Raw genomic sequence first — 61,304 nt, 5'->3', positions numbered from 1 at the left:
TGGCACAGCTTTACATATGTCAGAATGGGCCCTACTTATATGAACGAGGTGTTTGAGCTCGCAGCAACGAATGCCATTCTTCTGAAACGGAAGATTTTAATGTCTGGGAGATCCTATGAGAGAGATGATGTTGCTCAATGGCTTTTCTTAGTCCGTCCAAACATGCTGTGTAAGATTTTAGTAGGGCGAACGACTCTGGCAACACCTTGTGGGAGTACCCTTTTCCGCCAAAATGTCGCCATTAGTTGAGCTCTGGGTAAACTTACGTTGTCGTCTATAAACTAACTTTGAATTATCTTTTATACTATTATGAATTTGAAGATTTTCTGAACTACTGAAATATGAGAAAAATTTATTTTTGAAAGTTATATGAAATCGCCATTCTCTGCTGATCCTTTCCGACAAATAATTTCGATTCCATATGATTCTTTTTTGTTCAAAACTTCTTGAAGAAAGAAGATTCTTGTATGTACAACGTACTGTATTGGAATACAAACTGAAATAGTATACTCAGTAGACCTCACGATGTTACATAATCTAAAACATCAGTTGAAGAATCACGAGAGGAAAACCCAGGAAGAGAAATCAAAGTTTTCTGAAGATTGCAGTATGATGTAAAAACACTGTGCAATTAAATGGCAATCTTGATCTAAAATAAAGGTGTTGAATATGTTTATAGAATTAATTGTTTCATAAATGTCAATTTCAGTTTCCGAGCTGTGACTCTGAGCGTGTTGGACGCACTTTAACTGCTCAATTTACCATGAACTGACCCAGTTCCGTAGGCGGTCAGTTAGCTTACTTTTAGTTTTTACTGAGTATTTTCTTTGACTTCTGCGAGTGACCCTTAGGGTTTCACGGCAAGTATGTCCTTTTTTAGGACAGTAATTACGGATGATGAGGCTAGCGACTGTACGGATTCTGGGTTATCTACTATGTCCATGCCAACCACTTCAAGACGCGAAGAATTTCTGAAACACCTCAGACTAAGGAAAAAAGCGGAAACTAAAAAGGAAAATGCGAGTTCGGAGAAGGAAAGAATTAGATTCGAAAAACTGCAGAAACTTATCCAGGAAATTGGAGCTGACTATTTGACTCATCACTTGGAATTTGAAAAACGATTAAAGGAAGTCAAATCCCCTGAACATCAGAATAGACTTACGATGTAACACGCAACGAACGGAGCAAGTACCTACCATTCCTAATAATGAAAATGATTGGACTACGCCAAAAAAGACTGCTAAAATTTATGAGAAACCGATCCCGATGGAGATACCACAAAAAAAAAAAAAAAAAAAATGTTTTCAAGTACTTAGGAAAGTCGACGAGGAAAACCTCGAAGGAGGAGCCAACTCTGAAAACCCGCCCCCACACATTGTATTTTCACAAGACGATGTTGACTGGCTGACTCTGGACGAAATGTTCACACTAAATTGTACAGATCCCCATGAATCACAAATGAAAGGAAAATCCATCTTCTTGTATACGAAGAACCTGAAGCATTACAGTGCGATGAACGAACTCTTACTTGAAGAAAAGATCCCTTACCATTCATACCAGTTGGAATTCGACAAGTCGATTCGAGTCATGAAAAACCTCCCCGCTACTATCAAAGAAAATGTCAAATACTTCAAGACCTTAAATTCAGGAAATATCCTATAGAAAAAGTCAAGCAGTTCTCCAAAACCCATGAAGGACAGAAAATTAAACTCCCCATCTACCTACTGGAACAAAAAAGATCCCCTGAAGGCAATAAGATTCACCAGCTTAATAATATGTTCAGTTTTAACATCACCATAGAGAAATTCAATCCCAAAAAAAGATAATCCAATGCTGCTGCTGCCAGCAATTCGGTCATTCGCAATACTGTTGCAGTAATCCCGTCAGATGTGTAAAGTGCGGGCAACAACATCGAAGCAACCAATGCAACATAAAGCCAGAAGACAAGCCTAAATGTATTTTCTGCGAACTCAACCACATCAGCACTATAGTGGCTGCAGCGAATATAAGGAAAGATTCGAAAAGAAAAGCAGCTCTTCCCAGCCTAAAGCTCCTGAATTCTCCGAAGAAAACTTTCCTAGCTCCAAGACTGCCGAAATCCCAGCCAAGCTACCTACAGCGAGAAATTAAAAGGTAAAATTACTCCACTCCCTGAACAGACCTCAGCGACGCAATGAAATAGATTCAAGATGAAAAGATTAACTCGTTCCTAACTTCCATCATCTCCTCCCTGCTAAAAATGCCCCGTAGAAACCCATAAAATTTTTTTACGGGGAATTGGCCTACGGGTACCTGTACAGCTCTGTGGGTACCCATAGGCCAAATCCCCGTAAAAACCCACAGACAGAAACCCGTACAACTGTACGGGTACCCGTAGGCCAAATCCCCGTAAAAACCCATAGAAAGAAATCCGTACGGTTGTACGGGTACCCAAATACCCGTAAAAACCCATAAAAAGAAACCTGTACGGGTACCCATAGGCCAAATACCCGTAAAAACCCATAGAAAGAAACCTGCACGGCTGTATAGGTACCTGTAGGCGAAATACCCGTAAAAAACCTGTAAACAGAAACCCGTACGACTGTACGGTTACGAGTAGGCCAAATCTCTGTAGAACTGTAGGCACTATAAACAAAATCCCAGTAAAAACCCATAGCCAAAAATCAAAACTTTCTATGCATATCCATCCATTGCCCAAATTTCCATTAAAAAAATGGATATTCCGTAGGTCTATGCCTTGTAAAAACCAGTAAACAAAAGCATGTACACCTATACAGGCACCCATACGCCAAATCCTGTAAAAACCACTACACAAAAATCCACAGACCAATAAAGGTACCTCTTGGAAAAATCGCTACACAAAACCCATAAACAGAACCAATAGCATTATACCATAAGTGGAGTATCCATACATAGAATTGTACATAGAAGAGGGTATCCATATACAGAATCCCTATAAAAAACAATACACAAAAATAGAACTGTAAATCAAATTTCCATAAAAACATAAACCAGCAGAAGTACATAATTAGCACTGATGAAATGTACAGAACTAAATTGCGGAGAAAGCATGTAAAGTAATTTTAAATAAAACTCAATGCGAATAAATAAAAATTTAAAATATCTAGAAGCCTACGAGCCCGTCCTTCTTCATGCACGTCAATATCTATAAACATATTACAAAATATTTGTATAAATTCTCTTTACAAAATTTTAAACTACCTTTGTATAATTCTGAAAATAAAATGAATAGAAAGATAATAACCAAAGTCATGATTCACAACCATCGAATGATATATGTACATATATATATGTAAGAAAAATAAGGAATATGCAAAAGATTAAATTAGCAGCGTAAAATTAATTTTCCTTCTCTATTCTAAAAACAGTAATCTTTCTGCACTGCATCATTTGGAGATTAATTCATGTCATATGACTCTTACATAATTTGATGTTGTAAAAGAAACTAAAACTCAAACAGCCATTAGTAATTTTACAGCAGTATTAACTATCAAAGACGAGTAAAAATGCATCGAGAACAAAAATTAACTCGGTCTGAATTAAGATTTCATCCTTAATGTTACGCATTTGCTTTTTACGCTTTGTATTAGCTGGATTGCAGTCTGTCTGCTCCTTGTTTCTTACTACACATTTATCAAAAATGTTAATTTTTGGAATAGGCATAAATAATGTGCCAACTTGTTTGTGGCTGCAACATATTTGCTGAAAGAAAAGTTAAATTAATTCTACCTCAACTGCCAAATTTCTTATTCATTGTGGATTGGAGTTTCAACATCTCTAAGCCATCAAAATTCTTGCTGTTCATTACGGATTCAGCTGCTTGTATTCGACTACAGAATCTATTACATATATATATAATATCATTTCATTTGATGGTTGCGAATCATTACTTTGACTGTATATATATTATTGATTTCATTATAAATATATACATATAGTACTGTACCTCACTGCATATATTTGTATTTCAGTTCTTTAATTGGGAAATTAAACAATTGTATTTAATCACATCAGCTTGTTTAACAATTTGATACCTAATGAGAAATGTATTGCCAAAGGATGGTACTTTCTAGCATCTGCTTAAATTTTAAGTTACCTACAATGCACTAAACCAAATTAAAAAACAAAACTACAAGAAACCCAAATTTTCAGGAAGAGAAACATTATTAACAAGCAAGCAAAAAGAATACGGGTCTTGCAAATTAGAAACTTAACATAGAGTTCAAATTTAGCATACTTGCTATCCCCTTAAAGCTCACTTACCAATGATAGAAACACCCTGCAGCTTATTATGACATGCATACACATAGATGCTTTGCGTGGAAGAAAGGATGAACCCAAGAATATAATGTAGTGAAGAAATAATAATATACAAACACTGTGTCAACCCCTTATTACAATACTTTGAATGTTACCTGTATCTCTCAAAAGATAAATGAAACATGAAGATAACATATAATAAACTTAATAGTACCCAAAATACAATAAATTATATTGTAACAAAATGAATTTTAAAAAATTTACAAGTTTCAACAAATACCAATTCTCAACGCACAGTTCGGGAATTAAGAAAATATCTTATAGCGTATAATGTTTTATTCCATATCTCACTTTTAGTGCTATATAATCTTCCATAGATTTTATATAAATAAAATCTATAATATAATGGGTATTTATAGTATATGTAGTTCTTGATGTAAAAAAGGTAAACTTTCGTACTGTAAAAATTCCATCTATGTGAATAAGTATGAATATACTCATATACACATAATTATACTAAATAACTAATTTAATGAAACTAAATTCCTATAGAAAAATGGGGAAAGTGTAGAATCGCCCACTGCTTGGCGTGTTTTTAAGAATTGCACATACTCGGTATCCATGTACACATCGACCTATTTTCACTTAAAAAAACATCTCAGAATTGCACAAAAATGCCATTGTGCACTCCTTTGACTTTATTCATGTACACATCAACCTATTTTCACTTTAAAAGTCAAATGAAAATTGACAAAAATCCAATTCCTTTTACTTTTGTACAAAGTGCCAAATAAATAAGTGGGCGATTCTGCACTTTACCCGAAAAAATATATAAAAATACTATCTATATTAATAATTTATTATTACACAAGGTTTTTCATATATCATCTCAAGGGAACATAAATTTAATTAAAGTGATGCATTATTGGAATAAATTTGAGTTAGTGTTTTAGGTGCAAGTTATTTAGATTTCTATTGTAGAAAGAATACTTGAAATAATGTATAGAAATATTATTTTGAACCATAAAAATTCTCAATAGTAAAATTTAAAGTACTGAAAAGGTAGCTATTGTTTTTGACAGTAGATTATATAATATAAAAATACCTCATGCTGAGCATTTTCTGAAATTACAATGCTAAATGAAATTGATATGGTGCAGTATTTAGCAATAATAACTTTTCGTAAACAAATGTGGCTATACAGTCAAAAGTCGTTAATTCGGACACCCATAATCCGGAATGATCTATAATCCGGACATCAAAGCTACAATCTTTCTGCGCATGCGTCGCGTTGACGCATGCGCGTAAGACCTTTACCGCTGCGAATTTGCGTGTGCGCGTGCGCAAAATACGTTTACGAATGCGCGTTTAATGTGTAACGGACGGGATAAGCTAAGCTAAAATAATCTAATTATCTATTTCAGTTAATGTTGCAGATTGCGTTGTTCCTTAATCTTCGAATTGGATCCGGATTATTATTTTTTGCAGACTGTTAGAGCAATTTTATAAAAGTAAGCTTGAACTTTCGATTATGTCAAATAGAATTTCCGATATATATTTACTAATATGTAAAGGATATACAAAGCGAAAGTATCTTTCGGAATCCATTAAACAAAAAATGGAATTGCTGCAAAAAATGGATAAAGGCATATTCTTTGTTTATATAAACTTTAACGTTTGTTTATCTAAACTTTGTTTATCTTTAACGCCGCAGCCGCGTGCAATGAATTGGAAGTTGATTTGTCAGCACTATCCTTATCTTAAGGGCAGATGTTTTTATTTTATTTGGCTTATAATTGATTACTCAATGTAGTATTTCATCTCGATGTACTCCGTCTTTGATATGATTTAAATCAAATGCCTCGTCATTATAATTCGCTTCCGATAGCGAAGAAAGTGACATAGGTTATTGAAAACAAAAAAATTTCGATTGACAAATTGGTCGGTATTCTCGACACAGCAATTATAGGACTTGAACCAAAGAATCTCTAAGGAGAAGAAGTAAAGGTTCCCCGGGGCAAATGTGGCTCCGTCAGACCGAAGAGACACATTATGTATATCCCTGAAGCTTACTTTAAAGGGGCAAACCATTCCAAAGCCATCCACCCTCCGTACCTCACTGCGCATGTGCGAAATAACATCAGGAGGCAACAAAGCAACATCAAAGAATGCAGCATGCCGTCGGCCATGTTAGCAATCTTTTACCACGTTGTTCGAAAACGTTCTTTGTTGTTGTAGTCAGAGGTACTTGGTTTTAGCTATGTGAAATTCTTTTAAAGACTTTTTAAATGTAATGCTGTAAGTGAAATGGTTTTGGCTATTGGGTGAAAACTTTGCTCGTGGTTTTCACAATGGTCATTCCAAATAATTGTCTAAACGTTTTCATGGTAATTTGTTTTTAAAGTTGTTGTCGGATAATTATAATGTATTTCAGTGTTTTCATTTTATTTAAGGGTGCCTTTAATTGTCTTTAAATATTTTTTTCTGTTTCAGTTAGTTATTGCAAATTTTGCTTTTAAAACTTCACTGTAAAATTTTAACTATGGATCCATAAAAATTTATTACGTTTTGTATGGCATGTGTTTTCCCCCCTTTTTAAGTTTACAGAAGAAAAGAATTAAGAAATTTATTTCATTTAAATTTTGTCTTCGCACGGCTTGCTGTTTAAAATGAAAGTAAAAATTGCACAGGATTTCTATAATTCGCCCCAAAATTCCAACTAACATCCTTTTGCTCATAAAACTCCAAAAATGTATGAAAATAAAACATTTTGAGTTATTTCAAAGTAAAAAATTTACTATCTTCTCGAACTGCGCTGTTTAAATTTCACCCTGCGCTGGTGTTTCACTGCATAGCCGTGGCTCTTCGGTACAGCGGCGCAGAGGCGAAACAGGTTTACATTGCGTCTATGGAAGCTTTCATTCTTCTCCTTAGAGATTCTTTGCTTGAACAGCGGAACTTTGTAACTAAACAAGAAATTATGTCTGTTTAATAAAACTAAAGAGAAAGTATTATCGCATAAAAAACGAAGCAACTGAAACAACTTACATTGAAGGAAATGTTTAATAAAGTAAACAAATAAATATTAAGCTTTTTTTTTTTTTTTTTTTTTTTTTGTAAATTTTGATACCCTTTAGATCATAATTGTTCTTTATTTCGTAAATTACGGTTTCATATTTTTACTTTTATAATTTCTGCATGCCATTTTACCAGATTTAAACTGATGATCTATAATCCGGAAAAATCGATAATCCGGAATCGCCGAAGTCCCGACGAGTCCGGATTAACGACTTTTGACTGTATTCGCTTAATTGTAATAACAGTAATTTTAACTGCATTTGTATAAGGCTGTACAGAATATTTATTTATATGAGTTTTCATCCGCAGAGAACAACCGGATTCCCTGTGGAAATGATTCCGAAAATAATGTTTAAATATTACTCTAACTACATTTGAAAGCAATGCTATAACAGTGCCCTTATAAGACTCATGATCCGAAAAGCTTTGGTTTTAAATGTCTCGTAAAAACTTTCAATTACTTCTGCAAAATTCATACCCACGTAAAAATTACTACACCGAAGTCAATTGATTATACAGCAAAACGTTCCTAAAACAATCAACTCCACAATTCGAGATAATGCGAGTTTCCTGTAGCCTGACAAAACTATGAATGATTTTTAAGTTCTGTTATTTAATTATTGTCCTGACAAATGTGCCATTATCAGAGGTGGTCATTTAAAAAAATAACCACTATATGAGGTTTCAACTAAATGTAATTTTTTTCAAATAAATAATTCACTTTTTATACTCCCAAGACTAGTACATTTAATATTACATAAATCTTATTCACGAATCTATTTCTATTTCAAAAGCAATTTATGAAAAACACATTTGAAATTTTCTTCATCAAACTAATAATAATGAAAATTAAAGTATGCATAAAAATGATTATATGTGTTTTAACAAAATAGCACAAAATATTTAATGTAAAAATGTGGTTCTAGTCTCATACTTGTAAAGAAAAATAGACCAAAAAGAAAAAACCATGTAAGCTACTATGATCATCTAAATTTTCACATAATTTTAGTAGTGGAAAAAAGATTCCTTAAGCTTGTATGTCTTATCTACCCCATTCAATAAGTAATAAACACATTAAATACTTCAATGTTTATTTCATTAATAAAACTTACCTTTTTTGCTCGCGAAATATAATTAGTACATTTTTTAAAACATAAAAAAACATTCTTTTTGCTCGGCCACAACACATTAGTCGAAAAATTCAAAATTGAATCGTGCAAGATCATTTTCCAATATTAGCAAGTAAGGTATGCTCAAATTTATTAGTACATAATATTCAAATGATAAAGCATCTACATGAACAAGCTTTAAAAAAGTATTCTAAACTGTAATAAAAAAAAATAAATTTTCCAAAATACAGTTTCAGTAGAATGCAAAAACTACATTTCTGCATCTGCACACTGAAACAAATTATCAAGCCTGAAATTATCACTTTTCAGTCTTTAAGCACATTGTTTTTCAGGATAAAAGTAAAGATGGAAAATCAATTTCACGCTCAGAAACTCCATTTCACAACTAGTCAGTTATCAGCAACGTTCTCTCAAACATTAGACACGATTACACGTGCATGGCTTTAGTGGTATATTCATGTTCAGTGCTGGTATTTTATTATTTATTACTAATTTCTAAACAGTAAAACATAGTAAAATTTGTAATACAGTAAATCCTAGTAAATAATATATTGCATTACTACAACCACGAAGAAAATAACACCACCATCGCACAACAATAACTAGCGCGGCGCCATATTGCTTGTTTGGGAAACTTCTGATAGTGGAAGGAGGGGAATTTTTTTTCTCACGTCAGCATTAACAGGGAGAAAAGTTTTGCGATTGTGAATGAACTTGTTCGTGTTAAAGAGATGTTGGTTGATACCGGTGTTTATTTGTAATAGCAGAAATGTAAGTGCTTATGTGTGTGTATTCAGAGAACCAACTCGTAGAAAAAACCACCTCCCTAAGACGACCGCCTCTGAAAGAGACCAGTATTTCTGAAAACATAAGTATACTTTGGTACTGAATATTCCCTCTGTAAGGCGACCATTCACAAAGAAAATTCTGCAAGTGTGTCTAGTCGCCTTAGAGAGATTCATTCCGTAGATGCAATCTCCCTAAGACGACCACCTCTAAAAGATAAAGGTATCTCTGAGAACGTGAGTATCTATTGGTATTGAGCATCACCTCTCTAAGGCGACCACTTGCAAAGATGAATTTTTATTTGCGGCTGGTCGCCTTGGAGAGACCTCGTTGGTGTATATGATTACTGTTATTGTTTCCGAAAAAAATTTTAAATAAAAAAATAGCACATTTAGTAAAAACCCTCTCTAAAACGACCACCTACGTTTACAGGTTACTCTGGTGGTCTTAAAGAGATCATATTTTCATTCTGTTAATTTTATTGTTTACAAGAAGTAGATTAACGTCAGATAAAAAAAAAGCACAAACCCATATAAACCAACAGAAGATTTATTATTATATTGATACCAGTAAGAAAACCAGCAAAAGTCAATATAAACCTATACAAACCAGTACAAAGTTCTGCCATTGAATGTTTGTTGTATGGATGTCAATTGATACCAGTAAGAAAAACCCACAGAGATCAATAGAAACCAGTAAAAGTCAATAGAGACCATCAAAAATTCTATAGGTACCAGTAGAAAGTTTTACTGGTTTCTATGGGTCATTTTGAAACCAGTAAAAAAAACCCACAGAGACCAACAGAAACCAGTAAAAGTCAATAAAAACCCATAAAATCTTATGGGTACCCATAAAAAGTTTTACTGGTTTCTATGGGGCATTTTTAGTAGGGCTATATTGGCAAAATGAGATCAGCAAAGAATTCTGCAGAAAAATTACAAACAGGCTTTCAAGCAGCTATGCTACTCATTTCGCGGAATCCGAAGATTAGGAAAGATTTAGCACTCCCTCTATGACGGACCAATAGGAAAGCAGGAAATCCACACAACTATTTTCTGGACTTAATTTCTTCTACTTCTTATGCAGTCTGCCTTCTTCCCCGAAGGTGTTATACGCAAGGCTCTTATCATCGCAATATCTTTTGAGAATTCCTTTTTAGAATCCTCAGCCAACACTTACTAATGTTATGTAGGAAAGCGTAGGAAAGCTATGTCATTTCGCCATGCGTTACATACAGGATGAGGCTTTTAGCCTAGGCGCCTGTTCTCCATGTGCTCCATGTCACCTGAGCCTTCAATTAAAATTATACTTTGTGAACATGTTTATATACTAGTTACGTACTAGTTCTTTATGTTATTGCTTCATTTATTCTAGACATCCCCCCTCCCAAAATGGTAATGCAATTCTTCGAATCTTTCGTAAAAGTGTTAATGTACACTCTTTTGCAAAAGAATCGAAGCACCATGAAGGAAGTGGTTGTTTTTGATGAAACTGGAATATGTTTATAGCTCATACACAAGTAATAAAATGATTAAAAAATTAAGGCCTAATACCTGTTCATGGCTCACAATCACCCGCTGAGTGTTCAAATTAATCAAAATCACCCACTGAGGGTTCATGCATTGCCGCCAGGGTCGAACCACCCCTGGCGGCAATGCATGCTTGAATTCGTTGAGGCAAGGAGTGGTATAGGTTCCTAATATCATCCTGCGACGATATGGCTGCAGGATGGTATCAACATATCGTTGAGTTATTAAAGGTGTACGAAGGATGACTAAAGATGACCGGCTATCATAAGAAATAGCGCCCCACACCATCACGCCAGGCGTTATGGCTGTATGCCTTTGTAAAACAAAGGCTGATTGGGACCCCTGACCCCGTCCTCTCCAGACAAGAACACGGTGGTCATCTGCTTCAAGTATGAAGTAGGATTCGTCCCTGAACACTATACGATGCCAGTCTGATGGCAGCCATGATGATCGACTGCGACAACACTCCAGACGACTCAGCTGATGTAATGGGGTCAAATCAGACGTCTTAAAGTCCTCTGTGAGCGTAACCCCGCCTCAGACAAGCGCCGTGAGATGGTGGACAGTAACCAAGGCAAGTATAGACGTGGCTATAGTGCGTTGAATAGTCGACAACGATACCGTTGGGGCGGTTCGGGCCTGGCGAACAATCATCCTATCTTGCCTCGTATTTGTGCTCCTTGGCCTTCCAGAGCCTTCGTTTCGTCGGCAATTCCCTTTTAGCAACCATTGCTGCCAACATCTTTGCGTAGCAGTGTCTGTATGCTGCAGGTGGCGGCCTATTGCTCGGTATAACCACCTAACTTCACGCAACCCTACAATGCGACCACGTTCAAAGTCGTTTATTTGTCTGTAGTCTTCTATATCGTCGTAATGCATCTTTAATTGCTTCTTTATAGAATTACAATGGCCGCAACAAAAAAAGAAAAAAAAAAAAAATTCCGCCTCTGTTACTGGTTTTTACTTCCTTGTACGAAGTAAAAAGGAAGTATTGTAATCGCGAAAAGTTTCAGGCAGCATATTTCAACAAAAATATCCATTTTGACCGCTATCGAATGCAATTTAACGATGTTTTTGCGTGATATCTGTACGTAAGGACAGAATAAAATACTCTTTTCCTTCAAAAAAATTATAAAACTGCTTTAAAATTAATTCTGGAGAGAATTTTTCGTGGCGTCTGTACGAATGTATGTACGTACGTGGGTACGTACGTATCTCGCATAGCTCAAAAACGAGTAGCCTCAGAACGTTGAAATTTTGTATATAGGACTGCTATAACATGTTAGATGTGCACCTCGTATTTTGGTTGCAATCGGCTGCTCCAAACATATATAAATATATTTATATATATATCCACACTATTACCCGACTCAGTGATATCAGTTTCTTTACTCTTATATGTTTGTAAATTGTACATTTTTTGCTTTAAAAATGATTGAATTATGTTGTTTTTATCTTCCGGTTAAGGATTTTATGCCTTTACTAAATCTGTGTGCAGTATTTTTAGAATTATCAGCAATTTTAAAGTTATTTAATTGCCGCTAAGCCTAATTTGATGGCGGCCATTCATGTTTACATTTGAAACAGGAGACTGGTGGATTTGTTGCCAATCTAGAGAAACTTAGCTTCGCAACAACAAAGATAACGCATTCATTTGTTATTGCCAATTAAATCATTCTTAATTCTATCTGAAATTTTTTCGAGGAAATAAGCGTTTGAGATTTACTTCGTAATTTTTAATATAGATATTTTGAGTTTTATTTTTGCCTTCTCGCGAAGTGAGAACTGAATTAATTAAATGAGAAATACTCAATCGTCTGTGGAAAACTGTTTCTTTTTTGTTTTGCTTGCTTAATTTCTTTTATACATCGTTCTAGCTTTATTATAGTATTTGAATAGAACATGTGGCAACGATTAAATAATTCTTTAAATGATATAAATTTTGTGCATTCTGAGTTATAATATGAATGAAATATAATACTGTTAAGTAAACCTAGCGCCAGAGTGTCGCTGTCGCTATGGTAAACAAAGTGAATTTTAAAGAATTCATTTATTCTATTGTAGTTTATGCGCTGTCGGTGAAGTAGGTTGATTACAATCTAATAACATTAAATAAAATGCAAGAAAAAATGCGTATAATTTAATATTCCGTACAAGGAAGTCGTGGTGTACACATCAGATTTTTTACTTTGCGAATTGCGCACTAGAAATGCGCGCTATGATCGCAATTCCTGTTCATTTGTCTTGAAACTTTGATCATTTGCATGTTCGATCAAGATGTTCTTGCATACCGAATTTCGTCACGATCGCAAAAGACCTTGTTACTTCGATTTTTTTGCAAAAGAGTGCATTTATCATACCGCGAAAGTTTAGAAATTTTTTATCGGTACATTTACGAGTTTTGCATTTCTTTTACGGCGATAAAATTGCTTATCTAGGTATATATATGATTAAAGACTTTAGCGTGAGGGAATTAAAGCATCATCGAATATTTAAATATTACAGCTGAAGCAAATGTAAAGTTTTTGGTCCAAAAAGCTCATTAATGGGTGTCTATCAGTTCCAAATGCACTGATCTTTGCTGGAAACACAAACATGATAGCGTCGATTCTTGTTTAACGTACCGTCATCTTCGGAGGGGTTTGAGATTTCTCGGTATTCACGGAGTAGACATATTTTTAGCTTGTACAGGTTCTGAGGCGGGTCTTAGAGAGAAATTAAACTATTTTCAACTATGCCTGATACATGTTCAGAATAACGCCATCATAAATATTGTAAAATAAGTAGTTTGTTCTTAATCCTATTGCAATAGTAGGTATTTGGCACTCCTAGTCGTTTTGCACTGTTGGAGAAAACTGAGAACTAAAGAAATTTTAATGAAATAGGCAACGATTGCCTTATAAAAAATTTTAATCAAATCTCAACTTAGAGGAAACATCGGTACCGGCAAGATATCGTGTTATTATTATTTAAAATAACACAAAAGTATTACAATAAAATTTCAGTAATTTGACACCTTGATAAGTTGACATTTCAGGTAGTTCTCTACAAATATAAGTTCCCGAGTTTCCGAATTCCTGTACTATAGGAAAAAGTCCTGTTAACTCGAAAGCTTAACACGAAAAATTATTTAATATGTCGTATATCTAAAACCTTAAAAAAGGATTCTTACCTCTGTTTTTGCACTAGAGAAACAAAGAGTTTACCAGTGATATTCTAAGGGTCATTCGTAAAATTCCTCTATGAAATTTGTTTCCTGAAGAATAGGTTTAGAAAAAGTTTTCGTTGAATTGTCTGCATTTTACTTTATGCTTTCTTAGTGTGAGTACTGTTATAATAGCTTCCTGATCTAGATAATTAAAAATCCTCCAACTTAAATTTAAAATCGAAGTTCTTCGCAAAATTTGTTACCCATAAAGGCTTTGGAAAAAGGACGCTTTGAATTCTAAGAAAATAAAGGATAGTTTGCATGTTTGTAACAGCGAGAAATAGTTTTCCGATTTGTATGCGAGGAAAAGCGAAGCGCTTTTCTAAATGAAGCTATTGAAGACTGAAAGAAACGTGTTTTGAAAGATGTGAATGATGAGCCAAAGATTTTATGATAATTTTAACTGCGTTAAAACTAGATTATTTTATCATGTCCTTCTGGAGAACACCTTTCAAAGGTGAAGCACGTAGCAACGGAAAGCATAGTAAAGAAAGGCGCAATATTACGTTCTGTGCTAATATAGAGAGCTCAGGGGAAATAAATCTTACATCAATAGGCAAATGAAAAACCCGAGATGCTTTTGAGATTTCAATATTTTTTCTATCAGTTCAGGATTAAAGTATATTAGTTTTTTTTTTTTTTTTTTTTTCTTAAGATAGCTTACTTCATGTCCATGAATACATATGTTGCAGGTTTCCCTGCCTGTAAGCCGTATTGTCAGTGCCTTATTATCTTTGATATAATTATAAGTGGCCCTTTAAGCGGTTTATAGGTAATATTCGTGAATGTTGACTGTTTCTAAAACAGGTGGTAAGAAGATTAATTAGAAAAGCTCTGGGCTGGTTAGACCTCTATTTGGGTTTCAAAACTAACACTTCTTGTGAATTTTAGCCTTTAACAGTTAGTTAAAAAATATTAGAGAGAAGTATTGGTGAGACTGATAAAGTGCATTACGATTACATAATTTAAACCGTTCAGCCTGGGATCTTCGTTTTTAAAAAGATGAAAAAACGTATGCTGTATTTCCATACAAGTTAGTGGTGAAACTTCTTTAGTGCTGACGGGATAATGTCTGTTCTTATTATTTATTGCTTTCGTGTGAATTCATCTAGATTATTCTCTGGAAAATAATGCATAAGCTGAATAAATTTAAACAATTTATTCGTTGTTATTTTGTAAAGTTTTTTGTAGATCTCTATTTTGAGTGAAGTATTTTTTACACCTTATTTGCTTGCTTATTATTGTATATTGTTTGTGTAGAGCTCTTCTTCAGTGGAATCTTTGAAATAATATTTGGCTTGCATATCATTTCTTGTCGATTAAGTTTCTTGCGCAATGCATATCATTTGCGTAGCTTAGCACTAAATTCTTTATTCAACGAAATAACATTATTGTATTTCTTGGATCGTTTCAATGGCAGTCACAAGCATTTCGAATGTTCTGGAGAAGACGCATAGTATGTGTAATGTCTGTGTAATGTCTTTAGTGTTACAATGGATATTCTCTGGGAAGAGTGTTTGGGTTTTGAGAACTTCTGTTTTACTGCGAGAAAATTTGGATCGTTTCATTATTGTGATGGCAATGTTGCTAGGGTTATTGAAAGGTGATATATTTTTGGTTGATAAGCTTTCATCCTCTGATATTTCCTAACTATGTATGAGACTGTCTGCTTGTATTGATATTACTCTTAAATCTGGCTATCCGTGGCACCTTGTCCATTGATTGTCCATATTTGTGGTGTATTTTCGATATTGTGAACAATTAGATGGTGTGAAATCAAGTAGTTCCAACCCTTACCCTTTGAGATTCGAAGTGAATATCCCCCAACTAAAGCTGTGAGCATTAAACTATCTGCAATGACCGCTTTCGAATGCAATTTAACGATGTTTTTGCGTGATATCTGTACGTAAGGACAAAATAAAAGACTCTTTTCCTCCAAAAAACTGCTTTAAAATGAATTCTGAAGAGAATTTTTCGTGGCGTCTGTACGAACGTATGTACGTACGTGCGTACGTACGTATCTCGCATAACTCAAAAACGAGTAGCTTCAGAACGTTGAAATTTTGTATATAAGACTACTATAACATGTAGATGTGCACCTCGTATTTTGGTTTCAATCGGCCGCGCCAAACGTATATAAATATATTTATAAATATATCCACTCTGTTACCCGGCTCAGTGATCTCAGTTTCTTTACTCTTATATGTTTGTAAATTGTACATTTTTTGCTTTAAAAATGATTGAATTATGTTGTTTTTATCTTCCGGTTAAGGGTTTTATGCCTTTAGTAAATCTGTATGCAATATTTTTAGAATTATCAACAATTTTAAAATTGCTTAAGTGCCGCTAAGCCTAATTTGATGGCGGCCATTGCTCTTGTTTATATTTGAAAGAGCTGAGTAGCGGATTTGTTGCCAATCTAGAGAAACTTAGCTTCGCAACAACAAAGATAACGCCTTCATTTATTATATAAATCATGCTTAATCCTTTCTGGAATTTTTTCGAGGAAATAAGCGTTTAAGATTTACTTCGTAATTTTTAATACAGATATTTTGAGTTTTTATGTATTTTTGCCTTGTCGCGAAGTGAAAACTGAATTAATTATATGAGAAATACTCAATCGTCTGTGAAAAACTGTTTCTTTTTTGTTTTGTTTGCTTAATTTCTTTTATACATAGTTCTAGCTTTATTATAGTATTTGAATAGAACATGCGGCAACGATTAGATAATTCTTTAAATTATATAAATTTTGTGCATTCTGAGTTATAATATGATCGAAAATATCTGTAAAAAAGCCAACCAAGCAATAGGCTGTATCTATGCACTCATAGGGAGAAATTCTAAACTTAGTCTCGCTACAAAAAGAGTTAAGTTATCCGCCCGATTTTATTGTATGCTTCCCCAGCGTGGGCTGCAACTGCAAGAACTCATCGCGAAAAAATACAAAGAATTTAAAACAAGGTCATCCGAATAATTACAAATGCGCCTTGGTTCGTGCGAAACAGCACTCTTCACAATGATTTAAAAATTAAACCTACGGATTCTGAAATTCTAAAAGCTTCTCATAACTTTTTTATGAAATGTGACAGTCATCCTAAGAATATCATCAAAAAACTAGGAAATTATGATTTCACAATTGAACAACGCCACAAGAGGCCCCGCACTATTCACCATAATAGTCGGTAGTAATGTATATGTTTTCGTTTTCTTCTTAGTTAGCCAAGATTTTACTTCATTTTCTTTACTTATAGATTTACTTATAGATTACTCTTGTGAAACGTTTCAATGTATTGCAAATTGTGTTTTTCATCATTTTACTTACCAATTATTGCTTATCAAAAGAATATTTTTTATGAAATTTTAAAAATGCCTTACAATACATCCTGCAAGAGATGGCGCCACACGAGCACCTCATTTGTTCAAAATTTACTTATTTTTCGGACGGCGGCACAGGAGACTCTCGCTAGTAATCTCTGAGTTCTAGCACAGCATGTGTACAAGTACTTCCATAAAATTGGATTCCATATTATTGGATGCGCAGCGACATATTTAAAAAAGAAAGTTAGATAACTTCAAGCTTGGGCTTCTTCTGCTAAACGTGGTCACATGGTATTTAGACAGCTTACAACTATTTTCAAGGCCTTTGCCGAACCGAAGGAAATCATAAAGTTAAACATTATTAACAAGTTAAATTTCTAATCATCCCGCATAAGCTTGGAGGCAGGTTCTTCTTGCAATTACCTGGAAATTTTGTATTTCCTGTTGAAAACGCCAGCTGAAACAATAATTAGCTCTATATAAAAGACAAATTTCTCTCTGGGTTTTCCTATACTTAAATATTAACGTAACTACACTTTTCTTACTTTTAAAGCTGATGGAGAAAGGAAGAGCTTTATTTTTCTTTGCGAAGATTTTGCTTTTGGCTACACTATTACCGTACATCAAAGGTAAAAACTGTCAAAAGAAATTGGAGCAGCATAAAATAGTGCCAGACTTTGCACCACAGTCTCCACTGATCTAAAAGTAAGATATTAATTAAAATAGAAATTTCTTGTTCTTTCTTCGTAAATTATATAATGAAATCCAAAGTGTGTTGGCGGCGATAAACTTTTAAAAACTCGGCTATTTGCTAAGCCATTCAACTCGGCGTAAGTTGCTTAAGTTATCCTAAATATAAATGGCACAACCAAAACATTCTTTGAATAGTTTTATAAAACTGCGCGGAATTTGTTACCATACAGATTAAATGAACGAAATGGGAGCTATATTTTTTGTGTTATTTCTTAGATTTCTGTCATTGACCAAATTTCAAAATCCGACAGTATAATTTTATGTTGTTGACAATTCTTCTTTGGTACCTTTTTACTTCCTTGTACGAAGTAAGGGAAGTATTGTAATCGCGAAAACTTTCAGGTATCACATTTTAACGAAAGTATCCATTTTGGCCGCTCTCGAATCTATTTAACGATGTTTTTGTGTGGCATACGTACGGACAGAATAAAGGACTTTTTTTTTTCCAACCAGATTGTAAAATGGATTCAGAAATATTTTTCGTGACATCTGTACGTACGTATGTAAATATGTGTATATTTCGCATAACTCAAAAACCAAAAGCCTCAGAACGTTAACATTTTGTATATAGGACTCCTATAACATGTAGCTGTGTACCTCTCATTTTGGTTGCAATTGGCCGCACCAAAAAGTGCACATATACCCATTCTGTTATCCGGCTCAGTGAGCTTAGTTTTATTTTCTTATATGTTGGTAAATTGTGCATTTTTTGCTTTAAGAGTAATTTAATTGATTGAAAGTGATTGTTCTTATGTTTCGGTTAAGGTTTTTATGCCTTTAATTAATCTGTGTGCAATAGTTTAGAATTATGAACAATTTAAAAGTTGTTTAATTGCTTCTAAGTTAACGAAGCCGTCATTTGATTACTGAAACTCTTGGGGGAATAGTGAATTAAGTCAGTTTCTGCACCATCTTCTGTATCTTTTTGCCGAGTGAGTCCAAAAGTAACTTCAGTTTTGTGCACCGAAAAATATGTCTTCTTGCACGCCGGCCGAATTGCTTGTTTTGGGGTAGGAATTTTAATTTTTAATTGTAAAAATTGTTTTTTAACAGTTTTTAACTATTTCATATTTTTCTATATTTTACAATTTTTAATGAAGCTGTTTTGAGTTTTTATGTACTTTGTCTAGCCGCGAATTGAAAACTGAATTAATTGAATAAGAAATATAATATCTCGAATGAAATTCGAAGAAATAAGTTTAAATGAAATGCAGCAAAAAATGTGTATAATTTAATAGGCCGCAACAAGGAAGTCAATGGGTTGTCCACATCAGATTTTTTAGAAATTGAAATAATATTTATAAAGACGAAGTTAGTGGTTTCATAGTCAAATGTGCTAAAAACGTGCCAGGTTATTATCTAACACAGTGAAACCTTGGCACACAAACGCCTTGGATCATGAACAAACTTTCTAAATGAAAATTATCTTGAATGATGTCTCGAAACGAACAAGTAAGACAGCAACAAATGAAACTTCAAAACGCATTTAATGTAGTGAAGGAAATGTCTTCAGAAGAAGGAAACGGAATGAAAGATATTTACTTATTTTATCTGCGAAATTTCTGCAAAATGAGGTAAATTGCAAAGGCATTCAAAAAGCACCCTCAAAAAGCAGTAGCATAAATATTTGCTATCACAATACCATGTCTTGCTTTAGGAATATTTTAAAACACAGAAACAAATCACGGTAGACAAATTTTTAATGGGACAAAGCCCCAGCGATTCTCAAGCACAGGCGAACAGTGCTGACAGAAAGCAAGAGAGAAAAAAAGGACAGTAGCTACCTGACATTTTTACGGAATAAGATTTCCCTTTCAAACAGCAACATTTTGTATCTTCGGCTTCTTCACCATTTTCTATGTGCATCATCAGCTTTCCTTCGTAGAATATAGTAAAATTTAATTCAAGTTTTCCTACTTTTTATATGTTTAATCTGTGTTAAATATTGTGCATGTGTTAGATCGGCTCTAGTGTAGAATTGGGTGCCCCTTCGATTAGCGACAATTTTTTTTTTTTTTTTTTTTTTTTTTAAATTTTGGCGATGAAACCTCACTTATCGTTACCATGATAGTTTTAACTTTGTTTTAGCTTCCTGATTTTGTTTAAATGAAAATAGATTGATGTGTACATGGACAAATTTAAGGCAGTGCGCAATGCCTAGTTTGTGCAATTCTAGAATGTTTTTTTACGTGAAAACAGATCGATGTGTGCATGGACACAGAGTTTGTGCAATTCTTTGACTTCTTATTTTGGTTTTGTGTAGCGGCCATCTTGAAATTGTGCCTTCCTAGCACCGATCTCGGCGTCAAAAAAGAATCGCCAAAAAACTAGGGGCACCCAATTGTAAACTCGTTAGATTTAATGAATTGCATTGTTTTGCATTACGAAGTTATATACCAAATCCTCTTTTATAAGCAGTCATTTAAGATGCGAGAACGAATTAGTTCATCTTACTTTAATAACATCGGCTCTAACTTCGTCATATACATGGGTAATAATCACTAGCAGTTTTAAAATTCTTGTATGATGTTAAGAATGATAAAGTATGATGCAATGTGGCCTCGTTCAGCCCTTTATCTTGTCCTTTTTATTCTACAGCAATTTTTAAGCGGAAAATGGAAACATTAAAATCAATTGAAAATTCTAGGTTTAGCGTTAGTCTTCTTTCTCAAACATTTTTAGAAAACTGGATTTAAGTATCTTCAGATATTATGCAGTCTTTTAAAAGATTTCAGGAAGAAAGCAATATTCAAATAGTCAATTTATATTTTAACGTTTTACTGTACGCATTTTTATGCTCAGTATTTGTTATTAGTAAATAGTATCAGAATATACACATTAAATTGAACTGCGGTAAGCACAAAAGGAAAAAAAAACATTAAACAAGAAATAGAGTTTATGTATACTTCAAATAATGCTTATATTTTTCTTTAGTAATTTATCCAGTGACCGTAGCTTTCAAGTGACTCACTTTTATTTTTATTTTTATCTTTACGAGCTTTTTCTCATTTAACGTACTGATATGATGATAGAGAGCGCTTTATGTGATTATCACTTTTTTCATGTCATTAGCAAGTTCAGCAAACTGATAGTTTCGGCATTTTTTTTTTTTTTTTTTTGTAATGACACATGAAAATGCAAATCAGTAGACATAGGCCCAGCATCACTGACAAACTGAGGAACAAAGTAGTGGAAGAAATTATTGCACAAAATTAAAAATGGCAAAGATAGTTTTTTCGAAACCCAGGCCTAGGGACAACTGTATCCAGTTTAAAGGCGCAGCATGTTACCAGAAAACATATGTATATACGATTTGTTTACAGCGCTTATGCCATGCGATAATACCTTCATGTCGAAGTGCATGCCAGTAGTAAATATTTTCGAATCGACGGGGGGGGGCACAAACAGATCAGTATTTTTCAATTTGTGCAATAAAATTTAACCACCGTTATTTTACTATTCGCGTTTTATACTGAAAGAGAATTGTCTGCCTAATTGTGCCTAGTGTTTAGAAGTTTAAATATGCTTTTTCTTTCAGGTCATATATGACAAAAATATAAAATGCGGAGAATTGGTATCTATAGCTCGTGTGGCAGACGCCCCAACACTCAAATTTGATGCTGATCGGAAATGCAGTGACTTAACATTCATCATGTTTGGTAAATTCTGATGTAATTAATAAAATGTTTTGACATTTTTCAGCTTAAACTGTTACACACGTAAAAAAATAGGAGGGAAACCCTCATTATATGAATTTATTTTTTGACAATTGCTATATTTAAACTAGCTCATGGAAATTTTCAAAACGTTATAAATGGATTTTCTTTCATTCAGAAGGAAACTGTAAAATTTGGCTAAAACAAAAATATTTTTATTCATGAATCCGTAATTCAATTAATTGTTATAAAATACATTAGGAACAAATGTTTGCTCATAAATCCGTAATTTCCTAATATAAAATAAGTAATTAACGATCGTTTTTATTCGGAGATGGTTCGGGAACAATCTCTTTTACTCGGGGATGATTTGAATTTCACTCTATTTTGAAGAAATTACCTAGTACAGAACGGTTATTAAGAATAAAACATTTCTTTCGATCGCTTTTGTTCGAGAATTTGATATTCCGTTAATTTCACTCTGTTTTGAAGCAATTACCTAGTACAGAACGGTTATTAACAATTAAACATTTGTTCCATCGATCGCTTTTCTTCGGGGATTTGATATTCCATTAATTTCACTCTATTTTGAAGCAATTATTTAGTACAGAACGGTTATTAACAACTAAACGTTTGTTTCATCCATCGCTTTCGCTCGGGGATTTGATATTCCGTTAATTTCACTCTATTTTGAAGAAATTATCAACTACAGAACGGTTATTAACAACTAAACATTCGTTTCATCGACCAATCAAAGTAAAGACGCTGTTCTTTTAAAAGTCTGTCATCATCTGCATAACGTGATCCAATATAGTTTCTTTACTTCATTTTTCTCCGCTCTAAATTGTCGTTCTTTGAGGATTATTTTCTTAGGGGGAAAGATGAAAATCCTCACGATAAAAGATCCGAACCACAGAGACCTCTTATTGAAAACATTCTTCTTCTGAGCTTGGCAACGAAAGGGAGCACCTTCTTGTATTATGAATCTGGTTTCCTCTAAATTACGCAGTGTAGCCCTTTATTACTGCGTTGGTGCATTTTCATACAAAAAGTATGTCCAAAGGAAATAGACGGACGCATATGTTAGCAACGATATCATTAGCATGTATACTATACAGCCTGTAAAAGAAATCTGAGAGCAACGAATGCTGTAACATAGATTTTATTTAGCATAATTCTGTTTAATAACTTAGCTCTAACATAGTTTTTATACTGGCTCATAGTTGACATAACGCATATCAATACGCGAATGTAGGGCTACAAGATATAAACTTTTTAAAACTCCATATTCATAAAATTGCCTCTCAAGTATTCATTTTTCTAAAGTATTATGTTTTACAGAAGTTAGTAAGGTATTCCAGTCCTTAATAGTATTTATTGACGTTGCGGTTATCATTGTCATAATCTAAAGTCCTGCGCCTACAACGTATGCCGTAAACGCCAGATTAGGGGTCTTTATTATTGTCTAAACCTTGCTGTTCTTGAATATAATGTTCCTACCAGAGCCTATTTTATATGTAGTTTATGTCGAAGTGGGTTTTGCAAATTTCTGCAATCGTTAATAGGATTGGCGAATCCAAATAGGACTTTAATATCGAATTCTAGAAATGTTTTATTTTTGGTTAGGAGGGTCTTCAAATATTTCCTGACTTTTATGTATCTTAATTTTTTTCATTAATATGAAATTTACTTGCATTTTAAAAATTGTTTCCCACTAAAATTATTCTTCGGTCAATGAACAATTTTTATTTCCAAAATAAAGCACTTGTTTTATAGCTGAAATTTTCTGAAATTTTTTTTAAATATTTTTACAGCAGTTGTACTAGCTAAATCACATTTCGGTGACCAGTTTCTCCCTGACATCTGAAATTTACATAACAATGTAAATCATTCACGACAATTTTTTCCACCTTCGATCTCATTTGTCAGAGAATGGTCCACAAGTAACCGAGCGATTAAAGACTCTTGAACACTGACAGTTTAGCTGGAGTCCATATTTGGGCGAATAAGCTGGTTACACTGGCATTTCAATGGTTTTCTCCATACGCAACATAAGTCAGTTTCTTGTAGACGAGCCAGTTTCTCGTAGACTATATTCTATGTCTACGAGAGCATGCACTTAGATTAGAAGGAAAAATTTGTCTAATACTTTTAATCGTTAATGTCAAAATGATATTCGCTTGTGTAACTTTATTTAAAACCAGAGTGATAAACAGAATGAACCTGAATTTGCCTGTTGTTATGCGAATCTAAGCAAGATTATGGTTCATAAGCGAATTTGCCTGCTGTTATTGTGCGAATCTAAGCAAAATTATGGTTCATAAGCAAGTCCGGCTAGAACTTGGCTATATCTGCAAAAGCGACAAAACTTTCAAATTTGACAACATTGATACTGTATATTAATTTTTTTAATCGGGAAGCAGTGACGATCCTGATCTGGAGCTACTCCGATGAGAATTAGGGGAAAATCACACTTAAAATAGGTTTCCCCCGACTTTTTATTAATATTTGCCTTTAAATCAAAATTTTATTATGGGAGTCTTGCGTTTTATGTTTATTATTAATATATATAGTCATTGAGATTAGTGAATCCAATTAAAATACTAAAATTCTTGTTTTATTTAATAAAAGTTTACTGTTGCAATAATTGGTTGTAAAAGTTGTTATTCTACTAATATGTATGGATTGTACATGTTGTGCTCTTTTTTCCACAGTGAAAATACTAATTTCACATACATAAAATAAACTTCAGGAAAACGTAAGCTTTACATAAGTGGTATAAATTAACTGTTATTAATTTTTTCCAATTTTCAATTATATTGAGAATATTATGCTTGTAAGATTTAAAAAGTATTTTAGTGGTTTCAGACGTTTATGCAATTTAATTTGTCTCATATATTTGAAAATCATGTTAAAGTACTCTCAATGTGAATTGAAATAAATCATCTAATAAATGTAACTGAATTTTAATGGATTACATGTCCAATATTGAATATTATGAGCATTTCCTAAAAACGTTTTCAATGCAAAAAAATATTCAGTGACATAATTTTCTGAATTTGTGTAAAAATGTAGCTGCCGTAGTTGCCTGCAAAAGGTTATTTTCTCAAAACTAAACTACTACTATAAACTACATCTTAAAAAATGCTAAGTACTAAACTACTATTTATATTGACTAGTAAATACTGAAAAAAAATTAATCATTCACTTTCGCTTTGTTTCATTTTACTTCTTTTTGGAACTGAAGTAAAATTCTTGCCATTCTTTATATAAATTCATATAATGTATTTTAAAAAATTCAGTGGTAGTTTTCGCACCATCATTTTTTACCTCACAATATTATGTTCTCATAATATAAAAACTGAATACGCGTTGTTAAGAAATAAGCTCTTTAATAAGCAGTTTTCTGGTTCACTGTAATGGAGCGTATGAAATTATAAGCACAAAAGGGCCGACCAAAAGTCGATTAGTCCCGAAACACGATTTTGTGTTAATTCACTTTAAAAGTCGCGCATTGTCAATGCGTTGTTTCACTTTTCATTCGAGTCTATTGACATTCTGCAAAATATAAGATTTATTTTTCAAATTTAATTTGTTTGTTATTGATTAACAGTGTAAGGTATCCAAAAGCAACAGATGCAGTTCTTAAGAATATTATTTCTTACATTTTAATCTGATTGATTTAAGTAAAAGAATTTTTAGTTCATGATACATTTTATGAAAAGAGCATTTAATACTTTTATAGAACTATATGTTATGCAATTTTTCACTTTTTAAGCATACAGAAGATACATCATGTTCTAATTTTTGTCTAAATGTATGCTCATCTGTGTACTATAAAATGTTCCGCTGTTCTACCTGCGTTATCTCTACTAGTAAATCAAATTAACTTTAAAAAAAAGAGTAAGAGTTTAAAAGAGATTTTTCGGACCTCCATTAAAATCTGAACCTTTAAGATTTTTCATTTTATTTCCTTGTATAAAGTAAAGAAAGTATTGTAATCGCGAAAATTTTGGGGTATCATATTTCACCGAAAATATCCATTTTGCCCGCTATCGAGTGCAATTTAGCGATGTTTTTGCGTGACATCTGTACGTAAGGACAGAATAAAGGACTCTTTTCCCCCAAAATGGATTGCAAGAAGGACTTAAGATGGATTCAGAAGAGATGTTTTTCGTGACGTCTGTACGTATGTACGTAGGTACACATAAGTGCGTATGTACGAATCTTGCATAAATCCGAAACGAGTAGTCTCAGAACGTTGAAATTTTGTATGTAGGAACTGCTATAACATGTATTGTGCACCTTTCTTTTTATTTGCAATCGCCTGCATCAAAAGTATTTAAATATATATGACTATATATACCCACTCTGTTCTTCGGCTCCGTAAGCTCAGCTTTTTTTTTTTATTCTTATATGTTGATAAATTGTGCATATTTTGCTTTAAAATGAATTATGCGGTTCTTATGTTCCAGTTAAGGTTGTATGCCTTTAGTTAATCTGCATGCAATAGTTGTCGAATTATCAACTATTTAAAGGTTGTTTAAGTGCGGCTAAGCCTAATTTTTGTTTACCATAGCAGCCATATTTGTTTACATTTGAAACTTAACAGAATATTGAATTCAGTTTCTTCATCTTCAGTGTCTTTTTGCCGAATGGGACCAAAAGTAAACTTTTAGTTTTGTGCACCGAAAAATCTGCCTTCTTGCCGGCTGGCCATATTGCTTGTTTTTGCCTAAAAACTCTAATTTTAATTGGAATTTTTTTTAATTGTTTTAACTGTATTTGGTGTTTTATATACAGTGGATGATCGGTTAACGAACATAATCCGTTCCAAGATTATGTTCGCTATCCGAATTGTTCGTTAACCGATCACTGATTTACCATATATGTTAATGGGACTTCTAGTAATTCGTTCTGGAGATCCTAAAAGTTAAATTTAAAAAAAAATGTCATGTACAAGTGTAATTTCTTAGTAAGCTTATTTATTACAAATGTAATACATACGTATAGTCTTATTAATCAGTCCTTTTCCTTTCTTTGGGCGTTAAAGAAATGTCCAATGTCGATTGTTTTTCTCTCTCCTTCAGGACTTTCAGGAAATGATTGATAGCAATGTCGTTGTAGAGATTAGCAACCCTATTGACATCAGCTTGGTTTGGTTCCAGCATCCTCTCATTTCTTCAAAAGATCTTTAATGGCAGATGTCGGCATTGCTCCTCTTTCGTCTTCCTCTTTTTCAAAAGGAAACACATTTCGCTGAGTTTCTTGGTGTTCTTCATTCAAGATTTCTTGGAGTTCTTCTGCCGTCAAGTCACCTTCATGTTCCATTATGAGCTCTTCAATGTCATCCTCGTTCACCTCCAATTCCAGATCTCTCGCAGTTGTTACATTTTCATCCATAATTTCAGGGGTGTCACCCTGATCACTTTCGTCTCCTTGAACGAGGGATGGACACAGCTTTCGCTAGGCAGAAACCAACTGTCGTTGAGTGATTTCTGACCACGCCTTTTCAATAAGAGGAATAGCTTCGAGAATGTCAAATTGACATTCTCGAAACGTCATCATTGACGCGTGGTGCGCGTGCGCTGACACGTCAGGAAATGATTGATGCTGGCACGTCAGGAAATGATTGATGAATGTGCGCACGCGCACATCCAATGATGACGTACAATTTAATCTTCCGTAGAAGTAAATCTTGTGGTGTACATATCAGATGTTTTTAATTCATTTTAAATATAGTTATCAATTTGTGATAAAATATTTTAAAACAGATCCGGATGCGCCAACAGGCGTCTCTTTTGGATACTGGGTGGTAGTTAATGTTCCCTCTTCAGCTCTAAAATCTGGAACCAAAGGAGAGGAAGGCGATATTTTGCTGCAGTATTTTCCTCCCGGTTCAGTAACTGGTAAGTATTAATGTTAATACATTAATCACAAAAATCGAGAAATGATTTTAGAAAATTTGTATATTACTATTTATAAGCATTGTTATGTTTTATTTTATGCAACTATAATAAGTATGATCACCAGATGGATTTTTCCTGAAATCTAAATCATAGCTGGCTAACTTTTCGTAAACACTACGTCTCATATTCCAAAAAAGATGTGTTAAGGAACCTCACCTGTCGAGAAAGAAACATAAATGAGGGCTTTTAATACTTAATGTAATGCATATCGATGAATAAAATATAACTGATTAATGTATATAGTTCCGACTGTAAGCCGAGAGATAAGATTTTGCTACAAACAATCTGCTAAAATTGAAAACTCGTGTATAACTCAAATATTTAAAATTGTCATGTAAATCCATTATATATACACTATATGTAATCGGTTTTCTGATCGGTATGCATCGTAATTGCACGTAATGAGTTGTCTACCTTAAATTGACCTAACAGACGAGCTGAAGGTGAACACTATCAGCTAGTATGGTGTCAAATGGAAAGACGGTTAAAGCCGTAATTAACAGACTCCCTTATCTCAGTTACTGAAGAAGAAATCAAAAGAGATTTCATACGAAGAAATTTTCCTGTATTGTGAGGGAAGCAGTTTGGCCGCAACAAGAATGGAATAAAAAACCATCGGCGATTTTCTTCATTGAATTAATTAAGACAACCGAAGAACGAGCTATTATTCCAGACAATAATTTTTCAATAACTAATAAAAGTGAGTCAGGCGCAATAAAACACACAGAAGTTCTTTATAGAAAATGAAAAGCCTATCTGTATTTTTTGTCAAGACCAGAATGTAAGTTCTTACCAAGCTTACCCGGCTTACAAGAAATCCTATCAAATTAAAATCCAATTTGTATCCGGAAACCAAAGAAAAACTCCAAGGCTCTCTAAATACGATTTTCCATTATTTCCAAACCAGAAATCTGGAAGGAAAACAGACGAAAATTCCAGCTTGTTTATTGAAAAACTGAATAAACAGCTTACAACCGAGCTGGCAGTAAACTGGGCAAATGATTCCAGCATCATAAACTTCATTCAGGAAGCATTTAAAGTTATGAAACACACAGGAAAAGCCAAAACACCTTACGAGAAACTAGCAGCTAGTTTCGAGCAACTGAAATATTTATCCTGTTTGTGAGAGAATAAGAATATATTCACTTTCTGATGAGAAAAGCTGCAGCGCTGAGGTAACACGCAGAGAAGTTGTTTTATGCAGGCTTCGGCAATCTGTGAGCCACTTTAGTTCTGAAAATAAAGTATAATATATAAAAATAAATTATAAAATATAAATATGAAACAAACACTAGAAGAATCCATAAAAAACTAAACTGAAATTAAATAATAACAATGACATTTTATATTAGTTGCAGTAGCGAATATGCATTTTTATTTTTAAAAAATAAAAAACTGTAACATAATTTCAACGAGAATTGATAAATTTGGCAGCGCCTATCCGTAATCCGTAATCCATTATTAAAACAAAATTTGCTTTGCATTTTTGTCCGCATTCGATTCAGCTTATAAAAGCGAGCAAGTATTTTCACACGTGAAATTTATTTTAAGTAAGAACAGAAACAGCTAAACTAGCGAAAATTCAGACGCTTATATTCGTCTTAAGACGACTGATTATAAGCCAGACGTGACTAAATTGTCTACGTAAGTTCAGCATCAGGGAAGTCACTGATATCGAAGACAAAAATAAAGTTCATTCAGTTATTTTGTTTTTATAATCATCTGAATTATAATTTTGAATTTATATTTAAAGTTTAGAGCGTATTGTTATTATTTTCTCAGCAAAATTTATTTTATTATTCACTAAAAAAATTGTTTTAAAATGAAAATACCACTGACCCAAAACATTTACTTAATACCCAAATTTTCGTTGATTCTGACCCGCATACACAGAAAAATTGCCGACGCTTGATTTAATGAAAGGAGACAAAGCGGGTTCGAGCCCAGTCTCTGATTTTCTGCTTTGGCAAGTTTTTATTTTCGTTTACGCGACGCTGTGCGAATGCACCTTCACCGAGAAAAGCACTCGAGTCATTTTGATTTACTGGTGAAAATTTTTAGTTGTATGCTAGTGGCAAGAAGTTCCAAGTTTGAAAGATGAATGACAGTTCACCTTCAGCTTCCATTAAAAAATAGAAATAACAACCTATATTTTTCAAATGGAAGAGTGAAATGTTGTAGAAAGTTTCATCGTGACAGCGTTTTTCAAATTCGGCTCTTCAGAACACTGGTGTTCCGCGAAAAATTGTGACACTCAGATTAGAGAATAACGAAGCATTGTTTGCTTGAAAGTACTAAGTACTTGAAAACACTGTAAAATATCAAAATGTTTAATTTAATTAATCTTTGCTTTAAATCTGTGGATGGCAACGATTCGTAAAGAAATTTAAAATGAAATCATAAGTATTATCACTTTAAACGTATTAAATGTTTATTTTAGAAAACAGGTAAGTTATTATTTTTACGTTGGCAACAATGTAATATATTTGTTACTGTGTTTACTTTGTGCTCAGAAGTTTAAAGAAGTGTTTCAGAGTCATTTTAGTATTTTAAAAGAATTAGTTTTCTTTGGATTTTACTTTTTTACTTTTACCCCTCTTTGGAATTGGTAAGTAAATGTATAATTTTTACTTTGTAATATTTTCGATCGTTAAAAGTGCTATTGTTTTAAAAAGTGAATATTGTAGTTTTCAGTTATAATGGAGATATACCAGAAAAGTAAAATTCCATTTGTTATTTTACGATCGCCTTTCTATCTGCAAAAAGTTTTTTAAATTTTACCTGAAATTTGACTCGCTTTTTTATTGCTTAGGATTAAAAGTAAGTAAATTCCATAAAATACCATAAACAATAAAATGGTGCTACTTTGGTAGACGGTTGCACGGATTTTTGGCGATTTACTTTGACGCAATTGTTGGCGTGATTTTTACAATCGTCAGCCATCTTGAAAAACGCTGTTTTTACGCGTAGTAAAGTATTCGAAACTTAAAAAAAAATAAATATCGTTAAAAGTAATGGATTAATTTTTTGTTGAAAATGTCGTTTTTTAAGATGGCAGGCAAGTGTAAATAAATACATTTACTATAAGTATAAAATACTTATTATTACTTTCATATTATTCAGGTTATTATTACTTTCATATAGCAAAAAAAAAAAAAAAAAAAAAAAAAAAAAGAATAAAAACACCGCTATAAAAACATTGTGCCAACGTTTAATTAGATTAAAATATTACTGAAATTGAACATCGAATTAAAAACCATCATACCAACATTTAAAAGAATTAGAATATTATTAAATTCAAATACTTTAAAATACGTTATATAGAATATAATTAACATTAAAACATATGTGACAGTAATTATCTCAGCAATTTTTGAAAATAGTGTATTAATTTTTTTAACAAAAATTGAAGCATACAATTATAAAATAAAAGAAAAATGTGTACTTACATTTTTTTGAATCATTTAACCTGTTGTTTATTGATAAGTACTACAAAAAATCGGAATCATAATTGAATCGGCTCTTTTAACCCTTCATCTGTGATCCACATTTCTCGCACTTCATTGAAGAAGCAATTAGCGAGGTTTCCTCCAAAAATTTAAAATAAATTCCCTCTGACGCTATTAACAATTTATAAATAAATCTTTGATTAGGAAAGACAGGTTGGCCAAAATAAGGTCTCAAAGGACAATTGTTTTATTCCAATACCAATAATTCTTGGTAATTACCAATAACAACATTCATCTTCGAAACGGAGATATCCATTCGCTTTGAAATCTAAGGTGGTGGTGTATTTAATTATGGCAAAGCACACTAGGGCTATCTGCCTAAGGGGAGGGATGCCTTTCGTGGAGGACTTTCTAAGGGAAACTGGCTCGTATACACGTTACACATGGGGAAAACCACGAAAACACCCATGCAGCCAGCCCGTTCGCGGGATTCGAACCTCGGACCGAACTACCAGTGTTCAGCGACATTACCGCTCGGCCGCTGGTGGGCTGAAATCTAAGGAATTCGAAAAGATGAATAATAAAATTTTAAAATGGCGCGGTAATGCACAAATATTCAGTAACCAATCAGGGAGCTGTTTACATCACGCATAGAATTAAAAGTATGTAAATAATCATACATAATAAAATCATATTTGAAAAAATGCAAAATTAAGTTGTATTTTAATATTTAACAGCAATAAATAATGTTTAAAACATTAGATTAAATTTACAGATATTAATAAAACCAATTACTTTTTAAGTAAGGTGACGTCATTGATTACATCATCCACAACATAAAATTATATAAAATATTATAAACAACAAAATTTTGATTTCAAATAAAAATGCAAAATTAAATTGATTTTTAATATTTAGAAGCCATAAATAATATTTAAAACACGGAATTTATGCATAATAAAACGCATTATTTTTTTAATAAAATGACAACAAAGTATCGGTTACCATAAATAACTTATTCATTATTTATGGTAATATATCATTATTTATGGTAATATATCATTATGGTAATATATTATTCATTATTTATGGTAATATATTAATACTTATTCATTATGGTACTTTTCCGTTTTGCCGGCGCAAACGATAAAGTCGCCAATAATGGTACAACTGATGCCGGAATATCTTCGCTGGTAACCTTTTACGCCTAATTTTCAAAACAAGTCGCAACTATTTGTTATCAGATTGATTGTTTCCTTCAATACTGGCATACAATTACATAGAATTTTTACAAGATAGTTAAATTTTATGCCCTAAGACGATTCGCGGTAATTAAGTCAATTAGAATGCAATCACACCGCTTACCCAAAAGCGAAAATATAGAAAAGGTAAAATGAAGAGTTACATTCATCCATTCTAATGAGAATGCACTAGCGAAGTAAAGCACTGGGGTTTTATATAATTTCTGAGTAAGCTATTAGTACGAATTGAAATAATTCTTGCATTTAAACTTGCATTCCAAATTAAAATTTAACTTGAAATCAATGTAAGTAATTACTGAGAGAATTAGATTTTTGGAGCGTAGTTTACGTGAGATGAGATCACTAGGGGTCACATGGTACGAACCAGCGAATCAGGATGTTGAACCATGAAAGCATAGTAAATTTTTTAATTAATGTCTTTTCACAAATTTGTTGTCCTTATTTATTGGCATTTTATAAAATTTTAAACCATATTAAAATGTTTATGCCTTCAGAATAAAAAATTCTTAGAACTAACATTCGCTAACATTTTTTATGCGTATGCTGTATCTTGTCGCCAACAAAGTACGCTTGGCGAGATTTGTGCCGGCGAAACGGGAAAGTACCTTCATTATTTATGGTTATTTATGGTAACTTATTCATTATTTATGGTAAAGTTATTTATGGTAATTAATTATTATAATAATTAATTACCATAAATAACTTATTCAGCAATGGGTTTACCATAAGTTGCATTACTCGCCGAAAGAAAAATCGCCAAAAAATCGCCAAAATCCGTGCAACTGTCTACTAGTAGCACCAGTACTATTAGTGGAATGTGAGGTTTACGTTTTTGAGGAGTCTGAATTTTAGAAATTTCCTCTTCCATATGATCTTCGCTGTTTAGATCTGAGAATTTATTTGATTCTGAGGATTCACTCTGTTCATCTTTAGGCAGAGGGCGTTTGACTAAATTGCGTGGAAAAGTAAGTCCATATCCGCTATCAGTGATTGTGCGTTTTTTATTCTTTTTAAGAACTTTAGAAGTTGAAGGAATATTTTTAACTACAGGATTGTCACTTTGGCTTTCTTTTGTTGGTTGGGTCGAGGGATTGATTTTCTTTTTAAGTAACTCCTCTTTAAGAAATTTTAAATTATCAATTTCAGCCTGCCATTCTTTATCCTTAGCTTTGCGTTGTTCAATATTCTCCTCTTTATGATTAGGGAAAATCATATCATTGATGCCTATCCAATTTCGATTCGATTGTAGGATTAGGTACACTATTAAATTCTGCTTCTTCCTCTTCCATGGTAGATACCATCGTTAAACCAAGCAAACGAGTTAAATGGTATAATTAACTGTATACTCATTCATAGTCAAGTCGTGCAGTAAATCCATTGTAAGATAAGCAATCAGCAAAAATACAGAGCTAAGAAAATCCGGATTATACAAAACTCTTCAGTATTAACTCTAATCAAATTTCCGTTACTTGAAAAGTTTTCTCTCTTTCTTTAATTCAAACAATCATCATAGATTTTCAAATTTGTCTAACAGAACTGAGATTTTTTCTCCGCCCTTTATAAGCTTTTTAAATCAGTCACAAGGTTTCTGAAAAGGAAAAGCGTAGAATTACAGTTACAGCTAACACACAATTGGATTATTTCAATTTAAATATAAATTACGAGATATCTATTTATTAAATGCCGCATGTTCCTGTATTTTTACCGTTTCGGCGTAGCTTTTCCTTAAAACTCGTCACTCGCAATATTACGCGGGGAAATAAAGCAATTTTAATTACAATTTTACCAAAGATAGCTAACTAAATACAAAATCCGTAACACCATTTTTAATAGCGGAAATGCGCAAACTGAAATCTTTAAAAAAAAAAATGTGTAGTTGAAAGCACACCATAGGTTGCTTTATTATTAGTAATGTTAGCAAAAGCAAACGAATAAATGTTGCATAATCTTTTCGTTTTTCCTTCTTTTTCTCCTTCTTCTTTTTTTCTTTTCATTTCTTTCTTCTTAATGCCTCTCTGATAGGTCTTTGTGAGTAAATAATGTCTCATATATTAATCTGCTGATTTTTCGAAAACTATCCAAATGTATAAGATACCCTCGGGATCTAACATATAACATATTCTAAGATAGTGCTTCTGAACCTTTTATGGTCCGCATACCGGTAAAACTTATGAAAAAAATTTCGCGGTACGAAAAAAATTTCTCGTACGGTGGTTTTTTCCCCCTCTCTCCCCTCAAAAAAACTTTTCTAGGTATTCAAGAATTACTGCATAAGTTAATCATAATATTCTTATTACCATTTGCCTACAATCATATTTAAATATAAAGATAAGTAAATATTGTAATTATTACATATCAATATAATTATCATATATAAGTAAATAAACCTTTGAGAAAAATCACACAATATTACCAAAAAAAAAAAAAAAACTTGCATATAAAAATGAATCAATGACGGTCCCTGGACAAGGGAATGAGGATCCCTTATCTACCATACCTGAAGCGCCACTTGTCAACCTCTTCTTGTCCTCAAGTGGCAACGACTGAAATAATCGATATTCCTAATAATGCTTTTGTTGTAAAGAACATCTCTACAAACAACACATTCAGGTTTTGAACAATTTCCTTCTGACTGTGGCCAAAGGACAAAACCATATTTCAAATAGTCTGCGATATAGTGCCTTACAAAGCTTCCTTTTTTTGGGGGGGGGGCGGATTGTGGACTATATTCACTTTCATCTGTATTCGAAGGGGCGGACGAATACTTGGTTTTGGAGAATCCTTTCTTTGCACGAAACTTAGTAATGTGCCTTTCGTTTCCTTCTTACTCATCCTGGTCATTGATTTTTAATCTACCTAAAGTTACAGAAATAGTAGTTATAGCACAGTATTAATTTCAGTGGTTATTTCAGTTGTCCGAACGTGCAGAAGAATGTAAGCAAGATAAAAAGAGAAACGTAACATAAGACGCCTTAAACACTACGATAGATATTCAGCGTTCAAGTAGCGATACTCAAGGCAGGGTTACAGCCGAAAACATCGCAGACGAAAACGTCGCGGAGAAAACAACGCAAGGCGAAAACGTCGTGCTACAAAACATCGTGGGAGAAAACATCGCAAAGAGAAAACATCGCAGTTCTAAAACATCGTGGTACAAAACATCGTCGTCGAAAATAAAGCGGTTCAAAAATTTCGTAGTTTAAAAACATCGTCGTCGAAAATATCGCGGTAAAAAATAAAGTATCTACAAATCATCGCATGACGATAACATCGTAGACACGCTTTTTTCAGGCTTTGATAACTGTAAATGGATATTCCCGTAATGATTTGTGTGGGCAAGATGGTAAGAAGGATAATATTTAATTTCATATTTTTTATTAATCAATAAATTTTTGCTGAGAAAATAAAAAGGAAACTTAAGCATAGAAAATTAATGCAACTTATAGTACTTAATAGAATTTTAAACCGACATAGTTAACTAACAAAGGCCATTAATAAATATTTTTTTATAAAGTTTTTACTGGCAATTTTTAATGAGAAGTATAATCTATAAGTTACACTTAATTTTCTATGCTTAAGTTTCCTTCTTATGTTTTCAGCAAAAATTTATTAGTTAATAAAAAAATGTGAAAGTAAAAATTATCCTTCTTGACATTTTGCGCTCACAAATCATTATGAGAATATCCATTTACAATTATTAAAACCTGAAAAAGCATGTCTGCGATGTTATCGGCATGCGATGATTTGTAGATACTTTATTTTTTACCACGATATTTTCGACGACGATGTTTTTAAACTGCGAAGTTTTTGAACCGCTTTATTTTCGCCGACGATATATTGTACCGCGATGTTTTAGAACTGCGATGTTTTCTCTTTGCGATGTTTTTGTTTTCTCCCACGATGTTTTGTAGCACGACGTTTTCGCCTTGCGTTGTTTTCTCCGCGACGTTTTCGTCCGCGATGTTTTTGCCGCGATGTTATCGGCGGACACCCAAGGCAGACATGGGCACACTAACTGGTGTACTAAGTGTACGTAACCGGCAATTTATGAAAGGCGATTAGGTACATAGTTGCCAGTTATATTTTTCATCATCGATTCATCGATCATATCATTTTCTAAACTAGTAAACTATTGCTATTGTAATGTAGGTACTGTTGTAATATCGGTTGTCGGCCGATACATATATATATATATATATATATATAAAGTAATGGTCAGAACGAAAATGAATAAAAATTCTGTTCTGCGATATGAAGGTCAGACCTTTCTTCTTAGGGTAAACGTTACCAAACTGAATATGTGCAAATTAATGAAGCTTTTAAAAAATTCTCTTTTCCCTTTTTAATTTTCATTTAAAGATTCTGTTTTTGAAAGTTTTATTAATTTACGTTTATTCAGTTTGGTAACGTTTACCCGGAGAAGAAAGGTTCGAATTTCATATCGCAAGAACAGAATTTTATTAATTTTCATTCCAATCTTTACTTTTTGATTTTTATAATTTTTAATTTAGCAGCACACGCGTAGATCCGTCTCTTAAAGTTATATATGTGTCTAAGACATTATCTGTGAAGCAAAATGTCATAGCCACCTTTATTGCATATATTGTTTAATAAATTAGTAAGAATGTAAGTATATTTAAGCAGCTTCTTGTATTTAAGCAGTTAATGCTGAGTTATTTCAAAAGTTTTTGTAATTTTTTTTATTCATACATTTTTTTCCCTTCTTCTAAGGCGACCATAGGTACACTTTTTTCGTCTACTGCCAGCAACATGCTGTGAAACGAAAGAAGTACTCTGAAACGGAAAGAACGAATTTTGATCCTCGGGTATTCTCATCAAAGAATGATCTCAGCGATCCAATCGCAGCGACTTACTTTAATCTTACGGCCATTGATGGAAGTAGTGCAAGCTTGTAAATTCTACCTCTTTATGTAGATGATTCTAATGAAATGAACAGCGCCTTTGATTTCTATGGTCTGTTATCAGCTAAATAAAAAATCTTGGTTCGTATGAAAGAAATTGAGACTTCTGCTTTATTTATTTTTTAAACTGTGTGTTTTGCCTTTTTTTAAGCTAAAGCTATTTTCATCGAAGGAGTTTTTTTTACATTTTACATCGTTACTCTAACAAATTTAATTTTTGTTGATAAATCTGATAATCTTTTGCAGTAGTGCTTCACAGTTTGTTCCTCACTCACTTTCGAGGAAAAAAATTGTCAAGAATAATCATTTTTTAATTGAAGGTAATTAAAGTTTAATAACTTGATTTGAAAATGCGCTTAAAAGTTTTGTTTTGGGGAAGAAAATGTTTAGTAGTCTTTTCAAAAAGCAGGTACGCAGAGCAGTATGTTGATGTTTATTTTAAAAGCATAAATTTTAAAGCCATCCTAATCACACTACGTCATAAATAAATTTGTGAGTTACAACTGGCTGGATGTCACTCATTTATAACGTTAGTTGGGGAGAGTAATATGACTAGTGCGATAAAACAGATTGCATTTTGAAGAAAATTCATGCAGCATGCTAAATCTGTTACGATAGCAAATAATTTAAGTACAAAAATGGAGAAGTACTGACGTATCCATTTGCCGTACATCTTTCAATTACGTTATGCGTTTAAGGGGTTAATTTTAAAGCATTTAGAACACGTTTCACATTTGGATGTGGGAGACCAGTCTATGAAGTTATAAGGTATTTCTCCCGCCTTCCTAGCGTGCCTTCGTGGTGTGGTGGTCTGCACGATGGGCCGTATTCCAGAGGTCCGTTGTTCGATTCTCGGCGAAAGCGTTTGCTCATTCTTCGTCTTTACCGCTTCAAAAGAAAAAAAAAAAAAAAAAACCTAATGTCTCTACAAAGTAATATTTTCTTCGGATTCATGTTGATGGATATCCGTAGGATTACAAATAACTTCGTCCACTTTTCCTGCTGTTGGTAAGAAGTTTTGTAGCTTGTGCCCACAAGTTCTCGGTTCTCTCCATTTACTTCTATAATATTCAAAATATACAAAATTATTAAAAAATTTTTCAATTCTATGTTTTAAATATGTAAAATTTGAGACAGGAACAATATTTTAAATTTCGCATTTTAGGTTCTTTATGTTTTTTTTTTTTTTTTTTTTTTTTTTTTTCCAAAAATCAGAACACTGAACAATGGTCCGACACGCTTATCAATTGTGTGACATAACCGAATGATTGTGTAACATAACCGAATGATATCGATTAACGAAGCCATATTAATGCAAACTTGCACAACAGAAGCCTGGCATTGGTAACCGCCACAGATGAAGCTCATGATCTCAAATCTTTTCATTATTGTGTATGCTATTTAATTATTTATTTTGTCGTTTCTCTGTGGTCCTCCTAGAGCCCTTAAAGTCCTCCTAGATTTCCAAAATGGACAAAAATAAAACTCATCAACTGCGTATACCACACTACAGCTGAAGATCTGAATTTCGAAATTATGCGTGGCAACCGTCTATCAATTTTATTTCTAGACTATTATAGTTATGAAATTCATTACCGGTTACTCTACCTATGGACTTCCAACTCTAGTCTTAGCAACAAAAGAGGGATTTAAAACACTATGATTGTGTGATGTTTCTCTCCATCCTTTCGCTATACACTGGCACCGCTGGGCTCGTTACGAGCAAAAATGGAATATAAAAAACAAATATAAATTTAGCACTCTTTTAAATATAATAATTTTCTTAGCATATGCTAATATAAAATATTTCTGTTAAGTGATTACCTTGGACAAAAGAAAATCTTGCAGTAAACTGCATAGTTTTGGTGATTTTTACATTAGTGGATCCAAAATATCATCAAAACATTTATTGAAGTCGCCCGGTGAAATCTAGACGAAGAAAAGAAAAGGATGTGAGTAAAAAAAATTATTAGTGATAAATAAAATTATGTAATAACTAGCGTAATTTTATAAACGTTTTTTCGCACTGCGATAGCGTAACATTTTGCTCGCACCAGACATGAAAATTAGTATTACCTAAGTAAACATAAATAATCTGGCGTTGCTATGTTAAGGAAAAGAGAACAGAATTCACTGAAAGTTCGATGTAGGAATATTTCAATAGTAATACTGAGCTCCTTTTCAATAATTTCTTTGTTATAGGCTTGGCATATAGTACTTAAATAATTATTGGCTTTACCTACAGTAAACGCAAGAAAATTGTAATTGCTTTCGATTTAATTAAAAAATATTCTTTCATTGCTACAACTTGCGAGTTTTATATTACTCATTAAAGTATTGATGCGATAGCCAGAAGTAATATTTATTTCTAAAATGTAAATATTGTTATAAAGACGCTTAAAATATTCAAGTCTAGGATTTTCGCCAAATTCTATAAATCTTAGAATCGTTTCATATCATCTTACTGTTTCCAAATTATGCTGGTATATCTGTCATGTGAATTCAGAAGTTAATATTTTGGCAAATCACAGAGCAAAAAATTTTTCAAAGATGTTTAATCACCGGTTCAAGATATAAGATTCTACTATTTTACCTGTTTCTTTGTTGGTTTCAAACAGATATATGCTTTTAATAGGAAACGAACTTTTAAAAAATTTGAGAAAGTCGTAAACTTAGGTTTACGAATGAGACGAATATTAGCCCAGAAGAGCTATTAGTCTCAAAACGGCATTTTGCGTCGAATCACTTTTAAAATTGTTGCCACAACTCTTATTGCTCTGTATTATATTTAAAGAAACTAAATAATGAAGAATCTATATGAATGTATGTATGTTTCTCACACTGTGAAAAAACAACGGTACCTAGAGTTAACAAATTTTGAAAGTCATCTGTCCGATCATGGGCAACTGTAAGCCGAATTTGGAATTTGTTTAATTGTCTGTTTCATATTTTGTAAAATTTTAACGAATTTCAAAAGCACGATTTGAAAGCGAACAGTGGCAACACTATAGGTGTAGGGAATAAAGCATTTTTATCTCCAGTGCGCTAGACTGTCGATTAGAAATTCAAAAGATATGCTGAAATACTTTTAGCACAATGTGGCGTTAGCCCAAATATGCATATACGTCTGCAAATGAAAGAAAAAAAAAACGCCCGTTTGAGGGTAATATAATATAAATCTAAAATAAGTTTAATCTAAATATAAATCTGAAAGGTTTCAGATTTTTTTAATTTTTTTTTTTTTAATTTTTACTAATTATTACTCATTTAGATCCATGGGTCCACAGTTTAAACAAGGCAAAAAATTTTGTATAGAAAGGAGATTGCATCATATGGAAGAAAACAAAGCTTTCATGTGAAATGACTTCCGTATTAGTTTCGCATTTTAATGCGCAACAAGAAGTTACATGTATTAAAATGTATGACAATGATTATTTTTTGATTAGTCATGCGGTTTTATTCCTCTTTCAAAAACTGCTGAGACAATAAATAATGACAGCATACTTGTATCTACTTCACTTAAGTTCTTGGAAAGAGATATTTCTTTAATTTAAAAAACGTAGGTCAGAGAGCTCAAAAGAGTGACATTTTATAAAAATACAGTAATAAAGGTTCTCCGTTTATCAAGCATGAATATTTCGTATTTTTCGGTATGTACATTTTCATCTCATCTTCGTAACAGAATTATGTAATCCCTAACTACGTTTGGTATGCACAGAATATACCATTTTTAAACTTAAAGTTAAGCTGCCAGCTTAATGCAATAGACGAAAACTCAATAATATAGTAATAGTAATCAGTTTAATAATTGTGATGAAGAAAAAGGTAGAAATTGAATTAAATTTTCATTTATAATTATTCTTTTGCTTTTCCAAGCAAGCATTTTTTCGTTAGTTATTATAAGTATTTATCCATTAGTTAGTTACTAATTGAAATATTTATGATAGTAAATAATTAAGAAAATAAAAACTCTTTCTGTAATTCCCTTATTTACTCTTAAAAATAATTTGGTTCTAATGAGTGAAGGGAGTTATATAATACTGATAATGATAAGAATCACGAAAAGAGGGCTGTATAATACTGAGGCGTTAATTTTCAATCCTTCAGTTTCTCTGAAACTTGTTGATATAATATTCAACTCGAAACAGCATCATCGCTAAATAGAATATTGCTTAAAACAATTTTTCTCCTTATATATGACACTAACCATTAACGATGCAAAGGTACTTGAAAATAAAACTTGCATTGAACCCAAATGTTGCCATTTAACTAAAATATTTGGAAGAAATTATGAAATTAAAATAAATATTAAGCATTTATGACATTGTAAACTAAACCGTCTGGGCGGTGGAAAAGTCAAAATTTACCTCCTTTTTTTAATCTACATATAAGTCAACAAATTTTAAGAATAGCGAAAATTGGGATCTCGATTTTGCGATAAAATAAAACATCAGTTGGTCTTAATTATGCTTTTCTTTTTGGGGATGAGTTTGTAGAAGCATTATGTTTTTTCAAGGCAGAAAACGTGAAAAATCAATTATGCGGAAAGGAAACCAAGACTCTTCCAGTGCTAGTCGGATGTACTATCACTTTAGCAAGTGCTGATGGCCTTTGTATTGGCGAGAATAAAACTATATAGAGAAGAAATATTCTATATAAAATACAAGATTAAGAGGAAACGTGTAAAATACAGAACTAAGGAAAGAAGCCCTAGATTGGTAGAGAATATATACAAACTGTATTTTGTGTTTCGTTACAGATTAGCAGTCAGACAGAAAAGTAGATGAACATATAAAACTAAATTTCGATAATAATATGCCATGATTTACTGAAATAAAAAACTACGAATTATTCAAAAACTTGCACAACATTATTACGAGTCCTTCTTATAATACACATTTAAAACCTTACAATATGCATTTACATTTATATTAGAACCTTACACATACATTTATATCGCAAGCTTTATAATCAAAGTTCTTTAAATTTACAATTTTTATAAAAAAAAGAGTACTATAAGATAATTTTTTCATGCTTCTCTTTAACTCATTTAATTTATAGACCAGTTATTTGTATAAAATCCAATTACTGAGCAATTAATCGTCCAGATCCGGGTTCGATTGCCGCCAAAAAAAAAATTAACACCTAAATGCTTCTTCTGTACTTATGTAACCAGTTTTTCTAGAAACATTTACCACAGATTTTAAATTTTAAAAGCTGAAAATCTTGAAAGCAGGTTGAGTATCCGTTTTCAACGCGTTGGAGAACTACGCCACAAATTTGAAAATAATGGAAATTTATTTCAATTCATTTACTGAAAATGAAGTGTCTTGGAAAAAAGGAATTTTCTGGCTTATTTTCTAAAATATTAGCTCTGGACGCAATATGCATTCAATTATAAGATTTCTCAAAAAAAGGCTGTATTTTTTTTAAACAACAATTGCATAGTAGGTGAGAAGGGTTGTGTAAGTAATAAAATATAACTTTTCATATAGTCTTTCGTCTAACCAAAAGTTAATTAATGAAATTTTTACTATACTTCATTTTGTTCAATATAAAGTTCCTTAACTTCAAGTGAAAATTTCTCTCGAAGTTATGTTATTAAAAACCCCTTACTCTATAAATTGATTAATTGATCATGTTGCCGACATAGAACACAGAATTCTCAGGTTTTTAAGTGACTCACTCATTTTTGTTTTGTAACCATTTCTGACGAAATTAAACATGTATTTGAAATCAGTTATATCCAAACTGGAACACCAGCCTGTTCGATCGATGCCCAGATGTTTTCTCAGAGCAATGGAAACATTCTTTCGCCCTCCGAACCTCTCATAATCTTCCAACGAAGGGCAATTAACATATTCCAGATCAGAAGAAAGAAGAGCAGTTTTTAATGGACAGCAATTCAATAAAGAATTGCCAGGAGCCATGTTGGCATAGCTTGATTACCAATTTTGATTTCGAGAATTTAAAGTAGAAAAATACTATTTCAGTGAGAAATTACACTTATTTTTATTAATCTTTACTTATGCTTGCTATATAGCAAGCCTAGTTCGACGAAATGTTTCTTTCGGTTTCCGGAATTTACCGTGTGCTTAGGACTAATTCTGAACTGAAGAAGAGGAAACTGAAAATCATGGACATGAAGGAGTTAATAATGGAACACTTTCTCTGAGTTAAAATAACGCCCCGAATAACGATTATTGGAGGTATTAAAATAACAAGAATCAGCGCACTTCTGCAACCGAAGAAGAAGGTTCTATATCTAAACCTTCGAAATTAGTCCTACAAATTTATGAATACTAATTCTTATTGCCTTAACACCTCCAATAATGGAAGACTTGGTAAGAAAGTGATAACTATTTTTTTTCCAGAAACGAAATATGCTCTTTTTATGTCTTTGTTTCAATCATTCAATCATGTACTACAAGTACTGCTTAGTAACTTGCACAGAATAAAAACTTGATTGCACTTATCAACAACAGAGAATCACTTGAATGGGCTGTGCATATTAAGCATCGAAAGTTTGTTCAAGAAAGAAGAATAGAAACAAAAAAAGAAAGTTCTTACCAGATTTTATTCAGGTAGAAGAAAAGGTTTTGTATTATAATTTATAAACTCAATAAAAAATTCAGGAGTTCCTGTATTCTTATTTCTTATATTTCAACATTCTTCTTAAGCTCATTGTTCTAGTTCATTATTTATTTTCTCTTTTATTTGATAGCAACAAAGCATGTGATGGCTATCTACCTAAAGAGGAGAATTTTCTAAGGAAAACTGGCTTATTTTCACGTTATAATACATCAGAAAAAACACGAGAACTTTTATGTAGCCAATCAGTTAGCTCCTAAATCGAATGACCAGTGATCAGTAGTTTTATCAGATCATCCACTGATACACGTACGAGTTACATCTCAGCTCCTCTTATGTGATTTAAGATTGCTTGCCATCCCCCTTAATTCGGGTCCTGGCTATGCCCAAGAGAAAAAGTTAATATTTTACTGTTAACGAAATGATAATTATTGTTATCCAAGTACCCACATTCATAGAGAACATAAGTAGAAATGATTTACAATTTAAACTTTGCTCACTTTTTTAAGAAAGCGGTGGTAAAATCACACATTTTCAGAAACTACCTATAAGCAGTTAACTGTCTTACTTAAGTCACTGGATGACTGATATTTAGTTGATATTTATTATCCTTCAAGCAGAGATCACTTTCCAATCCAGCTAAAATGCGAGAGACCCCAGAGAGCTGGAAAATTAAGTAGTTTCGTTGCCTGAACGACGCGTTGAGGGAGAGTGTCTTTGAAATCAGATCATGATTTCAGTTTGTAGAAACACTAGTAGCTAACGTGGTGAGCATAGCCAATGATGAGCATAGAAGGCGTGCTAGATGTATATTTTCTCGTTAAAGATAATTTCTGATTTTGTGTTGATTGGATGATTTGGAGGACTGAGGACAGAGAAACTGAAAGAACTTATTGTATTCTGAATGTGATAATTTTATTTATTGAAGTTGGAGGCCGTGGTTGCGAACGTAACATGGGGCATTGGTTACTTCTCGTAGCAGCTTTATTTTGCAATATTTAGATGTTTTATCTGCTGCACGCTCCCATATTTGGCAGGCAGAATTCATAATGCATCCTATCTTGTGATCCTCTTTCTTCCTATTGGTATCGACAAACTGGGTTTGGAAATATTTTGCGTACTGAAGTGAAATGGTATTCGTAGGAATGAATTCTTGGAAACGAATTAATGACAAATGCTGAGGTTGCGCTTGACACGATATTGCCGGAGTGTTGAAAGGAACATAAGCTTTGCAACCACTCACAGTCTTTGCGGATTGTTTCTTATACTTAAATTATAGGTGCACAGATCCAGACTGGAGTGCAACTATAAATGCAGTTTAGTACAGAAATTGTGAAGTGAAAGTGTCCCAATCTAAATCTCTATCTTCTTGTTAGATGTAGATGTAGCTACAATATTTAAACTTTTAACCAGTAAAATGATTTTTACGGAATTCTTAATTTTACTTTCCGCAATTTCAGTGCTTAGTAGAATATAATCCTTGCTATTTTAAAATACAGTAAAATCTCTAGAAGTCATACCAGGTATTCTGACGCTTAAAAGTTATACTGAAGTATACGATGAGTTCTAAAAATAGCTTTAAGTTAACACATAACTTAATTTCATATTTCTTTAAATATTTCCATATTCATCTTCATAAAACTGCTAATTTTGTTTTAGCCCAAAGAGGCAATTCGCTCAGAAGGCCTATCAATTTCGTTTTGTCATTTTGCGTTGGTTCACTATAAACGGTATTTCACTTTTCAAGTTGTTTCCACTAAATATTAAAGCCCTACGCTATATTTAAAGAAATTAAATAATGAAGAGGCTGCATGAATGTATGTATGTTTCTCGCACTGTGAAAAACAAACGGTACCTAGAGAAATCAAATTTTGAATAACGTAGTCCTCCACTCCAATATGGGCAGCTGGAAGCCCAAATTTGGAATTTGTTTTATTATCTATTTCATATTCTGTAAAACTTTAACGAATTTTTGATTAACAAATTCAACAATTTCAAAGCGAGCAATAGCAACACTGTACGAAAGAAAAAAAAAAAAAATCCTCTAGCGCGCGAGATTGTGTATCGGAAATACTAAAGATATATGCTCTTTCTAAATTATTTTGGGATACTTCTCTTGAAATAAATTTGATGGTTTGAGTGCAAAGAACATGTTTAATAAATAAATGTAACACACAAAACGTTAAAAATACGTCCCTTTGGGCATAATATAAAATCTGAAAGCTTTCAGATAATTTATTTATTTTATTTATTTTTTCCAGATGCGAATGTCAGGTATTTCTATTATGGCAGTCAAAATCTTGTTTTACAGTGTCTTACTGCGTTTAGCATCTAGTGACAGTTGTTACCAAAAACTGAAAGAAGTTGGAATCCTTCCTACATTTGCTGAAGACGTGAACTCAACAGATTTAAAGGTAAAAATTTACTTTAAATTCAATTATTTTCACAAATTTTGCTTCAAAACCAATTCAGTTGTGTATATATTTGAGAACAGATATATGAACTTGTAAAAATCAGAAATGAACTTATATATGCATATATTTAGTAAGAAAACTAAATACAGTTTAGAGTTCACGTAAAAAATCATGCATAGTTTTTATTTAATGACAAAAGGGAGTACTTAATTATACGACAATTATTTCCGACATTGAGAGATATGTTTCTAGAACCCACCTGCTAGTTTTGTAATATAACGTAAAGTTACTTTTGACTTAAATGAAGAAAACTCTTTAACGCTAATTACTAAATTCTGTTCGTTAGAAATGTCTACTTTCATGATATTTAGACCTTTCAAAACATAAGAACAATACAGTCATACTTTTATAATGCTTAAGGATGTTGAACGTGAATGCAGAGCTAGTGTATTATCTACTGAATTCAAAACTCTTTTAATTGATATTTTAATACTAAAGATTCGAAAGGTATTATGGTATCATCTGTTACGGTTAAACACGTTAACAAAAGCATCACCGCAACAGCTATTTTGGTCTGCTGTACACATCATGTAATGTGTGTATATACGTAACAGTTAATAGAATAATTGATAATAGATAAAACTCAGACTATTGAGATAAGGTCAACTGTAGAAACTGCTGAGTCCTAAGGTATAATATTTTCCTCTGGAGATCTAAAAGGATGATTTGGGCGGATGTATTATCAGTATCGATTTTGGTGAACACTTAAACAACCGACACTTCTATAATATAAGGTTTTGTTCCAAGCAAATAGTGCACTGGATGCTTTTGGATATGAGTCTTATAGCAATCGCAGATTCATTCCTCTTCCTAGGCTGGAAGCTTTTCACATTTGCAAAGGTTTGTCATGCGCTTTCAATAATCAGATTTTGATAACATGAGACATGAGGAAGGTCAGATGGTTAAACAATGTTTTTTATGCTATGGGACCAGCAAGCATCGTGAATGACGTTTATCAAAGGATTTTTTTGCATTTGGATACAAAGCCACCAATGATTCAATGGATAAGACCGCTGAACACGTACGTTTCGGCATGGGTACAAATTCCAATGAACAGACTAGTTTCACGAGCAATTATCTAGTTTTATCTATGGCTAACGTGAATACGAGCCAGTTTTGCTTAGAAAGTCTACCACCAAAGTACCTCTCACCTTAGACTGATAATCCTAATGTACTTTACCATAATCAAATAATCAAGTCCATGCTATTTATTTGGATATACTGTGGAAATAATCCAGAAGGATAAAAGGGGTGTGTTGGTCTAGTCCTATAGAATAAACTCAGAATACCTATGCCTACTTGAAAATCGTCTTTGACGAAAACCGGTGCTACATGTTATGACCTCACTACTTTGTCTATACTCAGTGGCAGAGATAATGTTTGATAATACAGGAAAGTTAAAGCTCAGTATCATATCACGAAGAAATGATTTCAGAAACATAGCAAGGAATTTTTTTAAATTGTGTCGACCTTCGTATTCATTCGACATAAATCAATGCTAGAGTATTTTGTTTTAGTTGAAGATACGATTAGGAGCAGTGCCATCCCAGGAATGTAATTTATAGAAAATGAAAAATTTTATTGCAATCATAAAATCGAAAACATAAAAAGATACCTACTAACATCTCGTTGAATCTATGACACGCCCGATGAAAATTCTTGAGAAGAAGTACACTTACGTTGTATAGGCAAGAATAGTTTGTAGATTAAGGAAGTGGTGATTTTAATGTTTTTCCTAGTTTCTGTAAACTTTAAACGTTACTTAAAATTTGTAAATTCCTAAAACATTTTAATCTCGTTGTAAAGTTGCGCGCTTCCAACCTGCACGCAACAAAGTGGTGACTGCTGAGAGCTGGAAATAGACCAAAGTCTTGAGAAGGGTTTAAATCCCTTTTATTCAATTTTCGAAGTTACAAATGCGTGCTCTTGACGCTCACAAACTACGCCGACCCGGCGGTAAAATAAAAATAAGAAACTAAAAAGAGATAATAACAAGTGACTAACTACGAGGCTCTCTAAACGTAACTAACCTCACCGCGTTCTAAAATACCGCTGATAATTCAGCAACTCTGAATATTACGTTGAAAGATTAACAATTTGCCGAGGCAAGCACACAGGCCGAAACGCGTGGTTCTTCAATTTCTAACTAGCCACCTCCACACTCGCGAAGCAAGAAAGCACCCTTTCGAACTCGTTTCCTTTCTATTTAACTCAGAATACTTCCGCTGATAATTTGAATCCTTGCGCGTTCTACTAAAATTTACATACTCTGGCATTGGCAATTCCAGGGGAAAGTAAGGCTTGACAGGAAAGATAGTTTAAACTTAAAATAAATGTTAGTTAAAATAAATATAAACCCTACATCATAATATAATAAATCTGATTTCGTTCACGGCAAAACCACATTCAAAGCTGATAGCTTACTACTTATAGGTAAATCAAAGGATTTCTTTAAAAAAAAAACGATCAATTACGGTAGCAGTATAACTAACTGTTCGTTCAGATATTGTTGAAAGAAAGAATTTTTTTATCCTTCGTGGCAGTGATTCTCCATTTAAGGCAAAAAGGAATTTTTTTTTTTAATCTTCGCCGTACTTTTTACATAAAATAGTTTGATGAGAGAAAAATAAAATTAGGTTTAATTGCAATAAAGGATTGTAAACATGTGTTACACAAATAAAAGTAACCTAAAATTTTAAGATTTCATGCAGTTATTTTATACAACTAATAGAAGTATTAGTTTCATAAGGTTTAAGTTCTCATGTACCTGTTTAATGCAGACTTTTTTTGTTCTTTTTTCTTAGATTATTTATCCACCGGATATACCAGTGGAGTGTGGAAATAGAATTTCGATTGTGACTGTTGCTAAAAGACCCACTCTAACTTACGATGTGAATGGGGCTTGTAAGTTAGCTACAGTTCTTTTATTTGGTTTTGGTAAGTAGGTTTACTTTCCTTTTCATTTTCTTAATGTATTCAATCGACTGAAACTCTTTTAAAAGTGCCTTAGATGCTAAGTAAAAATATCTTAACATAATAAACGAATTAAAACAATATAAATGACCATTAAGAACTAGGAATCGGCTTTCAGCCATTCCGTGTTTCGAAAAGCTGGCTCCTGAATATATTAATTTTTAAGGCTAGTTTGTTTTTATTTCTTAAATTCTACTAATTTCATTTGGCGTGCCAATAGTATTATACTTTTCAATAAAATATTAAACTAAATTTTGCCATGGCGAAGTTGTAACTGATATTTAAATAAATACATTAACCGTTTCATATCTGGATAAGCTAACAATGAAGTAACCGAAAATATTAAAAATATTAGAAAATGTTATTCACTTCCACATTATTTATTGATTTGCTTGTATGTACTCAGATCTAATGGTTAAAGGGGTTTCCCTTGCGATCTATTTTATGTAGTATTTTTACCCTTTTTATTATTCCCTTCTGGACCTTAGTCTTCCTTAGTTTTTAAAATTATCAAGCTAATTACTGAAATCATATTTCACTTTTGTAGGTCCAGTTCCTGTTGTTGGCATGCCAGTCTTGCACTGGCTGGTTTATAATATTCCAACAGATGTATTGGCTAATGGTTTTAGTGGACAAGCTGGTGATGCAAGGGCTAAATACATTCAGCCCTTCGCACCAGATCGTAAGTAAATATTTCGGCTTTAAATATATTGCATTTTGGTAACGAAATAGAAAATATTCCATTTTTTATATCTAGTCAAATATGGTACAGAAATAGAAAGTTCAGTGTGCTTGCACGCATTTTATGGAAGCAAGTGTAACACGAATAAAAAAAACACAAACACATTTGCTCTTGAACGGTTTCATCTTTGTAATAATAATGGCCCAAAGTCAAAATTCAATACCTCCTTTTGCACGCGGTCACCGTGCTTAATCACCAAAACTGGAAAACTTAACAACTCAATCAGTAAAACGCAAATTTCAGATGTCACCGAAGAATTATGTAATGGGTGCTTTAACAAGAAAGTATAAAATATTCAGACGCCAGTTTATTTTTAATAACGAGGTGCACGAATACGTTACATAATTATCCAAATCCTCTAATAATAATTTGAAATATATTGGTCATCACTTATGAAATAACTTATGCATAAGGTGAATCAAATATATGTAATATATTCAGGAGCAGGAATTTTGATGGCGTAGAAGTTTTGATCCATAATGACTAGGAAATTGGATGCGAAGGCAGATTAAATCTTCAGTTTTATTTTCAGCAACATGTTGCGGCTACACACAAGTCGTCAGCTTACATTTTTGATAACATTGTAGCAAGAAAGCAGCAGCAGAAGTCTAGCGTGGAAAGCAAGTGCGTAATATTCAGAATGAAATCTTAAGTCAAACTGAGTTAGATTTGGTCCTCAAAGCATTTTGATTAAGTAGTTAATATTGCTGTAAAATTATTATTGGCTGCTTTAGTTCAATTTACATCACCAGAATTACGTAAGAGTCATATGACATAGATTTTTCTCGAAATGACGCAGTGCAAATAAATGTTGCTATTTTTAGAATAGAGAAGGGAAATTAATTTACGCTGCTAATTTAATCTTTTAAATAGTCTTTATTTTTCTTACATATTTATATGGCAGAAATGTAGAGGGGCCAAAATAAGTAGATTATATAATGGAACGTGTGTGTGCCAAAATAGAGGTAATAGAAAACGCCGCTGAACTTGATATACTTTTGATTGACGAATTTATTATTTTAACATGACTGATGTTATTATTAAGACGATTACTAGCAATGCTAACAAAATGATTACTGTTATCCATTTCATTTAGAAATATTGCAGTGCTCAGTCAGTTTCGGAAGCTTTGTTATAATAATAGCATTAAATGTATTTTGTACGTATAATGTTTTCTTCTGGCCTTTATATGTCAACTTTTAGCAGTGGCGTAGCTAGAATTCTAGCGCTCGGGAGCAGTTGAAGAACTTGCGCCTCTCTCTGTGTGCCAAGAATGGAAAACATTTCATTAAAATATTTGGTACTATTCCGTTTTGAGGATCGTAAAAAAATTGCAGCGAAAATGCATGCACAAAAGCGCTAAATCTAGCAAACGCGCCCATTTAACAGTGCACCAAATCTAGCGTACGCGCTGATTTCAGATTGCGTAAGATTATATAGTTTTATATTTCTTAAGACGCCATTGAAACATTAGTTTAATTTTAAAATCCTTTTTTGATATCCTATGGATTTAACAATTTGGGAATTGCCCATGATGAAAAGTCTGCAATAGAATTTTGGGTAAAGTGCAGAATCACCCACTGCTTGACGCGGTTTTAAGAATTGCACATACTCGGTATCCATGTACACAGCGACCTATTTTCACTTTAAAAAAATTCCCAGAATTGCACAAAAATTGTTTTTACCCTTGTAAAAAGCGACAAACAAATAAGTGGACGATTCTGCACTTTACCGAGAATTTTTTCAAAGAAAAAGCATCATTCATTATAGAAAATTATGTTTGAACAACCAACGAGATGAAATTATGCTTTAGTGATAACTCGGTAGCGAAATAGCGATGCAGACATCCATTCAGTTATGTTTAGTAATTTTTATATAAATTATAATAATGATCTGAAATAGTTATTTACTCTTATGCTTCCATTCAGTCATGTTTAGCCTTTTTTATATAAATTATAATAATGAAAAAAGTATTATATGAAATTAACCTTTCATCTAAATTAAAACATCAATCTTAGATAGTTATTTACTATTATACTTCCTTTCTTGTATTAGGGTAGCCGCAATTATTTTTCGCAGCACTGGCATCAACAATAGTTTGGCGATTGTTTACGGCCCTCAAAACCGAATAGTACCAAAAATTTCGTAGCATCAATTGGGCGCCGCCTGGATGCTTCGCCCGGGGACAGATGTCCCCCCTTGCCGCACCCTAGCTACGCCACTGACGTTTAGCATAAAATCAGAGTTTTGTTCTTCATTGTTAAAGCGGCCGCCATGTTTAGTCGCCCAGTCTCTAATGTTCGATTTAAAATATCGCCAAAAGCTTGTTTCGTGGCCGTTTTAATAATGATATACCCAAAATGTCACTCTGCCACAGAAACATATAGTGAGGGGAAAATATTCGTATAGCATAAAATTATTTAAGCCAATTTATTTTTTGCTAATTTGCTTGAAATTTAAAAAAGAAGCAAAGCAACAGGAATATAAAAATGCAACTACAGATATTTTACGTAAATGGGGGAAAAAAACTAATATAAAAATATTTGTTAAAACATCAAAAATACTTAAAACTGCAAAGTAAAAAATCTTCATACACTTAAAAGTTTCAGTCTTCTCATATGCAAATTGTTTTGTTACGATAGCAAGAGCTCGTTATGCAATCGGCTACATACTTCTGTTCGATTTGACAAGTTGCTTGCATGAATGAGTACCAAATCAAGCCAAACACCATTTGATGTCAGAAATTCTGGTATAAAATTATATATAAAACTACAACTAAATTAAAACAAAGTGTGCAAAAATTAGGTCTTTCTGGAAATTTTTACTTTTAACAAGATATATCACCAACGCACAAATCTAACCGGGAAGGATTGTTTGCTGTACCACATACCACATACTCTGGAAACTCCTCTACAGTCATCAGAATGTTAATCCAATTGAATGTCCTTGGAAATAAATAAAACGAAATTTCGAAATGGCACAATAATCAACTAAACATGACTTTAAGTATCACTTAGTAAAAGAAAATGAAAAATTAGCTTTTTATTTTAATACATGTCAGTTTTCATTGTGTTGAGTACTGATGAAATATTTTTCAGAGAGGATTTCATTCGCTTAAATAGTCTTCATTAATTTTTTTTTAATTTTCTAAGCATACAAGTGTATGATTAATTTTTTCTTTACTGTAACCATTTCTTTTTGTTTAATTTTCAAAGTACATTAGATTTTAATCTTAATAGATTTTTTAGAAAGTTCTTTAAAAAACACTTTTCAAGAACATGTTTTTACTCCTCATACAAGCAATAAAAATCAAAGAACTTCTTAAAATTATCCTTTAAAATATTTGTGTATTGTATTACACTTTGAAAAAATTTGCGATTGTGTGTGTGTAAATTTGTATTTATTTTCTTTTTACTAGTTGAGCAAAGATACACTTTCTTCGTATATTGCCAAGAACATCCTGTTGATGTAAATGACGAAATACCTATACTGCAGAGACTAGGGATCGATCCAAAACAGATTGCCCAGGAACATGATCTTGGAAATCCAGTTGCAGCAAATTACCTGACTTTAGTTCTCATTAATGGAGATCCATTGGAACCTAAGCCGTAGAAGAACAGAATTGTAAGTTGACAATATACATCAAAACATAGAAGAGGAGCTTCAGAGTATCCGATTTTGACATAAAATACCTTCGAACATGTAACACTTATGATGCCATAAAGATATATATATATATTCATGAAAGATCTAGTTCATGTTTTAAATTTATTAATACAGAATACATTTAATTAATACAGAAGGTCATTCGCATTTTAAGATAGGGATTTTGATATTTTTATATATAAAGAAAGTATTTCTTGCCGCAGTTTGCTTCTATTCCACAGTTTTGATTTTTGTCTATGGCTTTAGTTTGAATTTAGCGCGAAAGTAAACCTTTTCTTATTGCGGTCATGTAAATTTTATCCTACTCCTCTTGAGTCATTTTCTGAAGTCCATTCAGTGTTCTTGGATTGTCGTTTTTCTAAAACTCGTTTTAACAACCGAAAGGGTAAAAGTCCATAGGAGAAGCGTCGAGTGTGATTTTACATGTGTTTCATTAAATGGGACACATTTATCAGAAACAGGAATAAAATATTCCTGTTTCTGATTCTATCTTTTCTAAATAAGCGGCACTTGACCTAGACGTAGGACTAAAAGCTTTGTATATGTAAAGCTCAAATTTACTGATGTCCTTCCCCTGTAAGGCTGGAACTTCATCTTCCAAAATTAGTTCTAAAATATTTTACTTACGAGTACAGTGACTTACTCGAGATTTCTTTTAGATTTAATTTACCGTTGTAACTAAATTCTGCAACTATCGTGAATTGTTTTTGGGAACTTTGGGGAAACATTTCCACACGCTTGACGAAGCCATTTGCAGTTAAACAGCAGAAAATAGATATTATTTTTTATTAAGTCTTGTGCCCACGTCTCATCAGGTGTTAGCACAAATTTCCATGTATTTATAGTTAGCTGTTAATATAAAATTCTACAATTTGTTTTTCTTTACGCAGTGTGGTTTGCCAAAATCAGACTTGAAACATCTTTCTAGCTTCAAATCTTTAAGAATTTTTTTTAAAGTACTATGTAGAGTGCACTTCCAATGCTATGTATCTTTTAAGTCGGTGATGGAGTTTCTTTCAGGATCAAAGACTTCACTTAACTTGATATTTATCAGCGTTCAGACAATCTTAAGATGCGTTTTATCGGCCCTCTTTTTTTACGTTTTTATTACTCTAAGCATATATTAAAAAAGCACATATTTTTAATATATGATTAAAAGGGAAAAAAGAATATATTTAGCATATATTGAAAGGGGCATATATTAAAAATATCTTTCTTTGAAATGCATGCACATCAGTGGTTTGAAGATTCAGTGGTAATCCAACTTTCAATAGTGTGGTGGTTCCTAGTATTACATAAAATTTCAATTAAGGCAATCAATAAAATATAAATTGATTTAAAAAATAGAATAATATCACAATCTCAGAAATCTCACATCATCACTGCGTCACATCTTTCCATCAAATAACTGAACACACTCAATGGCGCTCTCAGCGCCCTCTAACGTTACACAGTTCTTACCAATGCAATAACTTCGATTTTACTTTGCTTTACAATTTATTGACACGAATACTTTTTCCACTGAAAGAACAAATTTTACGTTAACTTTGAGCCATCTATCAATTTTAGGAGCGATTTCCAATCGCATTCCAATCGATAAAAAAAAATTAGCATACGACTATATTGAAAATGCTTAATCTTTATCTCAAAATGCTAACAAGAAAACTTGTAGACAAAACCCTTTCCATAAAATACAAATAACCTTCTGAATTCAATGCAAGAGACGAAAAAGTATGACGTTTTACATACTAGTCAGCAATTAATGTGTTTATATCTCGATTCTAGAGCAGATAATTTCGTAAGCCTCAATTACAGCTCGTTTGACGTGAAATATTTTATTTATTTCTCTATCTTTTTTTCTGTTTCAAGTCTTTTGCCAGAAATTTTAAATAGAGATTATAACTTTCTCACGAACTGAAAGCAACTAGGCGCTGTCTAGACATTCCACAGACCACAAACAGTTTTTCACCTTCTTACTCACTTCCCCGCCATCTTTAATCTGCAACTGCAAAAAACGCACTTACCCTTGGGTTTAAAGAGAAAAACCTAAAAGTAAATTACTCTGTTGGTTGCAACAACAAATAAGTTAATCAGTACTTTTAAAATTTTTCCTGGCCTCATTTTTATAGACGTAAGACATTATACATTAAATTGAATATTTATGTAATTAAGAAGCAAATTAGTAGATGACGCGTAGTGTAGGGGAATTCTTAACATGCATATTAATTTTGCTTTTCCTAAGTCATAAAATTAAATCCTAACTAAACATAAACACAGTTCAAAAAGATTTCTTCTTCAAGAAATTATTCTCAGTTCAAATGGAATTTCAATTTCAAATGCAGTTTGCTTCTGCATTTTCGCATAAATGGAAAAATCTCAAACTTTTTTTTAAAAAAATACGTTGCTGTTTGAATGAAGTTAAAAAAATGTGTTAAAAGTTTTGTAATCTGTATACTTCTATAAAACTTCTTAACTTAAAACAAATTGATGATGTACACAATAAGGCAAAGTTAGGAATTCTTCAAACGATCTGTTTATAGAGGGTTAGAAAACTATCGTATTTATGACAATGATAGTATAAAATAACAGTTGTAAAATGAAGTTCAGAATTTCAGGTAACATGGCATTTTAAATCATATCTAACTAAATGTTACATTTAGCAATGTAGTTTCCTATATCGAAAATAAAGATCAGTTATTAGAGCTTCTAATTATACTGGGCACAATTCTAACGAAACAGGAAACAGTAACACCTATGCGGACAAAGAAAATGGAAATGTAAGCTAAAAGATGAAAGTAGCCGAATTTGTCATTCATAAGCAAGAATGATTTGGCTCAAGGAATGCCAGAGGGCGATAAATTTTATGAAACTGTATCAAAATCTGCCTTTGTACTCCAGTCGTGTGCAGTTTTACAACTTTTGAACGCACTCGTCCAACAGCAGCAAATAAAATTCCTTTAAAAATGATATAAGAGAGTTATTTGTCAAATTTTAACTGCGATCTTAGTGGTTAATTTTAGTTTTCAATCTTCAAATATTAATTAATTGTAAATTCGGAATCTGAGAGAAAAACATATGGGCGTATTTGAATTTTATTGAACTTTCTCTCTTATACGCAAAAATGTTAAATGTGGAAAAAGTCAAAATAAATTTCTCCTTTTTTTTTTTAAATTTGTTTTTATATAAAATTACAAATTCATTTCTAAAAACACTAGTAAATAATTCAACTTTTTGCTTATTTAGTATGATTTGTATAATTATTTTCTGCTTACTTCAAATCTGTTTACAAAATTTTTCCAACATCCAGGAGATTTGAGAAGCAGCATGTGTAAAAGTCGCAGTTACGGTAAATATGGATGAAAAGTGATTTTATGTTACAAAAAACGTATGGATGATTGGAAAAAAAAAAGCTGACTTCGTTTTCATAATCAACATATAGAAGTACATAATCATCAACATACATTATACAATAAACAAAAATCACAGGTGATCAGTGCAGTTAATTGCTATACATATTTTATTCCAATATGCATACGCAAGTTTTAAATTATGTTATTTTTAAGAATGAGTATTCTTTTTGCATCTTTTGACAGATGTGTAATTCTGTAATGCAGGAAGTTAAAACGTTATCTATAGGGTTTTCAAATTCCCTGCAATTTTTAAAAGCACTGCAATTTTAGCATCGTGGAATTATTTCGGTACGATTTTAGAAATCGTCATTTTTATTTAGTTTTCGAAGGTGCCAGCAGTTAGGACTAAATGTAGAGGCTAATAAACAGTTTATGATTATGGATAACTTTCAATTACACTTGAAGTTTTCTGTAACTATAAACAATGTAAGAATACAGATTTTACACAGTCAGAAGGTATTTGTAATCAATGTATTTTTACATAAACAAAACAATATATTAACGTTTTCAAACTCATTTTAATATTTTAATCACAAATTTTAACATTAGCATATAAGGAAGCAAATTTTTTTATCTGAAACTTTAAATAATACATCAAATAATTTTTACTTACTTTTTTAAATGATTTTTTTAGCATTTTTAAAATGAAACTTCATTTTAGTGTAACTTATTTATTATTTCAAGCGTTTCTTGTTTAGATTTTTAAGATGAAATTCTAAAAGGCGCAAAGCATTTACCTATTTAGAAATTTCTGGTCTTTCTGTTACAACAAATGCTAGATACAGAAAAATTTCTTTCGGTTTGTTAACGTTGGCCCTTCTAACCTTTAATTCCTGCTTTGTTTAAAACTGAACTTAAAGAAAGCTGTTTTCTTTATTTACGTACTTCATTAATTGTGACAATAACTTCTAGAAATGTTAAAACATGATGCTATTCAGAAACTGAAATTAATATAATTTATAAAAAGTATTGCATAGCGAAATACTAAATACTAAAATTTGCTGTTAAACAGTATGATGTGGCATTAGAATAATATTATAACACGAGATAATTCTAGCGAGATTAACAGTACTTCAAAGACTTAAAGGTAGAAATTTAAAACATATTATTCATTTTGGGGGGGGGTGCCTTGTAAGATTACGCATATCGTATTTAACATTTAAAGGGATCGAGGTATTAAAAAAAAACTTCTCAAATTTTTACCAGGAGGAATGGTTATAAATACTTTGAATCAAAACTATCAGTTCTCAGTAACTTCTGCTTTTTTTTCTGGCAAATGCATAAATTGAAGTGAATATTTATAATACTCAGAAGCACTGAAAACATGATTATGTATAAATTAATAATGTAATATTCAATGTCCTGATAAATCCACTTCTAAGCTCGTAAGATCTGGGAGCCTGAAACTTTGCAAGTGAATAATGATATCTACAGCAGTGCAAAAATATAGTGGTGATCAAACTTTTACCGTGTATCCTTAACATGGACGTTTGAAAAATCAAAGATACAAAAAATAGCAATATCTGATGGTTTGAAACTTTGTTGATGCAACTTTGCATGCTAGATCCATACTAGCACGCTTTCTTATTAAATAATCATTTCTCTGAATTTTATCGAATGCTTTTCACCAATGCATTTATCATACATATTACTTCGATTATAAAACCACACTTTGCCTTTATGTAAGTATTAAACGCGGCAGCCTGAAAACTTCATATTATGGTCTAATGTCGCGAAATGTTTACCATTAAAGTTAAGAAAAGTTTTAAAAAAATTAATTAAAAAATTTAAAAATCATAAGATTAAACAAAATTACAATCTGATGCGGCAATTCAATTTGAAACAATTTTAATCTAAGCAGCTTACGGCAGGTCTACTATTTTAAGAATTGGTTTCCGATAAACTGAAGATGTAGAGCATAAAATCTTAGCATTTAAAATGAACTGTTCGAAATGCAAAAACAAGTTCTAGAAAGAATTTTGCTGCGATATTATTAGCCCAAAGGGCGTTAGCCTAGAAAAGGCTATTAATTTCGTTTTGGTATTTTGCTTCGGATCACTATAAATATCGGTTCACTTTTCAAATTATTGCCGCCAAATATTACAGCCCCGTATTATATTTAAAGAAATTAAATAATGAAGAATCTGCATGAATGTATGTATGTTTCTCGCGCTGGGAAAAAACAACGGTACTTAGAGGCATCAAATTTTCATTAAGTTGTCCTTCACTAGAATATGGGGATCTGGAAATATGAACTTGTAATTTGTTTTATTATGTAGTTCATATTTTTTAAAACTTTAACGAATTTTTGTTAAGAAACTCAATGATTTCATAATGAGCAATGTAAAGACTGTACGAAAAAAACAAATATTTTTATCTTCAGCGCTCGAGACTATGTATCGGAAATTCTAAAGATATGCTCGTTTTAAAATTATTTTGAGATATTACTGTTGAATTGAATTTTATGTGCGAAGAACATGATATTTAATAAATAAAGGTAACACACAAAACGTTAAAAAAAAGCCCCTTTGGACGTAATATAAATCTGAAAGCTTTCAAATTTTTTTAATTTTATTTCATTTTAAATTAATGCCACGCAAAAATTGCGGACTTATTCAATAAAGAAAACACTTCAGTATTCAAGACCATCCACTGGATCTTCTGCGTCCGAAATTTCAAACATATATTTTCCTCAAGTGAGAGAGAATATTGTCCTCAAATGGGAAATATCTTTTCAAGGCATGAAATCGTAAACTGAAAACAGTAAACATTTAAAAAAGTTTTCCTTCAAAGTACTTAATAAAAGTGTTTCTACTGGAAAGAAATTATTATATGATAGATATAAATTACCTTATTGTTTAAAAACACAGAATTTAGAGTTAAATTTAAATATCAAGAAAAGAAAATCAGCGTTCTTGGTGGCTTAATTCAGCATCAAACGGAACAATTTCCTGCAGTATATTATAAAGGAAAAAGAAGTATTAGAGTAAGGGAGTTTATTGCTTGATCCGTTCCGCTTCTGTTGATCCTTAAAATTAATTAAGATTATTTTAGGAACATTATTTTACTTTTCAGTGCATATATTTCATTATTTAGTATTTAAGGACAGAAAATTAAATGTGGAACAATTTATTACATACACTCTTTTTAATTTATTTAAAAACTGTTTTGCTTGCCAGTGCGTCAGTGACGCTACTGAGCTGAATATCAATACTTTAATTTCTTCCCGCTTTTACAAAAGAAATTGGTTAATTGAGGGACATTAATCATGCTATAGAGAAGGAAAAGGTAAAACTCTATATTTACAGGGTTTTTTTTTTTTTTTTTTTTTTTTTTTTTTTTTAACAAGCAAATACGAATTTCAAACTATTGGCTTACAAGCAACTAAATATTGACTTTTCTAGAATATAAACAGAGTTAGGAAGCTTCTTTTTTTAATTCGATAATGAATATTAGTTTAATCCGATAATATATTACAATGTTGAATGTAGTAGTAATTTAAAGAAGTTTATTGAAATCACAAATTTCCTTCAACTATTCATATTGAAATAAATAAATCAAATTCGCATTAAGCATTGAAAATCTTATGAACAAAAGGCTCATCATAATTGTATGCTTTGAGAATTTCTCTCAACATTGCTAGCAAAGAAGCAAAATGATAGTTTTAGAATGTAAGAGAAACTCGATGGACATACGGAGACTGAACATTTGCCATTTTTTTATACAGGCCCAGTTACTTCTAATGCATTGAAATGTATAATAGGATTGTAAATTTTGCTTAAAAATAGATTCACCGATAGCTGTTAGATAATGCATAAATACTGACATAAAGCAGAATCCTTAATTGTTAAAATCTGATCGAAAGTATTTTGTTAACAGAATTAGAATCAGCTGGATATATGCTAGCTGATCGTGATGTTAACTCTCTAAGACACCGGGAGCAGTTTATTTACTTCCTGTTATAAGTGTTTTCGTTTCCTGTTAGTTAAGTTACTACCTGCTTTACAGAGAAAATTTTCTGATTTGCTTACTAATAATTTTCAAGATTCGTAAACGAGAAAAACGCAAAATTCTGCAGGGTATACCCGTACGTAAACACTATCAATA

At 32.3% G+C, this 61,304-nt stretch overlaps 2 protein-coding genes across 3 annotated transcripts; one reads left to right on the top strand and one right to left on the bottom strand.

Annotated features, from left to right (window-relative positions):
- Positions 1–17,861: 17,861 nt before the first annotated feature.
- Positions 17,862–53,985, top strand: LOC118186427 (26 kDa secreted antigen-like). 2 transcript variants are annotated; one of them, XM_085820975.1, is made up of 6 exons: positions 17,862–18,035; positions 27,514–27,648; positions 46,194–46,346; positions 49,211–49,343; positions 49,927–50,061; positions 53,540–53,985. In XM_085820975.1, exons 3-6 carry the CDS (start codon positions 46,194–46,196, stop codon positions 53,731–53,733), a joined length of 615 nt encoding a protein of 204 aa, XP_085677101.1. In that variant the 5' UTR covers positions 17,862–18,035; positions 27,514–27,648; the 3' UTR covers positions 53,734–53,985. The 2 variants fall into 2 exon arrangements, with proteins under 2 accessions (XP_085677101.1, XP_035212405.1); XM_035356514.2 differs by lacking the exons at positions 17,862–18,035; positions 27,514–27,648 and adding an exon at positions 40,837–40,991.
- On the bottom strand, positions 27,643–34,041 carry LOC118186431 (uncharacterized). Its single transcript, XM_085820976.1, has 2 exons — positions 33,248–34,041; positions 27,643–28,941 (listed from the first exon to the last, which is right to left on the bottom strand). Exons 1-2 carry the CDS (start codon positions 33,630–33,632, stop codon positions 28,820–28,822), a joined length of 507 nt encoding a protein of 168 aa, XP_085677102.1. The 5' UTR covers positions 33,633–34,041; the 3' UTR covers positions 27,643–28,819.
- Positions 53,986–61,304: the final 7,319 nt, after the last annotated feature.

Source organism: Stegodyphus dumicola, chromosome 7, assembly GCF_044657685.1.
Source record: "Stegodyphus dumicola isolate Sdum_Otavi_A_Nest chromosome 7, ASM4465768v1".
Classification (NCBI taxonomy): Eukaryota; Metazoa; Arthropoda; class Arachnida; order Araneae; family Eresidae; genus Stegodyphus; species Stegodyphus dumicola.
This window is presented reverse-complemented; position numbering and strand designations above follow the sequence as displayed.

Bases quoted from the DNA above. Each gene is read 5' to 3' on its own strand.
- LOC118186431 (XM_085820976.1), bottom strand. From the start codon at position 33,632: ATGATTTTCCCTAATCATAAAGAGGAGAATATTGAACAACGCAAAGCT. The intron at 28,942-33,247 runs GTAAACCTCACA...CTTTATTTTCAG, and splicing joins AATTCAGACTCCTCAAAAAC to AACTAAAGTGGCTCACAGAT.
- LOC118186427 (XM_035356514.2), top strand. From the start codon at position 40,971: ATGAATATTTCGTATTTTTCG. The intron at 40,992-46,193 runs GTATGTACATTT...TATTTTTTCCAG, and splicing joins TGAATATTTCGTATTTTTCG to ATGCGAATGTCAGGTATTTC. The intron at 46,347-49,210 runs GTAAAAATTTAC...CTTTTTTCTTAG, and splicing joins TGAACTCAACAGATTTAAAG to ATTATTTATCCACCGGATAT.